This window comes from Helianthus annuus, chromosome 17 (genome assembly GCF_002127325.2).
Source record: "Helianthus annuus cultivar XRQ/B chromosome 17, HanXRQr2.0-SUNRISE, whole genome shotgun sequence".
Taxonomy (NCBI): domain Eukaryota; kingdom Viridiplantae; phylum Streptophyta; class Magnoliopsida; order Asterales; family Asteraceae; genus Helianthus; species Helianthus annuus.
In genome coordinates this window covers 10855543-10910750 of record NC_035449.2, presented here as the reverse complement: position 1 = coordinate 10910750, position 55208 = coordinate 10855543, and the positions used below count along the sequence as shown (strand labels likewise).

The 55208-nt window shown below is 38.0% G+C and overlaps 3 protein-coding genes and 1 long non-coding RNA gene across 12 annotated transcripts; 1 reads left to right on the top strand and 3 right to left on the bottom strand.

Moving 5' to 3' along the window:
• Positions 1–1686: 1686 nt before the first annotated feature.
• On the bottom strand, positions 1687–6126 carry LOC110923470. 5 transcript variants are annotated; one of them, XM_022167556.2, is made up of 5 exons: positions 5898–6126; positions 4340–4963; positions 3938–4268; positions 3520–3627; positions 1687–1844 (listed from the first exon to the last, which is right to left on the bottom strand). In XM_022167556.2, exons 2-5 carry the CDS (start codon positions 4922–4924, stop codon positions 1702–1704), a joined length of 1167 nt encoding a protein of 388 aa, XP_022023248.1. In that variant the 5' UTR covers positions 4925–4963; positions 5898–6126; the 3' UTR covers positions 1687–1701. The 5 variants fall into 5 exon arrangements, with proteins under 5 accessions (XP_022023248.1, XP_022023247.1, XP_035842566.1 ...); XM_022167555.2 differs by having other exon boundaries at positions 4340–5018; positions 5898–6125; XM_035986673.1 differs by lacking the exons at positions 1687–1844; positions 3520–3627 and adding an exon at positions 3643–3671 and having other exon boundaries at positions 4340–5018; positions 5898–6123.
• On the bottom strand, positions 3703–19494 carry LOC110923471. Of its 4 annotated transcripts, XM_022167559.2 has the most exons (4): positions 19287–19459; positions 17301–17969; positions 16857–17229; positions 3703–3895 (listed from the first exon to the last, which is right to left on the bottom strand). In XM_022167559.2, exons 2-3 carry the CDS (start codon positions 17874–17876, stop codon positions 16873–16875), a joined length of 933 nt encoding a protein of 310 aa, XP_022023251.1. In that variant the 5' UTR covers positions 17877–17969; positions 19287–19459; the 3' UTR covers positions 3703–3895; positions 16857–16872. The 4 variants fall into 4 exon arrangements, with proteins under 4 accessions (XP_022023251.1, XP_035842567.1, XP_022023253.1 ...); XM_035986674.1 differs by lacking the exons at positions 3703–3895; positions 16857–17229; positions 17301–17969 and adding exons at positions 8870–9271; positions 9577–10093 and having other exon boundaries at positions 19287–19494; XM_022167561.2 differs by lacking the exons at positions 3703–3895; positions 16857–17229; positions 17301–17969; positions 19287–19459 and adding exons at positions 8870–9271; positions 9577–10093; positions 10714–11232.
• On the top strand, positions 14049–14650 carry LOC118489092. Its single transcript, XR_004886131.1, has 2 exons — positions 14049–14308; positions 14430–14650. It is a non-coding gene; the product is annotated as an uncharacterized LOC118489092 (long non-coding RNA).
• A 7888-nt stretch (positions 19495–27382) lies between the features above and the next one.
• On the bottom strand, positions 27383–30265 carry LOC110922297. Of its 2 annotated transcripts, none has more exons than XM_022166614.2 (6): positions 30008–30265; positions 29390–29877; positions 28968–29130; positions 28174–28342; positions 27904–28086; positions 27383–27833 (listed from the first exon to the last, which is right to left on the bottom strand). In XM_022166614.2, the coding sequence occupies exons 1-6, from the start codon at positions 30039–30041 to the stop codon at positions 27674–27676; spliced, it is 1197 nt and encodes a 398-aa protein (XP_022022306.1). In that variant the 5' UTR covers positions 30042–30265; the 3' UTR covers positions 27383–27673. The 2 variants fall into 2 exon arrangements, with proteins under 2 accessions (XP_022022306.1, XP_022022307.1); XM_022166615.2 differs by having other exon boundaries at positions 27431–27833; positions 30044–30264.
• Between the last annotated feature and the right edge of the window lie 24943 nt (positions 30266–55208).

Sequence of the window (55208 nt, the reverse complement as noted above, 5' to 3'; positions counted from 1 at the left end):
TCACAAGCTTTCGCGTGCTTTTCCACCTTCTTTGACTCTGCTTTCAATACCGCTTGCCCCGCCAGAAACCCATTTTCCCGGAACCCGCCTAGTGGGGATACACCTGTGAGATCGACACAAGCATGTTTCCCGCCCGCCCAACCAAAAACTAGCACGTCAGCTGGGCGTAGGGTGGATCTCCCCTCCGACGGGCCTGTAAGAAAATTAACCGGTGCCTCTTTCTTCGCCGAGATCCCTGCTCGTCTGAGAATATCCATTAACGCGTCTCGCACAAAGTCATGGCGATACTTAAACCCCGGCAACTCTCTACAGTGTAATGCATGCTTCCCGTATTTATCTAGGCATGCTTTACGGCAGACTGGGCAAGTTTCATCATTCGGGAACATGGGGATCATCAAACGGTACTTAAGGATTGACCGGTACTCCACCGCTGACATACGTTGACCCAAACCTTCAATAGGAATAACAGTTAAGAAATCCTGAGCGTGACGCCTCCGTAGGCATTCAATGACGGCTTTCTGGCGGGGTGACAAATGGAAATCTTCTCCCAAACTTTGTGCGATTCGACAACAAAGGGCATTCACCAAAGTTTTCTGGGGCTTTTTGGGGGCGGTGTCCTTGTTAGAGAAACCGCCGAGATCAAAGTCAGGTAGAGATTCATGCAAGCATTCCAAGGTGCTGGCATATAATTTGATTACTCTCCTGAGTTATAACATTTACTTGGGAATTACTCAAGGCATCTCACCTCTTCTCCTTCTTGAGAACCAAGTTCTCCTCCTTTATGCGGAGGAAGCAACCTTCGATTTCTGGAGGTAATCACCTGCTAAGGAATCAACATGCTTGTAGCTATGCCGCCGACCTCAATAAATAGCGCCCTATATACTCTCTACCTCTCATACATCTATATATCTAATCTCCATTTACTTACATACATACTCGTATCAGGTAAATCACTAATATTGAGCGTCGGACGGTGATTAAGAAACCTCAGTCTTTGACTCTTAATGAGTACTTTCATTTTAGCATGACCATGTGTAAGGTAGTGGACATCTAAATAGTTCTTGGCCTAGTACAATCCTTACAAAAATCTACCATGTGGATTCTAGAGAATTACATTAAAAAATCTAACATTTATGTTGATTATTTGCTAATCTAGATCCTTCTTTTGACCGGCCATTTTGGTGATTTGTCAAGGTTATTTCATGCAAAATATGTTGGTCTTTCCGTGATGTTTCAAGGTTGTTCTAGAGTCTTCTTTGGTGGAGCATTTAGACCAAAATTTCTAGCCCATTCTAGAGTTTTCTGCACCCTTGCAAGTTGGTTTGATGGACAAGAGCTTTCCAACAGCCCCTAACCCATGTTTTAAAAACCGGGTTTTAACTCATACCAGATTGAGCTAAAAAAATAGTTCAACCGGTTAAACCGGGTTATAACGGGTGGTTTAACCGGGTTGCCTAGTTAACTATATATTTTGTACATTAAGTAATGTGTCATTAAGTACGAGTATGAAAAAACATCATCAAGCTAATAATTCAATGGTTTTATATACTAAAAAGGAATGGGCAGAAGGGTTGTTTCAGTTTCGAACGTGGATCCACAACAAATGCACTTTCATCGGCCACTAAGATTAAGCCACCAACACCCCATCATCTCAAGTTCTCTTCCGACCCAATAATAACAATTCAGTACCATCACCATCTCTTACTTAACAAGTAGCAACAATTCAAAGATAAAGATAAGAAAAAATAACGATGAAAATGAAACCGGAAGCATGATGAAGATGAACCTTTGAAGATGGATAGAATGTTGTGAATGATGCTTTAGGATTTTGATCGTTTTTACGTCTGTGAGGGAAGCCAAAACAGTTTACGGTTAAAGTTGGGGATGGGCCATTGAAAAGCGTAAAAAACCAAAGTTTTAGACCCAAAAAATTACCTTGGGCTGGTACCGGTATTACGGTTCAAACCGGTATACCGGGTTTTACCGCCAGTACAACTCTTATGTCGTTTCACTATATTACCGAGGTGTTTCGTATCGGATTCACATCCGAGACCGGTGATACCGGCCGGTATTTACCGGTTTTTAAAACATTGCCCCTAACGCGTCTTGAATAGCCAAAAGAGAAGAGTTCTAGAAACTCGGTGTAGTGACTTGTAATTTAGGTGGGACTTGTATTTTAGTTTCGGTTACTTGGATAATGGCGGTTATACAATTGTGGTAACCATGTCTAAATCTAGGTATTCTTCTATGGATCGTCTGAACTTGAATTATTGTAGTGAGGTGAATAATTGAAAATCGAATAATTTATTGTATAGAAAAATTTACTCTTTTTCTCATATTTTTTTGTTTTGTAATAGTTTTGCTTTTGTTGAACATTTTTCTTACTTTAGTAGCATGATTAATTTTATGTTTTGATTGTTTTTTTTTTTTCATTTAAAGTTTGATGTTTATTATATTGTCTTCTAGACTGATTTATAAGTTAAGAATAAAACACAACAAATGGCTAAGAACATTCTTTTGTAGTGAGCTAATTTAAAAGTTAGTTAAAAAGGGTGTAAACACATAAAGTGTGTTTTTAGTCGAAAGATGTTTGATAAGGTGTGTGGTATATTTGGTCAAAGTAGTAAAGCTAATTCAAGAAAATACTAATGGGCTTGATGGACCAATCCAACCCACATCAAGCAAGCCCACTAGGGTTTGAAAACTTCACCTCCATTATAAATAGACAACTCACCCCTTCATTACAATCCACTCCATTTATCTGAGAATTACTCAAGCCATCTCACCTCTTCTCCCTTTTAAGAACCAAGTTCTCCTTTTCCTTTTCCTTTGTGTCGAGGAAGCAACTCAATCATGGGTGAAACTATAGTTACAGGAGCCGTAGCACGGGCTACGGCTCAACCCCGTATTCGTAGTTTTTTTTTCTTGTTTTTTATACAAATAATACCCCTAAAAAACACGAGGATACCCTTAACATAAAAATAAGATACTTGATATTACTAAAATCCCATTTTTTTAAAAGCCCGGACATTTTTTACAACCCGAAAACTTGTACAATAATTAAGCTCGAACAATAAAATAAGCCTATAAATCATAAATGTTTTATGTTTAGATAACTTAAATTTTACAAAAAAAGTTATAGTTTCTAGTTTTCTTTGTTATTGTTAAACTAGGTACTTGAATTCTTTGAAGTTGAAGGTTGATTACTCGAATTCCTTTATTATTGTGCGGTCGAAAAGAAACTTTTGATAAAGTAAAAAACGACGATGTGATGGAACGATTTCAAGTTATGAAAAAACAAAAGAACAAATCTATTAGATATTTGTTTTACTTTATCTATTATCGTTTTTTATTATTGTATGATTGCACGGTAAAAAAATTTCGGGATACCCCTAAATTAATGACTCTATGTAGTTGCCGCTACCAAAATGACTCTATGTAGTTGCCACCACCAAAATGAATTTCGTTTTTTATCAAGGAGACATCATGCTTGTATGTAAAGTTCTAGCACAATCGTACCTGCGCTCTCATCAGTTGCAGCTTGTTGATTACCATCTTCACTTGCAACTTCTTCTTCACCATCTTCAGCTGCAACTTCTTTACCATCGTCAGTTACACTATGTTTTCCTACATAGTATACGTTTTCTTCACGCGTTACTACATCAGTTTTCCTATTTAACAGATGAGAACTTACCACATGCATTCATCATACTAAAACTGTATTTATATGTATTCATACTTGATGCAATCTTTCAATTTCTCTAAATACAAATACAACAGTTAGGGACACTATACCTAAATCATCAAACTAATGATGGCGACAATGGCAGAATAAACCAAAGCTCAAATGAATCAACCGAATCAAAGTGATAACAAACCGTGAAAACAACTATAAATTCCGCAACTAATCTTTACTTAGTGCAATGAGCATCGGTACCTTTCTGCACACAGTGAGTGTATCCAAGGCCACCAAGAAACTTCCGGATCTCTGTCGAGCTGCTGTTGCTAGCTTGCAGGAGTCTTTCATCTTCCTCATAGATCAAGTACGGAGCTTCACCTTTCTTTCTCGACAGCAACTTTTTCGCTCCTTTTAACACGTGATACTCCCAACCCTGCACATCGATTTTCAAAAGTAGAACGCGTTCTGTCTCGGGGATCACTAGATCAAGCGGAACCGATCTTACTTGAAGTTCAACTTCTTCATTTGATTTAAAAGCCAGCTTCGCACCAGCCGCTGAAACCGCACTGTTGTCTAGCCGTCCAACCAACTGTAATGAATCCAAACAATCAATGTGGTGAACAATTACTATCTATGCAAACATATATACACTAAATATACCTTATGAAATGTGATATTCCCAAGCCGATCAGAAGTAGCAGCTTCAAAAAGCCTGACCAAATCCCCAACCCGATTAAAATAAATCCCATTACAAACACTCTGCAAATTCTCCAACACCGGTTCAAACGCATAAACCCGAAACCCCATCACCGCAGCAGCGAATGTGGCCATACCCACATTCGCTCCCACATCGACGAAAGCCCCGGTCCTCCCTTCAGCCCTCATCTTGTCCAGCAAGTCCTGGACGGTAACCGAAATATCGGGTCTCCTAAACAATTTGCCTTTGAGCATCCGGACAATGTTCTTGTGGGGTTTATCGGGTAGGGAGCCGAAATCGGAAAGGGAGTAGATGAATGGGTGTTTGAGGCCTTCAACTTGGTTGGCTATGATGGGGTGGGGTTGAGGGGTGTTGGTGCAGTTGAAGGGGTGGATGGGTGAGGTGGGGTTGAAGAAGGTGGTGGGTGGGGTGGTGGGGGTGGAGAGGTAGAAGAAGGTGAGGAGGATCAGGGAGGTGGAGGTTAAGAGGAAGAGGAGTTTGGGGGTGGTGAGTTTGTTGGATTTGTATTTCTTCCAAGCGTTTGCCATGGGAGATTTGGGTGGATTGACAAGGAAGGAAGACTGGATCTGAGAGTGAAGGTGAAGATTTGTTTGTTAGGATGTTCGAGAGATCAGCGATGTCCTAACGGAGACAAGAAAGTTTAAAAACTGTGTAATGGGTTTTATTTGTTTTCAGTTTTCTACCGTAACATTATTATAAAGTAAAGTATAACACTTTGCCCATAATTAAACCATTTTTTACTGGTTGCAACATAAAGGCAAATACTGAACCAATGACATTGAAACTGATTGCAACCTAATGACATGATAAAAATTTCCTTAGTAATTGTTACAAATTAATTTCAATCCAATAATCTGCTTCTCACTTTTAAAAAAAATGACATTGATAGGAGTAAAAACCTCAAATCACTGGATCAAAACAAACGATAAAAAAGGATAGTTCTACGACTTATTTGGATACAGATTCACCACCAAACAAAACCGTAGGGCTGCGATTTGTTTTTTTGTCATACATCAGTTCAACAAGTCAAAGTTGCTATCTTATACACTAGGTCATTTGAATCTGTATCCAAATTAAGGCTGTTCACGAGCGGAGCGGCTCATTTTTACACCAGGTCATTTGAATCTGTATCCAAATTAAGGCTGTTCACGAGCGGAGCGGCTCATTTAAAACCGAGCCTCAAATCAAACGAGCATTTTCCGAGCAGTGTAAAATGACTAAAACAGTCCCAATCTGATTTTTACACTTACATATCCAGCAACAATCAACAAACATATGCATTAATTTTACCATGTATTAACAGATCCAATTAATCGAACAGATCCAATTAATCGAACAGACCCAATCTGAAACATATTTACCATGTATTAACAGATCCAATTAATCGAACAACAAGCAAACAAATCCAATTTGAAACCGATTTAAGATGCAATTTCGAACAGCAAACATATCGAATTTGTAACAGATTTAACATGCAATCGCTGTGAATTGGAAACATACCTGCGGTGAACAGATCCGATGAGCGCCGGAGAAGTAGAAGGAACCGCCGGAGAAGGAGAATGAACCGCCGGAGAAGGAGAAGGAACCGCCGGAGAAGGAGAAGGAACCGCCGCTTGCTGCTGTGTCGGCTTGCTGTTGTGTGTTAGGAGAGAACGATATGTGATGAATGTGCTGTGTCGGCTTGCTGAACAGATAGGGCGGACACAAATAAGGGGTAAGTTAGTAATTTGCTTATTGAAAAGTCATATATGAATCAAGAAGTCACAAATACTTGGCTTTTCAAAACCTCCGTTTCCTTCCTTCCAAAAAGCCATTTCACATAAGGACTTTTGAGTTATCCAAACACAAAAATAGCTTATTGACTTATCCATAAGTCAATAAGCTAATAAGCTGTGGTTTGAGAAGCCAATCCAAACATGCCCTAAATCTGACGTATTTTCAAACTAAAAGAATAATAATAATGTTTACCTTTTTTAAGTATAAACTTTTTTTAAGTATAAAATATGTCCCGTCCCAGCCAATTTGGAATAAAGATATCCCCATCTTAGATTCTTATCCATTCAATTTTCATTTAGATGCAGATTGGTTTTCTCTTATTTGTAAAAAATAAAGTAGTGGGGTTTTCACGCGCTTTGCTCTGGGATTTTGGTTCGATGCACTTCGTGCGATAACAAGTGACATGTGTTTTACATTGATTAAAATCATAAAGGTGAATACTTGTATCGGTACTACTGTTATTTTATCGGTATCAATATGGTACAAACACTCGATATAGTTTACAATACGAAGCAATACTCTATTGCAAGTACATTATCTACGATTTCCAAAAAAAAAAAAACTCTATACAAATACAAATCTACTTTTAGTGAAATTTATACCGGGACACGACACCGATGTTTTGTTCGGACGATATCAGTTCAGATTGTCATTGTAAAGAAAAAAGTCAATTGCATTTGACACTTCGAGTTTAAACAAAACATTTATAAAAACGTAGATAAAATATACACGACACAACAATATACTTGAAATACTATAACACGTTACTTACAAAAGGAAAACTAAACCACGTTTTGGTAAACAAATATGTCACATTGATGTATTTGAAATACTATAAATATTGATAAAGAGTTATATAAAAGTATTTTATCTAAGCCGTTGTGGCGAGAATTTGATTGGTACCGGTTCACTTCATTATGATATCAATATGATAGCAGCACAATGACTTTGCGTAAGAAAAAGACTTTAACATATAGAAAAAATTGATTAAAGTGATGGGTTGTTAGTAACATTATTAAGTTTCAGGAGCTATAGTGTAAACTAGTAAAAGAAAAGAAAATTTAAATTATATTATTGAAAATTTAAAAGAAAACTCAATAAATTTTGTATGTCAGTGATGAAGATTGGAGTGGGGTTACATAACATACAAATTTACAGTGTTATTATTTAGGAAAAATTATTTATATTATTGAAAATATAAAAGAAAACTCAATTTGTATGTCAGTGATGAAGATTGGAGTGGGGTTACACAACATACAAATTTACAGTGTTATTATTTAGGAAAAACTAAATAAATTAGTTGAAAACGGCTCGTGGTCGTTGTCATTGCTTTTTCTTCGCGCCGACCATACTTCACTATTTTATACCTTTTTTTTATTTTTGGGTAATTAAAATTCCATTAAATACTTGTTTTTTTAAGATAATAAATTCTGTGGGCTGCTAATTACCAGTTGGAGTAATAATTTACTTGATATCTATTTCTATCAAAACATGTATCTACATTGTGATAATTACCGATGATCTAGTCGTCTAATGGTATAATGTTTGTTTTTCACAAAAGTGATATAGATTCAAATAATCAAATCCTTAATAAGTATAAGGTTATGTGGCAGTTGAATGTAAAAAAAAAGGTTATTTAAAAAAATCTAGATGGTGAGAACTGATAAGATGCATCTAACCAAGAAAACTGTTTGAATCTTATCATAAAAGGACAAAAGGTGGTTGACATCGACACAAATTGGAAGTCTCGATCAGATAAGGAAAATTAGTATCTTTATTATTTTATTTTTCTTGTTGCTTAAGTGTAGGAGTGTCTATTTTTATCTACTAATTTCTGTTTAGCATAAATAGTCTGATAAGGTTCATTAATGTAATTCTGAGTTTGTCGATCATTTGAACTTATTAGTAAAAAGAGTCACGGGTGTCCACACAAAAAATATTGTGTCGATGCGATATAAATTGCTCCAACAAAAAGTAAACGGTCTTAAAGTGGTGAAAAGAGGACCACATTTTCTATTTGAAGTCAGGGAAAAATAGGGTGATAATGTTAAAAAAAAAAAAAAAGATGTTTAAATCGTGCACATATTTCGTTAATAAGTTTCACATTGACATCATTTTTTTCAAAGAATAGTATAATTTATTTTTTTGAATAAAAAAAAGATGTTTAAATCATGCAAACTTTAGACTGTTGATCATTGTACCTTGTTATCTGCAACATAACATCCCCATTGGATTGCTTATTGGATCGATGGATCACTTCTTTCGATCACTTAAGCGGACCACACTATATCATATCAAGATCGATACACGTTCCATAGACACGTCTGTCAAGATGAGATCTTTCTGGATGAAATGTATAGGTAGATAATAAACCCCTAATATCAATGGGTTGGTGGTCCATTGGCAAACGTAAAACCTTTAAACACCTTGGAATGAAAGGCCTTGGGTTCAAGTCCCGCAGACGACAGGAGTAAGAAATTTGCCGTTAAAAAAAAAAAAGATAATAAACCTCTAATGAATTGCGCGAGGGGCGGACCCAGGGGTGTTTTGGGGGTTCCCGGGAACCCCCTCGGTTTGGAAAAAATGAAAAAAAAAAAATTAGTGGAAACCTTGTATGATTTAGAAAAAATAGTGAGAATCTATCAAAAGGAACCTGGTGGAAACATTCCTGGATCCGCCATTGCGCGCCCAATAAATATATCTATGCTTTAAGAAGTTTAAATTTAACTATACTATGACTTCTGAATAAGACCCTTTCGCCCACTATTCATATAACAAAACAAGAAAAGAATGTGTCATCAGTCATCACACTGCTATGTGTTCGAAATAACACACATTCTGATGAACTTTTCCCCTCTTGAACTTGACTCAGCCAGGCAAACTTGGAGGCCTTCATCACTTGAAATTGGAAGACGGTTACCTTCGGTGTCATCATACTCGACACACAATTCTTGTTGCTTTTTTAATTCTGGAAATCTCTTTACCACTTCCCTGCGCAGGTCTCTGAATTTAGCTGAAAGGGGCTGTGTAAACTTGATTATATGATTGTATGCAACTTTTATCGTCTTCCCTCTATATGTCGAATTCAAGCCCTCATCCTGCAAAGAATTGAAGCACGATAAAGATAAGTTCATGACTTCATGTAACATAGCTTTCTGTTACCATTATGTGAACCACAAATTCTTGAAACGGGTGATGAATTGATTAAAAGATTCTAAAAGGACCATATGTGTGTTTAAAAGCATAAATTAAACTTTTCAATGCATTTAGTGAAACTTTAATTCGAGGCTTTTTAAGTACTTATTTAAGGTTCCAAGGGGGGACAAAACACTGCAGATAAATAGGACTCATATCCATTAATATGATTCTACTGCACTTACAAGATTAACGAAAAAAGACTAACCTTTAGTAGATTGTGAATTTGTTCAAAATCTTCAACATAACTTTCTTTAGGTACAGACGTGACATACTCAATGACTCCCACAAGGTTACTCCCAGCACCCTGGTCACGAAACACAGGCAAAACCAACTGCCCCTTGCCTCCTATGTCTGCTGGATGTTGATCTTCGGGATTAAGCGCATGATGTATCGTCCGATGGTCTGCGATCCTTGTTTGAGCTGCTCGGCCAGGTAACCATTTGCCCACCTTTGTTTCTACTCCAACAAAACGACAACGGCTTTCAAGACATCTCCTCCTGTAATCCTGCAGAAGTCCTTCATGATCTCGAGTTAACATATAGGTTTGTTCTGTCAACGTAAGATAGCATCCAATTTCCTCGGAATCAGAAGCCGTGATGCATTCCCAAAACTGAAGTAACCCTGGTTCTTTGTGGAAGTTAAATTTGTCAAACGCTTCTCCGACGATGGACTCTGTTGTTGGAACCGACGGGAATATGCTGGCTGCAGGAACAACCATGATACTGTATTTGCAAACAACAGCATTGTCTAGATCACGTCAGAGCAATGTATATAATTTTAGTAGTTCCAAAAATCAAAAGCTAAATCAGAAATTAAAGTGCTTTTAGTTAAACTATTACACACTTTTGACGGAAAAGTTAGCGAGACTAGCCGGTCGGACCGGGAACCGGGGGTCTGAGTGGTCCGGTTCACCCTATCAAACCGGAAAACCAGGTGGTCGAGCCGGATTTTTTAGCGGTTGAACCGAATTTTGATTTTACTTTTTCAATTTTACCCTATTTATTTTTATAATACTTACGGCATAACCCACCCGACCAGTAGTCCTAAGACCGGTTCGAAGACATTGACAAATAATCTAGGTTTCATCTTTCATACTTTTTTATAAATAAATTATATAACTTCACTGTTCTGTTCAGTTCATCATGTTCCACCAAACCCCTAATTTTGCGACTTCACACATGAACAAAACCCTAAATTAACATCCCAAAATCTTCCAGATAACCCAGAAACGACATGATCACGGATCATGATCGCAGTAAAATTGATTGTTTACTAATAAACAGAATAAAACTATAATTGAGCATTTAATTATAAATTATTAAGCAAAACCGGAGTTACTTACTTGAAGGCTTGATCTTAACGAGTAATGTGTAGAGCCCAGAGAGTGAAATTGAGGGCAGATGAATGCAACGGAGATGCAGAAGGAGAATAATAAAGAATCAAAAAGGGAGAAATATAGTAGTGGGAGGAAAACAGGTGGGGTCATTGACGTCGATTGTCCCTTGCCACGAGGGATTTATCCAGAGATTATTTTTTTAAACCGAGAGGATTTAATTTAAATATCTCTAATTAGCAACCTTTTTATTGCATTAGGTGTTTGTACATCATACATACCAGATTGTACTCAGAAAACAATTGGCTGCCAGCCAACACACGTTGCCTTTTGCTGTGACACGTGTTGCTTCATGTCCACCATCACGTCTTAAAAATCTTAAAAAGTTAGAATGAAAGTCATTTTATCAAACCCACTTGCTTCTCATTCACACGTGAGAGAGGAGAGAGAAATGGAAAATGTCTTGGTGGCGCGTGGCGGAGACGCAAATACAAAGGCGAAGATTAGTTGGTGTCCGGGTTGCACCCGCCCACCCCAATGTTTTAGTTAAAAGTGTATAGGTTCCAATTTTTCGTTCGGAAATTTTAAAAATTATAGAGGATCGTCTCCCCCAATTATTTTTCCTAAATATTTATACAATATAAAAATTAAAGTAAAATTTGTTACCACTTTTTATATCTTAAATATTTATACAATATATAAATTAAGGTAAAGTTTGTTACCACTTTGTATATAAGTGATGAGTAATTTTGTAAATATATTTTAACTCTTATTTGTTTAACCCTAGATTACCCACCATGCAATAAATTTAATCGCAAGTTTTTATGTGTAAGAACAGGTCCTTTGAATGAATGATTTTTTTTTGTTTTATTTGGAACTATTATTATTTGACCTAACCCGAATCGATAGCCGAACTGACTTGAAACATAACGATAGGAAATTTTTTTTTGGGTCCAATCACTTTACGCCCCCTCGACACTTTTGGTCAAGCTCCGCCGCTGCGCAAATATGCAATGATAACCGGCTACCGGCGCGGCTGCGGCTTCTCCATTTGATCCACGACTCACTCTCTCCGGCTATTAAGGTAACGTACCGGAGTCTTTAGATAAATAGCGCCGCCACCCAGACATTTACCGGCTATCGTCGAAGATGATTGTACAAACCGGTTGTGTGGTAGAGAAGACAAACCTGTGAAAACACTACAATGGAGAAATTGAAGATGGGAACAAGGGTGTTACTTTGATGATATAGTTTATCGACTAGCATTGCCGATTAATCCTTTAATCGTTCACCCAGTAATTTTTATCTAATCAGCTACTTAATAAGTATTAAGTAGTTAGGTAGTCAACATTGGTCAAATTCAGTCCAAATTGACCAAAACTCGGTGGTTGTCTAGCGATTCCGACCAAATTTAGGTAAGGACCAAAATCTGTAAATCCGGCAATTAATCATATTTACTTGAAAATATTGGTTGAATAAGGTGTTAAAACATGTCTACTTAAAAAATATATAAAAAATATGTCTATACGTATAGTTTGAATATGTAATTTGTACTTTCATTAAGTATTTATTGTTGTCCAACTGGATAAGTAACAGTCGTGTTTATGAGGCCATAGAGTGTCACCTAGATTTAATCGTATAAATTAATCAAAGGTTTGTTGTGTTTGGATTTTGGGTTCTTTGGTTGTAAGTATTATGAGCAGGACAAGGTGCCTATGAACGAAAAAATCGTTGAAAAAACAGGTCCTGGTGGCGAGGCTAAATTCATGGAGTCTTGTTATTTTAAAACGATATAATCAAAAATTTTAGTTTTCTTTGTTAAAAAAATTGATGAAATGCATGAATGGAAATCTGTAAGATATGGCTTAATTGATTGCTATTTTATTGATTGATTGTATATATAGCTGATAGGTTGTGGACATGAGGAGTTGGGTGAAGGGGTGATGAAAAAGACTGCTTCTTTGACTTTTATATCATGGTCATTGTTTCATAGAAATGAACGTATAAAATGGTATGGATATAGATAAAGATATCTACGTATAGGATGAGGGTATATTTAAAAGTAACTTTTAAACATTCTCCAAAGATTATCTGGAGATGGCTTTTGAGGGGGTGATATTCAATGCACCCTCCTTCCTACATCATAATATATATTTGCATTCTATTTTCTGTGCAAACGAACCGAATGATTTGTTTTGTTTGTTAAGAATTGTTCATAAACGCTAATCGAATGAGATTTTATGTTCGTGTTCATTTGTTAAGGAAATGAATTTGTTGGTGTTCATTTGTGTCTCTTTGTTAATTTTAAGTCACGGACAAAAACGAACGTTGATAAACACAAATGAGCACAAAGTAATATTCATGAACACAAATGGAAAAAAAAACGAATACACACAAGCGTTCATGAATAGAATATATAATACCTTAACACTTATTAAATATTTATTTTTCGAAATTTTGAAGTATTTAAATAAAAGAATATAAAAACTAAAAACCTAATGAACTATTGAACACAAACAAACACATTACCGAATGTTCAAGAACATAAATATAAATGAATGAACGCGACCTCTATTCATGTTCGTTCATTTAACTAAATGAACGTAATTTCTTGTTCGTGTTCCTCTATTTAATTTTTATATTTTTTAAATACTTCAAAATTTCGACAAAAAAATATTTATTAAGTATCATTGTTTTATATCATTTGTTTATGGACGTTTGTTTAGTGGCGAAGCTTGAGATTTCCGACCGGGGGGTGGGGGGGTCGAAAGCGTACATACCCAAAAATTTCTATTCATGTGTTAGATAGTTTTTTAATTTTTATATTTTTTAAATACTTCAAAATTTCGACAAATAAAATATTTATTAAGTATCATTGTTTTATATCATTTGTTTATGGACGTTTGTTTAGTGGCGAAGCTTGAGATTTCCGACCCGGGGGGGGGGGGGGTCGAAAGCGTACATACCCAAAAATTTCTATACCAAAAAAACTACATACTCTCCACTACCGAGCGAAAAGTTCGGGGGGTCGGCCGCTCCCTCCCGCCCCCACTATCCTACGTCCTTGCGTTTGTTTGTGTTCATTTGTTTTCATTTGTGTTCATGAACATTAATTTCTGTTTGTTTGTGTTCATGAACAAAAAACATCGTTTGGTAAGTGTTCATGAACACATATATTTCCTTAACAAACGAACACGAATAACGAATAAGGTCTTGTTCATGTTCGTTTCGTTTCGTTTGCAGCCCTATAATTATACCGTGAAGATTGGTACTTCAATATTTTCAGACATGATTTTGTAGTATTTACTCCGAAAATTATTTATATATATTTTTGGTGTTGGTGCAGATCGCTACAGATGTAGCTGCTAGGGGGCTGGATATTCCAGATGTTGAAGTTGTAATTAACTACAGCTTCCCGTTGACCACAGAGGATTATGTCCACAGAATTGGAAGAACGGGTCGGGCTGGTAAAAAAGGCGTTGCACACACTTTCTTCATGAAGGAGAATAAGGCACTTTCTGGTGAGCTGATAAATGTTCTTCGAGAAGCAGGACAGAATGTACCGACAAACCTTTTGAATTTCGGAACTCATGTTAAGAAAAAGGTTCGCGCTTTGTTCTTTTTGAATCTTGGTTTGACTTTTTGGTCAACGAACATAATTTCCGAACTTAAAGTTATTTATTTATAAGAATGAAAATCAATATGTTTTTTTCTTTATTGTTCAGGAGTCGAAGCTCTACGGAGCCCATTTCAAAGAAATTTCTGCAGATGCACCTAAGGCCACCAAGATTACATTCGACTCTGACAATGAAGATTAACTGCAAAATTTTGACCAAAAATCATATGTTTTTATTGTAATCTTTGGATAATTTTGATTAAACTCATATTACTATTGCAATTGTCTGTTTACTTGATAGTATTTTATATAATTATCTAGTCTTCTTAATGGTCTGATGTTGGTGATCTAAGACACATTATCTATTATCTAATATAACAATTTGGGTAGACTCTTAGGAACAGTTCCAGTTTTCAGGTTCCTTGACCTACATCTGCCGGTCAGTCTTGCATTTTTTGAGAGAAATGAGAAGCCAGAGCACAGAAAGCCACCGGCGGAGAGAAGTGAGAGGCTAGAGGGAGAGAGAGCAGAGAACCGTTGTCGCCAGCGGTCTGTTGGTTCGTGGCTAGAGAGCCTCCGTCACCGGCCATCTCTGTACACTAGGTTCTTAGGAACAGCATCACACACCCGTTTAGAACACCGATAACCACCGCCCTACCCCTAATCCAGGTCCGGCGACATCCAAATTTAGGGCATCGCTCACCACTACTCTGCTGTGAACATATGCATCTACCGCCGGACCATCTTTGTGGCGGAAAGGGCAAGCATATTTAAGGATGATACTGGCTTGGGAAATCATGCGACGGAGAGATGGTGTGTTTGTGGAGGTAAGACGACTGGGGGGATTCCTCAGTCTGAAAAAGACGACTGTAGGAGGCACACCTGCGACGCGTTTAGGTTTTTCCGGGAACCCTAACAGCGGTGGCGGCGGCAGTTCCAAAAGCTGAATAAAAAGGGTCAGATGAGAATTCCGGTCGCAAGCAAACTAGGGTTACGGATGTAAACAATGCTTGCCCTGTCTAAAGCCTCGACTGACATATGCAGAAAAACTCGAATCTGAATTTGGAGGTTACAAAATCTGTTGGTTGCTCGATCTATGAAGCTCAATGTTGGAGCCGATCAGAAAGTTTGCAAACATGTAAGTGGCTATGTTATTATGCTGTCAGTTTTGTGATTTGAAATGTAAATTTGAAGTTTGAGTCGGTTTGTTGTGAATTGTATTGGTGTTTGATTGATGAGTTGAGTAGTTTATTTATGGTGGTGTCTGTATTTTAGGTATGAATAGGTTTAATCAATTTGAGGTTAGTATGAAAAGTAGTATTAGTGTTAGTACTTACTGGTTAAGTGTAATAGGCATTATGTGCTATTGTTTATTGCGTATGTTAACAGTAATTCTGTTAGTTAAACCTTTTGAAATGCAAGCGAGGATTAATCGACCTGTTTTAGCTTTTGTTCATCAATCATCATCAACTTTTGAAGTTTGGGGGAATGTTTTCAATTGTATGTATGATTAGAGAAGGAATTTACAATAGCGAGGAGGACTACAATTTAAGTGGGCCGTTTAAGCATTAGCTGTAGTTAGAGGTTATTGCTGGTGGCTTGAACGAAATCAAGTCTTTCAAGAACTTGGTATATTTGTGATCCAGTGTTTAAGAGTAACTAGGATCGATATAGTTAACTTCTTCCGAAATAGAAAATCATGATTTTGTTGACTGTGAGTGTAAATTGTGTGGTAAGCTTAGTAAGAAAACCGAGAGCCAAGAAAAGAGAAAAGATAGCGTTTTGTGTTTTCTGCACTTTGGAAATTTCTATCAACTATTCAACTTCAACCAAAAAAAAGCGAAAGACATCAGCATTTATTAGAGAAAGAGAGGCGATATGTCTAAAGTTCATTCAGTTTTTTTATTTCTTCTTAAATGAAGAAATAGTCATAATCCTTGTTTATTGTTATATATTTGAGATTGTATTGATGCTTAAGGAGTTCAATCATGTACTACTTTGGAAAGAAAGGAATGGCAACAAATTTAAGGGCATAAAGAGATCGATTGATAATTCTGTTCTGGATCAAATTCAGGTCCAAGAAAGAAAGTTGGAGCTGGAACAACCGGCTTTTTGACCCTCTTTGTACTATGTAGTTTTGTTGGAAGGCATGTTTGCCTTTTTTCTGAACTTTCTGTTCTAAAAAAATTGTACTCATGATTTGTACACATTGATGCTCAAAAGGCAATTTGGCTTAAAACCCCTCCGCAACGCGGCGGCAGGACAACCTCTAGTTTAGACACAAACTTGGAATTACAACCCGTGTGGGGTCTTTTGCAGCTCCTCTAGATCATTAAATTAAAACTCAAGCACTTCAAAAATGGGAAATTATAAAAATGGCCATTGATCAAAACCACTTTCAGATTTGGTCACCTCATGCGTCCTTGGAGCGACGCATCATGCACGGGATGCGTCTTTGGAATTTCATTCATTTATGCGTCTTTGGAATTTCATTCAACCGAATCAAAGTGATAACAAACCGTGAAAACAACTATAAATTCCGCAACTAATCTTTACTTAGTGCAATGAGCATCGGTACCTTTCTGCACACAGTGAGTGTATCCAAGGCCACCAAGAAACTTCCGGATCTCTGTCGAGCTGCTGTTGCTAGCTTGCAGGAGTCTTTCATCTTCCTCATAGATCAAGTACGGAGCTTCACCTTTCTTTCTCGACAGCAACTTTTTCGCTCCTTTTAACACGTGATACTCCCAACCCTGCACATCGATTTTCAAAAGTAGAACGCGTTCTGTCTCGGGGATCACTAGATCAAGCAGAACCGATCTTACTTGAAGTTCAACTTCTTCATTTGATTTAAAAGCCAGCTTCGCACCAGCCGCTGAAACCGCACTGTTGTCTAGCCGTCCAACCAACTGTAATGAATCCAAACAATCAATGTGGTGAACAATTACTATCTATGCAAACATATATACACTAAATATACCTTATGAAATGTGATATTCCCAAGCCGATCAGAAGTAGCAGCTTCAAAAAGCCTGACCAAATCCCCAACCCGATTAAAATAAATCCCATTACAAACACTCTGCAAATTCTCCAACACCGGTTCAAATGCATAAACCCGAAACCCCATCACCGCAGCAGCGAATGTGGCCATACCCACATTCGCTCCCACATCGACGAAAGCCCCGGTCCTCCCTTCAGCCCTCATCTTGTCCAGCAAGTCCTGGACGGTAACCGAAATATCGGGTCTCCTAAACAATTTGCCTTTGAGCATCCGGACAATGTTCTTGTGGGGTTTATCGGGTAGGGAGCCGAAATCGGAAAGGGAGTAGATGAATGGGTGTTTGAGGCCTTCAACTTGGTTGGCTATGATGGGGTGGGGTTGAGGGGTGTTGGTGTAGTTGAAGGGGTGGATGGGTGAGGTGGGGTTGAAGAAGGGGGTGGGTGGGGCGGTGAGGTAGAAGAAGGTGAGGAGGATCAGGGAGGTGGAGGTTAAGAGGAAGAGGAGTTTGGGGGTGGTGAGTTTGTTGGATTTGTATTTCTTCCAAGCGTTTGCCATGGGAGATTTGGGGGATTGACAAGGAAGGAAGACTGGATCTGAGAGTGAAGGTGAAGATTTGTTTGTTAGGATGTTCGAGAGATCAGCGATGTCCTGACGGAGACAAGAAAGTTTAAAAACTGTGTAATGGGTTTTATTTGTTTTCAGTTTTCTACCGTAACATTATTATAAAGTAAAGTATAACACTTTGCCCATAATTAAACCATTTTTTACTGGTTGCAACATAAAGGCAAATACTGAACCAATGACATTGAAACTGATTGCAACCTAATGACATGATAAAAATTTCCTTAGTAATTGTTACAAATTAATTTTAATCCAATAATCTGCTTCTCACTTTTAAAAAAAATGACATTGATAGGAGTAAAAACCTCAAATCACTGGATCAAAACAAACGATAAAAAAGGATAGTTCTACGACTTATTTGGATACAGATTCACCACCAAACAAAACCGCAGGGCTGCGATTTGTTTTTTTGTCATACATCAGTTCAACAAGTCAAAGTTGCTATCTTATACACTAGGTCATTTGAATCTGTATCCAAATTAAGGCTGTTCACGAGCGGAGCGGCTCATTTTTACACCAGGTCATTTGAATCTGTATCCAAATTAAGGCTGTTCACGAGCGGAGCGGCTCATTTAAAACCGAGCCTCAAATCAAACGAGCATTTTCCGAGCAGTGAATATTCCGAGTGAGCGTCGAGCGAACTTCGAGTGATTTTGACAACTGTGTCGCCCGATTTAAATTTGCAGAGAGAGATAGTGAAAATGTTGGGTCTCAAGTTTTTATGTCTTTAAAAACAGACACATTTCGGTGCTGTTTGTTTTTTCAGAGGTAAAACGTCTGCAGTCTGCGGACCACATCTGCAGACATCTGCAGCTGAAGAGGTTGACCAAACCTCTGCAGTCTGCAAGAAGAAGACTGTTTGTTTTTTAACTTCTGCAATACATCAGTTTCATATTTTCATCACTAAAAAATTCGAACTTGTTGAACATTATATAAAGTTGATGTATCAATCAAATCTACAAAAAAAAAAAAGAAAAAAAAAAGCTTAAAGAACGACATGTTTGTATTGCAAAGTAATCCATGTAGAAAATCAAAAGTATTCCTTTTTCAACAGAGGCTTTACAAAATCCAGGATGTTCTTTTTGAAGAACAATAGATGTCTAGATGCCACAATATCAATTACCAGTAACTTTTATTTTATTTTATTTAATTCACATAATGTTTTATTTATCAAACAAAAACACCCTGCTTGGGGGAGGTGTCGCTAAGAACTTAGGGCAAAATCAAGAAACAATGTTGCTAGATAGGAATCACGAAAATTAATAGGAATCAATGATGCAGTCTTCAGAATCGAAAATTTAAGCCAAACTCACGAAACAAAATTCACAAACGAAACAAACTAACCTGCTGTGGATGTGACGGCTGCTGTGGAGATCTCGATGGAGGTGTCGCTGGAGGTCACTGCTGTGGAGATGTCGCTGCTGCTCGAGATCGTTGTGGGGAAGAAGTGAAGCAGGTCGGCTGTGGAGTGGAGTATCTAGGGTTTTGATAATTGTTTTGAAATAGAAGAGTTAAGAAGAGGGGTGAAGATGTGAGGACATGTCTGTTTGGAGAAGAGGTGAGGAAGAGGTTTTTTTAATGAAATCACTTCTAAAAAACAAACAAGCTGCAGACTTAAATGTCTGCGCGTGGTCTGCGTGAGGCAGACATAAGAGGTTCTGAAGTACTTTTTCCTATGAATAACATGGCCGATGAGGCGATGATCATATTGCACGAACAATGACGTTGAGAGTAGGAGACGATCGACTTAGGGTAACAACATGAGACATTGAGGCGATGAGCCGACTGACGTTTAGTTGTTTAGGGTTTAACTTTTAGATTTGGGGTTGTAAATTTGTATATAGTGGACCAAAATCCAATAGAGTGGTATACAATAAAACTATTAATTTTATTTATATTTATGTATATATGTATGTGTGGGCGTGCGTGTAGATATGTATGTATAATTTATATTTGTGTATATACGTGTTTATATATGTATGTGTATATGTATGTAGGGGAAGGTTCATTGGGGAACACTAAAAAAGTGGGGAACAACGGGGAACCGGCTCAAACGAACTCCGATTGGACTCATTCCAGCGGCGTTGGAACCGGCTCGTCGAACCCTAACTAAGATCTCTTAACCCTAAACACTAAATCCTAACTAAGATCTCTTAACCCTAAACACTAAATCCTAACTACTAAACTCTAAACCCTAAAGCTAAAAAATAAGGCTAAAACCTAAGCTAAACCGTAAAATCTAAACAAAAAACCCTAAAGGCTAAACCTAAAGCTAAACCCTATAGCTAAACGCTAAAGCTAAACCCTAAACCCTAAAGCTAAACTCTAAACCCTAAAGCTAAACCCTAAAGCTAAACCCTAAGACTAAACCCTAAAGCTAAACCCTAAAAGCCAAACCCTAATATATTTAGGGTTTAGGGGTTATGATTTAGGGTTTAGGGTTAAAGGATCCTAGTTAGGGTTCGACGAGACGGTTCCAACGCCGCTGGAATGAGTCCAATCGGAGTTCGTTTGAGTCGGTTCCCCACTGTTCCCCACTTTTTTAGTGTTCCCCGATGAACCTCACACCATGTATATATACATACTAACTAAAAATAATAATTCGAGCCGAACCAAGTGGACCTTTGAGCTTGGCTCGTTTACAAACCGAACAGGGCAGAGCGCGGCTCGTTTATAACCAAGGCTCAAATCGAACGAGCAATTTCCGAGCGAGCGACTAGCGGTTTGGACGGCTCTAATCCAAATGAGTCGTAGAACTATCCTTTTTTATATCGTTTGTTTTGATCCAGTAATTTGGGGTTTTTACTCCTATCAGACATGTTTGGTAATTGGTATCTAAATATAACTTTTGTGATAGACAATAACTGCATCAATATTCAATGTCAACAACATTATTGCAATTTTTTACAGTTTTAAAACAACTAACACGCAGAATTTTTGTTCCTTAATCAAATACCAAATCCTATTTCGGATATCCCAAAATAATGTAAATAACCGCAGTGAAAACATAATTCACAAAATAAATTAAATGATTGATATTTGGTTTGTAATATTCGGATTTACTTACTTGGGAGAATTGGTAGAAGCGGCGAATTGATCAAATCGGCGGAGGCAGAAAGAAAAGGGCTGCTGAATGACGGTGGGCCGGAAATTGAAATTCTCAGATAGGGCTGAGGGCACATGGATGGGTAATATAGTAATTATAGTAGTTATGCTTTTTTTTAGTGTTTAAAGTGAGTATGTTGTTGAAAAATATTTCTTCATAAAAAGATAACGAGAGATAATATATGTTAAATAACTAGTTGATGCCCCGCCCGCGTTGCGGGGTGATGGCCAAATAATTCTCAATCAATTAAAAAACACTATTATAGTTTTGTTAGGAAAGAAAAAAACTAAAACGATGACAAGACCGTAGTTCTGAGCTCATGGCAAAACTGTAGTTTGTCTGGATTATTGAGCGAGTGTTAGGCAGCTCCTTCACATGGAAAAAAACTAAATCCAGTCAAACAATTAAAAAAAACTCTTATAGTTTTGCTAAAAAAACTAAAACGATAGCAATATTGTAATTTGAACTGAGGGCAAAGTTGTATTTGTTGAGTTGGGTAAAATCGTAATACTATAAAAGTTAAAGTGATAGCAAAACTATAAATTTGAACCAGAAACAAAATCGTAATATAACTTTGCACTAAGAACAAAATCGTAATTTTAAGCTGGGGACAAAACTATATTTTTAATTTGAACAGGGGCAAAATCGTAATTTTGAATTTGGGGGCAAAAAATACTTTTATTTTGAACCGGGCAAAAACATAATTTTAAACTGAAGACGAAATCATAATTTTTGAAACGGGGCGAAAATGCAAAATCGTCATTTTTAGTTTGGGGCAAAAGCAAATTTTATTTTGAACTGGGGCCAAAATTGTAATTGTAATATGGGGATAAAAACATAATTTTGAACCGAGGGCAAAAGCGTAATTTTGAGTGAGGGACAAAAACATAATTTTATTTTGAAGTGGGGGCAAAAACGTAATTTTATTTTAAATTAAGGACGAAACCGTAATTTTAAAACGAATATAAAATAATAAAACAGTTGGTCCAATAGGAAAGTGCCACGCAGCTGCGTGGCACTATTTCTCAAACTTCCTTTTGTATATATGTTACAACTTAAAGAGGGTGCCAACGAGGTTAGGTCCATTCGCAAAGTCAATGTTTTTAAATATCTTGGAGGGAGAGCTCTTGGATTCAAATCACACAGACGACAGGAGTAAAAAAATTTGCCGTTAAAAAAAACATTATTCCGAATAATTCAGTCGGATACAACTCTGATTTCGATAATTAGAACAACACTAAGTTTGTGGTAAATTCGTAATGACGAAATTTTAGAAAAAAAAATTAAATAAATTGCCTTACTGCCTTTATTTTTTGTTTCAAAAACTGACAAAATTTTAGAAAAAATAATCTTCAAAGGCATTTAAAAAAATAATCAACCCTTGCCAGGGGCTGCCGCTCCTTGGATCCTGCTCTCAAGGGCGCTGTCCCAGACCCCGGCCAAGGGGGTGTTCCCCCTTGGAACCCCCATTCGGGGCTCTGCCCGAATACTTGGAATCATGGTTGTAAAACAAGGTTTCCAAGGCCGAGTACTCCCCGAGTAGTCGCTACAAGGTAGGTTGCCGAGGCGACTTTCTTTGACTCCGCCTAATTACTCGGAATCGGTCAAACGCGGTCAATCTCGGCCAAAATTGTATCTAGTAGGTCAACTCGGGCCGAGTTTGACTTAAAAAAATAATAAAACATAATTTCTATGCCTATCATATTAAAGAATGAATATCATTTTCATGTATTTTATTATGGATATTAGTAAATTTATGTTATTTGACATATATTTAATTTCCAAAAACTAATTTCTTTATAATTTTACATGTCCGAGTACTCCCCGAGTACTCTCCGCCTAGGCCGAGTACTCTCAACTCCCCAGTCGACCGACTAGGGAGCGCCTAGCGACTTTTGCAACCATGCTTGGAATTATAGCAACTCGAATAAGCGTACACTCCCTCACGTCCTAACTTGTTCGATGTATATTATAATTCTCTTTGGTCACCAAGTTAATCTCGATTACACTAAAATATCTAATATCATGTGACGCTTCATACCCCTCCCACACCGTATAGCCTAAGGGGCTGTTTGGTAGCCTCTGAATGGTTATTAAGAGGCTATCTCTTAATGGAAACATTAAGAATTTTACCAATGAGATGGTAGAAGAATGTGACATGTGATGATTTACCATTCAGAGGTTACCTCTTAACTATTCAGACTTGATGTTACCTCTTATTCATTCAGAGGTTTTAAACCATTAAAAGGTAGCATCTGAATGGTCATTAAGAGGCTACCAAACAGCCCCTAAAAAACATATGTTATATCAAATAGCGTAGCCTCTAAAAGGAAATCAAGTATAACCTAGTTCTTGAAGGAAAAAAAACACGTGATATGGGAATTATATTTATTTCTATTAATTAATGTTTCAATACAAATAACTACTTATTTATACTAAATAGAATTCGAACAAGTAAAGGCTTGAATGTTGTGAATACAAATATTATAGAAAGCTTTGTTAATATTATAAAAAAAGCGTACACTAAGTTTTTCATTTGTATCCCGATTGGTCATTTTGCTACCTCTTTAAAATTTTTAGTGTGATTTATATATCATCAAATTACTTTACACACCACCACATAGTAATATACCATTTTGTACGAAAACACACAATAAACAATGTGTAGAAAGTAATTTTTATGATGGCTCAAACTATCTAGACACCTTATCTGCCTATTTAGACACCCTTTGCCTCGTATAGGCCTATACGAGGCATATAGGGTTACATCAAAATCAGTGTCTGACTCATGTTACTTCTGGTTTGACTGCCTGAATACGCCTCGTATAGGCCTATACTGGGCGTATAGGACCCTTCGTATAGGCCTCATATATGACCCTTTGCCCCTTATATGCCTCGTATAGACCTATACTGGGCGTCTTGAAGGGTTTTTTTTTTTTTTTTTTTTTTAACAAACATTTTATACAATATTAATCGTTTTAGCAAACTTTTATACAAAAACAAGTTTTTTATTTTAAATAATTAATATTAGGACCCCTCGTTGGTTTTTTTTTTTTTTTTTTTTTTTTTTTTTTTTTTTGTTGAAAAATGGATGTTTTGGTAGGGTAATTTGATTGTTTTTTGAGGGTGATGTTTTTTAAGGAAAAAAATGGGTGTTTTGGTGGGGTAATTTGAGTTGTTTTTTAAGAAAAGTTTTATTTTTTTATAAAAATATTTTACCGTTTTCAAGATCGGCCTTTAAAAATATTCGATCGTAGAAATATTACATTGTTTTTAACATATAGCGTAGTATAGGTCTCGTATAGGTCTTGTATAGGCCTATCGATGTATACGGGCGTTGTATCATATCCTATAGTATCGTATCGTATTGTATTGTGTCGTATAGTGTAGTATAAGTCTCATATAGTTCTCGTATAGACCTATATGGGACCTATATGAGACTTATACTATACACTATACGATATCATACTATACGATACAATACGATACTATCGTATCATATAGTGTAGTATAGGTCCCTTATAGGTCTTGTATAGGCATATCGACGTATACGGGCGTTGTATCATATCCTATAGTATCGTATCGTATTATATTGTATCGTATGGTGTAGTATAAGTCTCGTATAGCTCTCGTATAGACCTATATGGCACCTATACGAGACTTATACTATACACTATACGATATAATACGATACTATCGTATCATATAGTGTAGTATAGGTCCCTTATAGGTCTTGTATAGGCCTATCGACGTATACGGGCGTTGTATCATATCCTATAGTATCGTATCGTATCGTATTGTATTGTATTGTATCGTATAGTGTAGTATAAGTCTCGTCTAGCTCTCGTATAGACCTATATGGGACCTATACGAGTGTTATTATAATTAATATGAGTTTTTTATAATCAATATTAGTGTTATTGATACTAAAATGAGTTTTTTATAATTAATATTAGTGTTATTGGTATTTAAAAAGAGAAAAAAAAAATAAAAATAGACGCCCAGTATAGGGCTATACTGGGCGTCTATGAGGACCAAAAGACTATTATACCCTTGAATTAGGCTTATACTGGGGTCAAAAAAGGGGTAAAATGGTCTTTTGGACCCCTCGTATACGCCCAGTATAGCCCTATACTAGGCGTCTAGTTTTATTTTTTTTTCTCTTTTTAAATATTAAAAATAAAAACAAAAAAAATTAAAAATAGACGCCCAGTATAGGGCTATACTGGGCGTATACGAGGGGTCCAAAAGACCATTTTACCCCTGATTTGCCCCCAGTATAGGCCTAATTCAAGGGTATAATAGTCTTTTGGTCCTCATAGACGCCCAGTATAGCCCTATACTGGGCGTCTATTTTTTTTTTTTTTTTGTTTTCTCTTTTTAAATACCAATAACACTAATATTAATTATAAAAAACTCATATTAACTATAATAACACTAATATTAATTATAATAACTCATATTAATTATAATAACATTAATGTTAATTATAAAAAACTCATTTTAGTATCAATAACACTAATATTAATTATAAAAAACTCATATTAATTATAATAACACTCTTATTAATTATAATAACTCATATTAATTATAATAACACTAATATTAATTATAAAAAACTTTTATTAATATCAATAACACTAATATTAATTATAAGAAACTCATATTAATTATAATAACACTAATATTAATTATACGATGCCTATACGAGACCTATACGAGACTTATACTAAACTATACGATACGATACAACACGATAGGCTTATACAAGACCTATACGAGACTTATAGGATACGATACCACATCCATAGGCCCATACAATGCCTATACGAGACCTATACGAGATTTATACTACACTATACGATACGATATGATACGATACAATACAATACGATACTAGACTATTGGATAAGATACAACACTCGTATAGGACTATAGGTGTGGTTTTGGTCCCGTTTAGGCCTATAGGCTTATACAAGACCTATAGGGGACCTATACTAGACTTATACTATACACTATACGATACGATACAACACTCGTATAGGTCCCATATAGGTCTATACGAGAGCTATACGAGACTTATACTATACTATACGATACAATATAATACCATACGATACTATAGGATATGATACAACGCCCGTATACGTCGATATGCCTATACAAGACCTATAAGGGACCTATACTACACTATATGATACGATAGTATCGTATTGTATCGTATTGTATGGTATGGTATTGTATCGTATAGTGTATAGTATAAGTCTCATATAGGTCCCATATAGGTCTATACGAGAACTATACGAGACTTATACTACACTATACGACACAATACAATACGATACGATACGATAATATAGGATATGATACAACGCCCGTATACGTCGATAGGCCTATACAAGACCTATAAGGGACCTATACGAGACCTATACCACACTATATGTTAAAAACAATGTAATATTTCTACGATCGAATATTTTTAAAGGCCGATCTTGAAAACGGTAAAATATTTTTATAAAAAAATGAAACTTTTCTTAAAAAACAACTCAAATTACCCCACCAAAACACCCATTTTTTTACTCAAAAAAACACCACCCTCAAAAAACAATCAAATTACCCTACCAAAACATCCAATTTTCAACTCAAAAAAAACACCAACGAGGGGTCCTAATATTAATTATTTAAAATAAAAAAAACTTGTTTTTGTATAAAAGTTTGCTAAAACGATTAATATTGTTTAAAATGTTCGTTAAAAAAAAAAAAAAAGAAAAAAAAAAAAAAAAAAAACCCTTCAAGACGCCCAGTATAGGCCTATACGAGGCATATAAGAGAAGACAAATTTACCCCCAGTATAGGCCTAAATCAGGGGCTAAATAGTCTTTTTTCGCCTAGACGCTCAGTATAGGCCTATACGAGGCGTATACGAGGCAAATAAGACAAAATATGACATAATCAGAGATTCTCTTGGAAATTGAGAAAGGTTATACGCCTCGTATAGGTCTATACGAGGCGTCTTGAAGGGTGTGGAAATAGGCAATTGGGTGTGTGAATATGTAGACCCTTTATGATATACAAATCACATCCCAATAGATTTTTTTTTTTTTTTTGAACATAACGTTTTGACTACTTTAGATATCCTTATGAATCACATCTCAAATTGCATTTTTGCTCTTTTTAATCTGTAATAGTAGTTTTATTTCATTTGAACATATAAATCAGAAAATGTTAGCTAACATCAGTTAAATAAAGGCATATGTATTACATACATATAACATCCTCTATTTTTGATGTGTTATGTGTTATTTGTTGGGGAACCAATTTCTGCCACAATGGCTATACAAAATGGGGTAATTCGTATTCAATTTTGTTGAACGCTCACCTCTAGACAACAAAAGCAAATAGCATACAAACAATAATAATGTCTTTACAACGGAAAAGGTCACATGAATATTTGTTATGTTTGAAACAAAACTACTTATTTATTATGGTTCCACACCTAAAGCCTAGCAGTAGAACACATCCAAACACTCACTTTCCGCTTTTACATAGGCGGGTTGACATTATTCTCAAACTATATATAGCTCTTGTTGCATCACTTTATTTAATTTTATCATTGATCCATTTATCATCTTGCAAGATATTCCATGCTAGGTGCATAGTTATCATGGTGATGTTCCATTTCACCAAGGTCTGACATGAAACCGGGACCAAAACGTTTGGGAAACAAAGCATCAGCATGAATGGTAATAGTTTGCTCCAGCGACGACTCAGGAAATGCTTTGTCCCTACAAAGGAAGAAGATACATTGTAAATGTCACCTGTTCAAATGAATGTGAAAGTTTTGAAATGACCTACCTGATAGAGTTCACATCCGCATTCGGATGATCAATATTGATCATTTCTTCATCATAAAAGGAATCAAGATATCCCGTATCAAAGGGGTCTGCCATGACATCAAGACCAGGAAGTTCTGATAACCAAGCATCAAAATCACTAGTCATAATTTGTTCCAGGGGCCACTCAGGAACTTCTATATCCCTGCAAAGGAATCGAAAGAAGATACATTGTAAAAAGGTCCAATGTCCTACATTCATAAATGAATGTGGAAGTTTAAAAATTACGTACGAGATGGGTTTTGAATCAGCATTCGGAGTTATAAGAGACCTAAACTCAGCCATCGTTTGATTGATTTTAATTTCCGGGATAGAAGAAGCTCTGGTAATTCTATTTCGTATACATGGCCACTCAGGAATACCGACTCTCCTACAAAGATTTGTAAAAGTACCTGGTTTAACTACACAAGGATTACATGTGTCAGTCAGAAAAAAAAAAAAAAAACTATTATCAATTGCAATAGTTGACACAAATACAACTATCAGCTTAGTTATATAGTGGAGGGTTCAAATGAGAAGAAAAATTTTCTAAGAATAAAAAGAATAAGTTTTAAACCAATAGAAATTCTCTATTTTACTTCATTTAATATGTGTATTTAATATTATTAATATGGGCATATAGGTAAATTTCTAATTATAATTAATTAGCTAACTAATTAAACTTGTAACTCACTTTTAAATATACTCTTTCAAGATATATAAAATAATTTAGGGTGAACGACAATTTTCGACATGTGTAGGATAAATTTTAGTATATGTGTAGGATAAATTCTTAAATGTGTATGATAAATTTAGATATGTGTAGGGTAAATTTCGGTAAATGTAATTCATGTAGGATAAATTTTGAAATGTGTAGGATAAAATGTTTTTTGCCTTATTAATTAAAGATGGCATAATAAATGGGAGGAGTTATAAACTATTTAATGTTTTACCATTATGCCCTTAATTTCTTCTTTTTCTTGTCACATTAAATTTCTTCTCAAATGAACCTTCCCCTAGTTATATATGTAGGTGAACCAAGCTTACCTTTAAGTATTTCTGCAGCACGGGCACTACTCAGTCCAAACAATGGAACAAGACGACTGTACCTAGTTTTGTCAAACGACTTTGATTTACGGATCATTTTTTTGGGATGTAGATAAGTTCTATTTGTGCGATCCATTTGGATTGAAGTTTGCAAACCGGCATCCTGCAAGTGAAGCATAAGATTTTTCACTTAAAGGTTGAATATGTAACATCTATGAATAAATTTACACATATAGGAAATAATGCAGTGCAAATTTACAAAATGAATATAATAAAAATGTTTAGTGCTTTGCTATATTAACAACTAAAGTTATACAAAGTGAAAGTTTATCAAATTTTGATTAAACCCAAAGAAATCTATATATAAAAATGATTGCAATTTTCTTACTAGAATTGAATGTTATGTTAAGGGCAGGACAAACCTGAAGGAGTCTTTGAACTACAAGAATATCATTGCTATAATCCCGCGGTGTATCCATGACAAACTCAAGAACACCAACACGTGTATTAGCGTCAATCACAGGCACAGCAAAGGATCCCCAATTCTTAGTAAAAATAGCATCTTCACACGGAGGACGCTGATCTTCAGGGTATTCGTGCACGTTTTGAGTTTGTTGAGGAGTGCAGCGTAGGTAAGCCTTGCCTGCAAGACCGAATGCCGCTTCTTCCTTAGCATCTCTATACACATAGAGTTTGTGGTCTAAACAGGCTAAATAGTATTTCTGAAGTTCTTTGTTGATCCCAAAAAGACGAAAAGGCATATGTGCTGCGGTAGTAAGCACACATGCGTCTCCAATTTCCTTTGGCACCCATAACAGAACAAGAACAGATTCACCGTCTTTAACTGGTAAAATTTCAAGGATAGAAGTGATCTTTTTCAGCACCTCGCCATCAATGGGAGCATGGATATCTGTATGGTTCGAATTATTAGAACAACGAAGCTAGGATCGGAACTGCATATAATTTAAACCGAAAAAGAAAAAAAGAGAAAGAAAGAGGGCTTCTATTAATTAACATAGAAAGGGAGTAAGTATGTCTACATAGAATATAACTGCAATATAACACAACTAGCATACAGCGAAGGCTTCTCTTTGAAGACCACTAAACAGGAGTAGGTAGCTCGTAGCATCTGAGACATAGTCGAAAACGATGGAGGTACTGTACTCAACCGTCATATCTGAAAGTGAGAGATAAGCCGGAGAAGGTCTCGGGAGTATATATCGCATTTTGAACAACAGACGAAGAGAGAGAGAGAGAGAGAGAGAGAGAGAGAGAGAGAGAGAGATGCAAGAAGACTAGAAGAGTATCTGTTATATAAATTGAAATCATATTAAGAAATAAATACTAAAGAACAAGAAACAAAAGCTGGTTTCCTAGAAACAACTAAGAGTGAATGAACCATGAATTTATGTTAGTTGAACTCACAATTAATGAAGGGAGAAGATTCACCAGGTGAAACCACAACTGTGGTTTGCTCAGTGCAGCTGCTGTTCATACTAAAACAGGCCATTCTTAACCAATCTGATCTTCTAGTTGAGGAACTGTGTTTTGAACTAGTTCCAGAGATGATCAACTGTGACAGTTTATTCAATCTATGGCCTGGTTCAGTCACTTATATAGGCCAGACCAGCGATAGGGTCCACAATTCTCTTATTGAGGGGTCCAAATAGGTTATTTGAGGTTCAAATAACAAAAGTAATAGAAAGCAAATTTCAATTTTTCTTGTGAAAGTAATCATTTGACATAACACTCTAGATGGATACACAAATTCAGTTACTGTAATATTTACAATTCTTTTACTCAGTATACATCTAGAACATTTTTTGTTTACAAAAACAATTTAAAAAAACTCAAATCTTCATAAGCAATTTATTAATATTTTCAAAATCAGTAATTTACCCTGATGATTGGAATGAAATTTATTTTTAACAAAAAAAAAAAAAATCAGTAATAAGGTTTTCTTATTACAAAATTAATAATAACACGTATTGCATGTCATATGACAGAAGCTTGTGTAAAATAGCACCAAAATGAAAGGTTCAGATCAAATCATACAAACCAACTTCTATTTTTATTGGCTTCGATGGTCTGGTTCTAATATTTTTGCAATTTCTCATTTGACCCGGTCCAACCGTATAAGTAAGCAAAACAAGGGGTTCAATTAGTACTGCACATGCGGGCCCAACCTTCCAATTGGCCAATTAATTCTGTCCACAATTCGATTAATGCCTTTTTGTAATACGATATCTATCGCACCTTATTTTTCTTTTTTACTTTCATTTTTTTTTTATCATTTGAACATATTTTGTTTCCTTATAAAACTTTTAATGTATCAGTATTTTATAAAATCCCAAGTAGCCAATGATCTCTAGATCAAGTGGTGGAGGACTTACATTTCTCTTGAGAGATACAGGTTTGACTCCCACTTGGTGCAGAGTGAGGCACTGGTGGGCAATGATAGGAGACCCAGGGAAACCTGGGTTGGATCCTTGAGCCAAACGGGTTTTACCGGTAATTTCACTGTCGTGCCTATGGGCGGGTGGGTTACCGGGTTTTCCCCGGAATTGGTAGTGGACTCGGGTTACTCTCGGAGTACTCCGTTTGTCCAGTGGGTGCCCCGAGAGTGCTCGGGATTGAGTTTGTTGGCCGTTCAAAAAAATAAAATAAAATCCCAAGTAGGTCGTAGCAACATACATTTTTGTTTACACTCGACAAAACTCTTTTTTTTTCTAAAAGGGAATCATGAGTAGTAAAGTACAAGTAATCAAGCACAAACATACATACTATCAAAGGTACCTCACAATTATCTATTTATTTATTTTTAAATCGACGCAGTTTCCCCTTTCCGTTATATTTATTTATTGTAATGAACAAAATGGAACTGATGTTGTTTGAACAACTTCGAAGAGTATATTTTGTATCATAAGCTATAGTAAGTGCCGGTATGTATCAGCAACATGACAAACTTGATTACGACTGAACAACATTGGTACCAGTATCAGAACTATTGGAAGCGTTAATGATATTCATTTTTATGATTTTTGATTGATGTAAAACACGTGTCAACATTCTTTAGAGCATATCACAACTTTATGTTTTGAGTTTTCTTTTTCAACATACTAGTGACGAACACATTATCGTGGGATAAACGGACTACTTTACCCACAGATCACATACAACTTTTGTAAGTTGTCGAATGTGGTTGTTTACAACAGATTACTAATGGATAAAATAGCGAAGGATACCTACATACCAATTATACGAATTAGCAACATATTCTTCCAAGTTTTACCAATGGATTCCAGCAATTAAAAGTAATTTAAAATATAAATTTTAATGTTTTAGTTTCCTGAAACATAAAAATAAATTATAAATTATAAATAATAAATAATAATTACAGAATGTACATAGAACAAAAAAAATACCTTTAAAAAAACTAATTGGAATAAAGTTAAAAGCAAAATATTTTTAGAGTTAGTTTTACGGTAAATATGTAAGATTTATTAATTCCGTGAGAAGTATGTCAAAAAGAGTTGCATAGAATACACTAAAATCTTGCATGCCCCTGGTTAATTGACCCCTTTAAACTTTGACCTGATTGTATTATTGAACCCTTCACATGACTAGTTATTTGGACCCCAATTTAGCTTTTTGATTATTTTATCATTATAAATGTGGCCCAGATCATCACATGTTTTAGCAAAGTTATCTTCTTCTCCAGTTCAGAATTTCTTTCGAACTTTCAAAAATGCAGTCCAGAATTAACAATGTATTCCAGAAATTTAATTTCGAAGGACGCCGAGGCTGTCTCCAGTTTTGGGAACTTGGATCACCAGTTCACAATGAGAAGATGGTTCTAACAGTTGTTGGTTACAGGCCCCAAACACACACTCAACACACTCACTGTATGTGAAATATGTATGAAGATAAGGAATGAAAACTTGCTATATTCGATATATCAAAGAAAAGGGTTAATTATTCATTAAAGCAAATGCCTTTAAATAGACTTACAATTACATGCACATGCAAATGCCTTTAAAAAAGAATAAAATAATATTCTATGCTACTAATTCTAATATGCAACGTGCATATCTCAAATCCAACATACTCGGTCAAACTGACCATTTCTTTAGCCAAATAAAATGCAACGAACTGATCCATAACCATAACCCATGACCCGTTCGAATCCTAACCAATTGACCCGTACCCGTGATCCGATAACGCACCGACCCGTGTTCCGTAAACACACCCGAATAATCCAACAATCACCCCCTTAATCGGTGTTTGTTTACGCCTTCACCGCAGCACCGAATCACCTCGGTTTCGAACCACTATGACATCTAACGGACACCCGATCTTCACCTCGATCACGTCCAATGTCTCGATTCAACCCGAATAAAAAACACCACGCCTGTAACATGTAACATGGCATAACGCTGGAACCGTCCATTCACATCTTGACTCATCACGGATCAACGACCCACCCGGTCACATCCGAGTCACCCGATTTGAACTCCAACACCATAATGTTAACACCGTGTAATTTTTTCCTTTACCTTTTTCCGATCACCCTTGTTCAAGAGGCCTCTCCACCGACCAAGAAAACAAGCCACCCGCTTCTTCCGTTTTCTCACCTTGCCAAACGAGACGAATCCAAAGCCACCTGCTTTGACGGATCCATTCTGCCCGCTTTTCATGCACTACGCCGGTCTCCTCTTATCACGAACAACCGATCAAGGCAACCGTTCTCACCATTTACTGTTATCACCGGTTGTATACCAGCCGCGCAAACCCGCAACTAACAACCGAGCAACCCCGTTCTTCCTTTGAACATCGCTAACAGCCACGGAACACAAGTGTTTATCACCGGTCACCCCCGTCGTCTTAACCGGTACGTCTACCACAACAACGGCCTACCGAAAACACCATAACGCTTCCGTCTTCTGCTGTATAACAGTCCCGAACCCTTCTTTTACGCCTGCCCTCCACCGACCGACACACCCGCCGGCGGCGGAGGCTTCCTCCGATCTTCAAACCCGCTTCTCAACGAGCCTAGGCTCTGATACCAAATGTTGGTTACAGGCCCCAAACACACACTCAACACACTCACTGTATGTGAAATATGTATGAAGATAAGGAATGAAAACTTGCTATATTCGATATATCAAAGAAAAGGGTTAATTATTCATTAAAGCAAATGCCTTTAAATAGACTTACAATTACATGCACATGCAAATGCCTTTAAAAAAGAATAAAATAATATTCTATGCTACTAATTCTAATATGCAACGTGCATATCTCAAATCCAACATACTCGGTCAAACTGACCATTTCTTTAGCCAAATAAAATGCAACGAACTGATCCATAACCATAACCCATGACCCGTTCGAATCCTAACCAATTGACCCGTACCCGTGATCCGATAACGCACCGACCCGTGTTCCGTAAACACACCCGAATAATCCAACAATCACCCCCTTAATCGGTGTTTGTTTACGCCTTCACCGCAGCACCGAATCACCTCGGTTTCGAACCACTATGACATCTAACGGACACCCGATCTTCACCTCGATCACGTCCAATGTCTCGATTCAACCCGAATAAAAAACACCACGCCTGTAACATGTAACATGGCATAACGCTGGAACCGTCCATTCACATCTTGACTCATCACGGATCAACGACCCACCCGGTCACATCCGAGTCACCCGATTTGAACTCCAACACCATAATGTTAACACCGTGTAATTTTTTCCTTTACCTTTTTCCGATCACCCTTGTTCAAGAGGCCTCTCCACCGACCAAGAAAACAAGCCACCCGCTTCTTCCGTTTTCTCACCTTGCCAAACGAGACGAATCCAAAGCCACCTGCTTTGACGGATCCATTCTGCCCGCTTTTCATGCACTACGCCGGTCTCCTCTTATCACGAACAACCGATCAAGGCAACCGTTCTCACCATTTACTGTTATCACCGGTTGTATACCAGCCGCGCAAACCCGCAACTAACAACCGAGCAACCCCGTTCTTCCTTTGAACATCGCTAACAGCCACGGAACACAAGTGTTTATCACCGGTCACCCCCGTCGTCTTAACCGGTACGTCTACCACAACAACGGCCTACCGAAAACACCATAACGCTTCCGTCTTCTGCTGTATAACAGTCCCGAACCCTTCTTTTACGCCTGCCCTCCACCGACCGACACACCCGCCGGCGGCGGAGGCTTCCTCCGATCTTCAAACCCGCTTCTCAACGAGCCTAGGCTCTGATACCAAATGTTGGTTACAGGCCCCAAACACACACTCAACACACTCACTGTATGTGAAATATGTATGAAGATAAGGAATGAAAACTTGCTATATTCGATATATCAAAGAAAAGGGTTAATTATTCATTAAAGCAAATGCCTTTAAATAGACTTACAATTACATGCACATGCAAATGCCTTTAAAAAAGAATAAAATAATATTCTATGCTACTAATTCTAATATGCAACGTGCATATCTCAAATCCAACATACTCGGTCAAACTGACCATTTCTTTAGCCAAATAAAATGCAACGAACTGATCCATAACCATAACCCATGACCCGTTCGAATCCTAACCAATTGACCCGTACCCGTGATCCGATAACGCACCGACCCGTGTTCCGTAAACACACCCGAATAATCCAACAACAGTGATAGGTCAACCATCTCGATCAAATAAAAACAATGAAGCGCTTGAGAATTACAGGAAGAAGTGTCTCCAATACGATATTTTCATTAGACGAGATACACCCGTTGATCAAGAATGGTTTGCTGGCCTAGCAGCTCAAACAGGTAATTCAGATCAAAGGACAAGTCGAGCCCGTGATCAGTTTATGGGACAGTTAGTCATGCCTATATTTTCTGATAGGGATGATAACGATATTTTTCTCGGGGTCATCGAGTTTGTCACAACTATCCCCAAAAAAAGTTATGCTAAAGATTTCAATCAGATTCACAATTTATTGAAGGTTAGTATATTATACATATTTGTTGCATTAATATTTCATATACCTGTTGACATTTTTCTATTGTTAAACAGTTATAAACTATGCATATTTTCTTACTGGTAATATTTCAAAATCTATGCAATTGCATTTTTCTATTGTTAAACAGTTATAAACTACGCATATTTTCTTACTGGTATATATAGCCCCTTTAAAACAAAATCTATTTTTTAATAGAGAATTACAAGAACATATGTACTTACTCTTTTTATTATTTTATTCAATCATTTTCAAATCATAGGGTACTGTTGATTTTTGTTGTTTTCAAAAGAACATTAAAAAGAAAGTATATTCATTGTTATGCATATTTCAACTTTTAATCATTTTATGGATAATACTGTCGAAAATATTTGGTTTTTGAATTTGATGCTCAATACACACATGCGTGCGCGCGCTCACACACACACATATATAGGGTTGGGTTCAATGAGAAACACTAAAAAAAGTAGGGAACCGGGAAACAATGCATTTAACATCTTAAATATATTACAAAATTTAATTTAATATGTTAAAAATTATTTTTATATATGATGATTATTACAAAAGAATCAGTAACATAAGGGATATTATCTTATACTGTACCTAGTTTTTAGTTAAATAAAATTCTAACCCTTAATCAGTAACATAAGGGATATTATCTTAAACTGTACCCGTCGACCCGAACCCATCAAGATTAAACCCAACATCATAAAAACCTATATGTGTGTGTTTTTTTTACTTTCTGTGATCTATTTTATACTAGATAATCAATATATAATTATAACCCTTAATTTGCAGGCTGAGAACTTAGCAACCAAACCAATGGCAAAGGTGATTAAAGTTCAATACAACAATGAAATCATAAAGTTTTCACTACCATTGATGTCAGGAATCACAGACTTATGGGTTGAAGTGACTCGGAGATTTAACCAAGTGAATCAGAATGCTTTTCGAATCAAATATATAGACTGCAATCGTAACAGTTTTCAGATTCTAAGCGACGATGGCCTCTGGGAATGCATAGCCAATGCCAGTTCAAATGGAATGCCAATCAAAATGATTATCGAAAGAGCAACATGATAAGCATAATGTTTTTATTATCATTTCGGAGTTGTTATTTCATACTAAAGCTTCAGGTGTTGTCTTTATTTCTATTTCTGTAATTCAGTTAAAGGTCTTTAAGAGTTTAAGGGTCAAATTATGTATTTTGTAATGTTGGAATTGGGTTTGTCCTTTATAATAAAGTTTTCTGATTATGATTCTAGTTGGCTTATATCTGTGTGTATGCACACTACAAAAAGTATCATATAGTTACGATTTCATGCCAGCGACGCTTTTAGCAACAACAAGGATGCATCAGAATTACACCATCACAGAATTTGCGACACCTTAAACGTTTTTTTTTTTTTTTTTTTTTAATACGCCTCTAGTAAAGCATCCTAATACGTCTCAGAAAATACCTAAATACCTCGTTCTTCATAGCTATTTTCATTCCATGAAGTCGCTATTTTGCATCAAAATTTTAGTCGCGTCGCTATTTGCATTATTATTAATTCGTGTCACTTCTGTGACTACATTCAGACACTATTCTCTAGCGCTAGCAATGTCACTAACCATATCTGTTGACGAGTATATATATTATGTTGGTGATGTTAAGTTAAAATAAGCATAGTTTATTGTGTTAAGTGTCGATTGTTAGTTCGTTACATACGTTAAGTGGTAGGAGTTAGGTTACTTATAGAATACTGATGTTTGTGTTTAGCAGGGCTTAAAACAGGGAATAATGAAGGTTTAAGGAGCTGACAAGTCAACATATGGAGCTGAACAGGAGGAAGTCAACAGGGACATTCCCGCGATACGCGGCACAGGAGCTGGTTAGCTCCGCGACACGCCTGAGGACATTAAATGAAGCCGGCCCAGATACTTGTCCCCGCGATACGCGGGGTGATATGTGTGTTCTGTCGCGACTCGCGGGGGAAGGTGCCGAGAAGAAAAGGTTTTTAATCGATACGATGGGATTTTTTAGGGTGGTTCGCTATCTTCTGGAACAAGCAGCCGGCAATCAGGTTTTGGACGAACGAAAAAGCACCATTTTCCATCAGACGCCATCATTCAAATCGATACTTCATGTTTTGCAATTCTCGAATCATTACCGAAGCTAGTATGACAACCATGTGCGGCTAAACTTCTCGTAACTTCTACTCGGATGAACTTTTACATTGTTTTGCATTAATTCTTGTTTGCGGATTCGTATAACTGGTACAGCTTGACCACTCGTGTTGGATTCTTGGTAAACGTTTATTGTGTTTGAATTATTTGTCGTTTATTAAGCGTATTGGCAACTTTCTTGCGTTGTTAGCGGGTTGGTAAATTGGCGGGTAGTTGATACAATTGAACAGGTTATTAGGTGGCATAGTGAATCTTAAAAACTATCCTTGATAACTAATCAGATTCATTAATTCCGAGGCCATGTCTATGTGGTGTTTTGAATCGGTAAACAGGTTTTGATGTTAAATGGGTAATTGGGATTCCGGGTAGAGGTTATTCTTTCTCGTATTGATTACAACTTTATTAATTAGCTTTCTAGTTTTTATAATCAAATTCACAAAACCCCCAATCTAGTTAATTTAGTTCTTAGTTAAAAACGTGACACTGACCACAAATTCCCCGTGGATACGATACCCTACTTACGCTATCTACGTAGCTTATTTAGGTTTTTGCATGACCCTTACGACAGTCATCAAAATGGCGCCGTTGCCGGGGAGTTCGTGCGCTTAGTGTTAGTTTAGTAGTAGTCGTTTCTTTTATTGTTTTATTGTTTTTGAAAAAAAATCATAAAAAAACCCAAAAATATTTCTTTTTGTTTAGTTTTGTCTTGTTCAGTATTACGCTTTGTTTTCTTGTTTACTTGTGTGCAGGTGATCTTTTTGCATGCATACTCGGTTTTCAGGAAGATCTTCTCCGCTCTTGTTTGATCCCGAAATTGAAAAGACCGCACGCCAAAATCTGCTTCTTCGTTCAGCCTTGAAAGGAAAAGCAATTCAAGACACCATGAATCCATCAGAAAACCAATCCACCCCACAACAGCAAACACCACAACAAACATCAACTACTGAATTACCACCAATGCCACCGCCTCCATTTACATCTGAACCACAACAACAAACCACACCCATTGCGCCATCATCAAGCACAACCACCCAACCAACCTCTGCTCCAACTGGAGAATTTCATTTTATTGGTGGACCACTCTATTCTCTAGAAAGCCGACTACCACCACAGCCCGATCCTTTACGGACCGTGAATCAACCAAATCTGGTGCCACACCCGAACCGGTCGGGTGCTATGTTTGAGCAAGTGGATCATAGGGCAAGAACCGAGACATGGGATGATGGATACGGAGACGAGGAATGGGGGATAAACGATGGGTATATGGGGTATCCAGCTGGGTACCAAAATCAGCCAGTTAATCGCAATCAACCGATGTATCAGCAACAGAGACAGCCACGGGGAGTAGATACTTATCAGACCCCGCCACAGGTTCATAGGGCACCGGTTGCACCTCGACAAAGACAAAGAGATCCTCGCTTCCCGGATCCGAATATTCGAGGGGTTGAGAGTCACTTCAGGCCGCACATTGCAGAGCATGCATCGCCGATAGTGATGCCAGTAGCACCGGGTAATGTGGAACGTTCGTTTGAAGCAAAACCACATATTCTGAACATGCTACCTACTTTTCACGGGAAAGGTACTGAAGAGCCATATGCACACATAGCAGATTTTGAGGCAGTTTGTGGTATGATTGCTGGACACGGTTTCACGCCAGATCAGGTTAAGTTGGTATTGTTTCAGTTTTCATTAAAGGATGCTGCGAGGGATTGGTTTACATCGTTGCCATATGCTAGCATTTATACATGGCAAGAGCTACAGCAACAATTTTTGGATGAGTACTATACCCCGCAAAGAACTAAAACGGGGAGATTAGCAATTAGAGAGTTCCAGCAACTACCGGGTGAGCTTCTTTACGAGGCTTGGAAACGGTTCAATCAATTGATCCGTAACTGTCCTCACCACGGTATTCAAAGATGGGAGTTGATTACTGCATTCCACGATGGGATTTCAAATGAGGACATACGGGATATTAAGGCTATTACTGGAGGTACCTTTTTGAAAAATCATGTGGATGTAGATTGGGATTACTTGGATATTGTTGCAGCAGATTCAAAGAGGCAAGCACAGTCGGATAGGAATAAAAAGTATCCAATTGTGGCACCACCAAGTACAGGAGCCTCTAATGCAAGGGTTGCTCAGTTAGAGAGAGAAAAGGAGGCATTGGAACGCCAGTTAGCGAAATTTCGAGGTTTGGGTGAACGGGATGCAGTGCATGCGACGCAAACCTTTCCGGTTTGTGATTCATGTGGAGATTTGGGACATACGTTGGATGCATGTCCGGGTCAGTTTGTAGCGGCTGAGGAGGACGTGAACATGGTTTATGGAGAGCAAAGGAATTATGATATGAATTCAAACACATATCATCCAGGTTTGCGTAATCATCCAAACTTTCGGTATAGTAATACTAATCAATTGAATCCTCATTTTCAGGTACCGAATCAAGGAAGCCAGCCGTACCAGAACTGTCAATCAAATTATAATCAGAATTACCCTCAAGGAAATTACAACAAGGGCAACCAAAGAAGTTATCAGCAACAACAGGAACAAGGCAAGGCAAATACTTCAAACGAGGAGGTTTCTAATCGGGAGATTATGGAAATGTTGAAGCAAATGAAAAAAGACCAAGAAGTGCAAGCTAAATCCCATCAAGCATTGGAAAAGCAAGTCGCCCAACTGGCGACCGAGATGGCACAAGGGAGAAAAGATTCGAGTCGATTGCCTAGTGATACCACGAAGAATCCACAGCATCAAGGGAGTTCGTCTAACGCCAGAATTAATCAGGTAAGTATTCTTCGTTCTGGGAAGGTTTATGATAATCAGGTTGGGACTCCTCCTCAGTTGGTTGAAGGTGTTGTGGAGGAGGTTGATGAGGAAAACGAGTCCGATGCGGAGCCGGAACCTATTAGCCCTAAAAAGAATAAAAAAGAAAATCTCGAAAATAATAGGGTGATAGATACTGAACCGGGTGACAAAAAGGAGAAGGATATGGAGGGTAATACCGTACCATTTCCTAAGGCTTTAATTAATCCCGAAACAAAAGTTGTTAATAAACGGGGCCCACAACAGGATGAGATGTGGGAAGTTTTTAAACAGGTGAAAATTAATCTCCCGTTACTAGACGCAATCAAGCAGGTTCCGGCATATGCAAAATATTTGAAAGAGCTTTGCACCCAAAAACGGCACAACAAATTTCTGAAGAAGATAGCTTTAACCGAAAAAGTTAGTGCCGTTCTGTCGGGTGATCTTCCACCAAAGCTCCGAGATCCAGGTGCTCCTCTAATCCCCATTCAAGTGGGTGAATTTAAGATGAGTCGAGCCTTGCTGGATTTGGGAGCAAGTGTTAGCATCTTACCGGGAAGTTTATACGATCAATACGACTTCGGACCATTGAAACAAGCCGACACCACCGTGGTGTTGGCCGACTTGACGTTAAAACTACCCCGGGGGATCTTACGTGATGTCATTGTCAAAGTTGACGAGTTTTACTACCCGGTTGACTTTTTGGTTTTAGACTACGTGCAAATTGAAAATACTAAACAACCTAATGTCATACTTGGTAGACCATTTTTAGCAACCGGTAATGCACTAATCGATTGTAGAAATGGTACGGTTGACATCACGTTTGGAAATCGTAAGGTCTGATTGAATGCTTTTGCCCGTGCATCTGATTCTCTAGTCAATGATGAATGCTTCATGGCAGACATTATTGACGGGTGTTATCCTCACGAAAGTGGGGAATGCACTATAGAGACGTGTTTTGTTTGTGACAGGGAGTTGGCAGAAATAGAGGTGGAATTGGAATATGCGGAAGAAGAGTTGGAGGTGATGGCTGCTAAGGAATTGAAGCCGACTTGGACACATCAAGTCGAGAATTTACCGGATCATATTGACACTCAATTGAAGCCATCACTCGAGTCACCTCCACAAGTCGAGTTGAAGACATTGCCGAAGCATTTGAAGTATGCTTTTGTGGGTGTCAACAACACCTTACCGGTAATTATTGCTTCCAATTTGTCACTTGAACAGGAAAAAGCTTTGATGGAAGTGTTGATAGCCAACCGGGCTGCAATTGGGTGGACAATCGCTGATCTCAAGGGGATTAGTCCATCCATTGTTATGCATAAGATCATCACGGAGGAGGGAGCAAAACCGGCTCGAGATGCTCAACGAAGACTGAACCCAAACATGCGGGAAATTGTGAAAAAGGAAGTCTTAAAGTGGTTGGATGCAGGGATCATCTATCCCATATCGGACAGTACTTGGGTGAGTCCGACACAGACGGTGCCTAAAAAGGCGGGCATCCAGATTGTTACAGGTGAAGATGGTAAGGAAGTGGCCACCCGGCCGGTAACCGGGTGGAGAATTTGCATAGATTATAGAAAGTTGAATGCTGCAACTTCAAAGGATCACTTCCCACTTCCTTTTATTGATCAGATTGTGGAAAAGCTCGCAGGTCAGAAATTTTACTGTTTTCTTGATGGTTATTCAGGTTATAATCAGATTGCTATTCATCCTGATGATCAACAAAAGACTACGTTTACCTGTCTTTACGGTACTTTTGCGTTTAGGCGAATGGCGTTTGGACTGTGTAATGCCCCGGCCACCTTCCAAAGGTGTATGATGAGTATCTTTTCAGATATGGTCGGGGAGTCTTTGGAGATTTTTATGGATGATTTTTCAATCTTTGGCACATCTTTTGAGGCCTGTCTGGAACAATTGTCACGAGTGCTAAAAAGATGTGTTGAAACAAACTTGGTATTAAGTTGGGAAAAGAGCCATTTTATGGTTCAGGAAGGCATAGTGTTGGGACACGTTGTCTCGAGTAAGGGGATTGAAGTGGACCACGCCAAAATTCAAGTAATTTCAACCTTACCACCACCCACAAGTGTCAAAGGCGTCCGTTCCTTTCTTGGACACGCCGGTTTTACAGACGGTTCATTAAAAACTTTTCAGTTATCACTAAACCGTTGTGTAATATTTTGTTAAAAGATGTCCCATTTGTTTTTGACAAGCATTGTAAAAGATCTTTTGAGACACTAAAACAAAAGTTAGTTGAAGCACCTATCTTACAATCCCCTGATTGGTCACTTCCTTTTGAAATAATGTGTGATGCTAGTGACTATGCAGTAGGTGCAGTTTTGGGACAGAGAGTTGACAAGAAACCGGTGGCAATCTATTATACGAGCAAGACTCTCGCGGACGCTCAGTTGAATTACACAACCACGGAAAAGGAGCTGCTTGCTATTGTCTATGCTTTAGACAAGTTTAGACCTTATATTTGTGGTAGTAAAGTAATTGTGTTTTCTGATCACTCTGCAATTAGGTATCTCATGGAGAAAAAGGACGCAAAGCCAAGGCTTATTAGATGGATCCTTTTATTGCAAGAATTCGATTTGGAGATACGAGATAAGAAGGGAAGCGAAAACGTGGTGGCAGACCATCTGTCACGAGTGGTGAATGAGATTGAAGGACCTGAACATGATATTCTGGAAACTTTTCCCGATGAGCATTTACTTACTATTGATACTCAACCATGGTTTGCTAACTTTGCTAATTATGCTCATTCAGGTATCATTCCGGACCATTGGTCGAGATCTAGGAAGGCGCACTTTCTTTCACAAGCAAAGCAGTATATATGGGATGAACCGGATCTGTTTAAAGTTGGAGCTGATCAGATTATCCGGAAGTGTGTTGAGGATGAAGAAATTCCATCAGTTTTGTCATTGGTGCACGAGTCCGCATGTGGTGGACATTTCAGTGGACAGAAAACGGCACGAAAAGTGCTATCGTGTGGGCTATATTGGCCTATGGTGTTTAGGGATTCGTTTGAATACGCTAAGAATTGTTTACGATGTCAACAGATGGGTAGCATTTCGAAACGGGATGAGATGCCCATGCAGCCAATCCTCGTTGTCGATATCTTCGACGTATGGGGAATCGACTTTATGGGCCCATTCCCGAATTCGTTTGGAAATCTTTACATCTTGGTGGCAGTGGATTATGTGTCCAAATGGGTTGAGGCCATTGCCACCAAGACTAATGACCATAAGGTTGTTTGCAAATTCGTTCAATCGAACATTTTTTCGAGATTTGGTATCCCTCGTGTGATCATAAGTGATGGGGGGTCTCATTTCAAGAATTTCAACTTTGGCAAACTCCTTAAGAGATATGGTGTTGATCATCGAATTGCCACCCCGTATCATCCTCAAACGAGTGGGCAAGTCGAAGTTTCTAATCGACAAATTAAAGAAATTTTACAAAAAACTGTGCGAGCCGACCACAAGGATTGGTCCAATAAATTGGACGATGCTTTGTGGGCGTATCGTACAACGTACAAAACACCGATTGGAACAACACCGTATCGATTGGTCTATGGAAAAGGATGTCATTTACCGGTAGAAATTGCACATCGTGCATTTTGGGCAGTTAAACAGATTAACATTGATTATGATACTGCAGGTAAGGAGAGACGATTGACATTGGGTGAACTGGAAGAGATAAGGAATGAGGCCTACGATTGTGCTGCTGCATACAAAGATAAGATGAAGAAAGTGCACGACGCGAAGATTAAGCCGAAAGTGTTTGAAGTTGGCCAGCTTGTTTGGTTATACAATTCCAGGTTGAAACTGTTCCCTGGGAAGCTGAAGAGTAAGTGGACAGGACCTTATCGTGTGACCAAAGTTGGAAAACACGGTGATGTCGAGATTGAGGACTTTGATGATCATATCCGCCAGATGGTGAACGGCCATAGACTGAAGCCGTACTTTAATGCGCGAGAAATTAACGGTCCTGGGAAGAACGTGGAGGTGCTATACGTAAGCACAGTCCGCGAGTATGTTGAGTAATCGCACAGGTACGATATGGCTGAAGATCTAAAACTTAGCGCTCTTAGGAGGCAGCCTAAGGTTCATTTGTAATTCATGTTTTTGTTTTCGTAGTTAGTTAGATTGTTTTTAGTGAGTTTTCGAGTATAACAGTGCCGTTAATCAAGTGTGGGGACGCTCGGGTGGTTTGGTTAGGCTTTAGTGCAGTTGAGGGCAACGCACACTCGTTGGGGGGTAGGACAAGGTGATTTTCGGGTTGAAAAACCAGTTTTTAGGGCATTTTTGCACAATTTTCGGTTGTTTTCAGGTTGTTTCCGGAGTATTGCAGGGATATGAGATGATTAGGAGAAGAGAACTATCAGAAGAGGAGCCCCAGGTATGTTTTTAGAGCTGAATTATCATAAAAACTCGTTTGGGGGGTGAAGGAGGTGAAAACAAGTGAAAAACCAAAAATTTTCTAAGGCATGGAAACTAAAAATTTAAGCAAACTCCTGGAAAATTGGTTTCCAGGCGTGTCGCGGACGAATCCGTTGTCATTTCCGCGTGTCGCCTAGCATGCAAGTCAAAAAGTCAGTATTTTTTTAAAACAGGTTAGCGTGTCGCGTAGGGTTCCTCTTACTCTTCCGCGTATCGCGGCCCAAACCAATCAAATAAAACCCTGGGTCACGCTCAGTCTTTCACCCTCAGCTCTCTCCACTATTCCCATTACTCTTCCACCTTCCGTCCGACCACTCTACCCACCGCCGACCTGTTACCTCACCGGTACCACCATACCCACCACCCCCGACCATTAATCATCCACCACCCCGACCATCTCTTCTCTTGTCGTCGACAACCACCTCCGAACAGCCACCATCTCCGATTATTCATCGGAAAACACCGACAATCAGCATCACCGACGACCATCTGAACAACGACTGGACTGTTTTGATCAAAAGCTTCATAATTTCTTTATCTTTTTCAGTTTCAAGTGAATCCAGGTATGTAAGTTGAATTTTTAATGGTTTGATGCAGAATATTATCGATGTTCGATGTTCGATTGCAATTCTAAAGATTGTTATGTGGGTGTTGAGATTGATTATTGAAAAAATATTTGAGTATAGAGATGGTTCAGGAATCTCAACTTAGGCTGAGTTTAGTTCAAACTTGTATGAGAGTTTTGGGATTGATTTGATTTCGTGAAAAAAAGGGGTAGTGCAGATAGCGGTAGAAGGTTTGATTCTGAGTCGAGAGACGTTTAAACGAGTATTTAGGATGCCTTTAGAGTTTTAGTCGAGATATGTCAGTGGGTAGTCAATGATTGAATGGTGAGAGGGATGATGTTGAGTCGAGAGTGGTTGAAAACAAGAATCTAAGTGATATTGGGCCGAAATTGCGATAAAATGAGACAGGGAATGTGTTTTACAGGTAGTGTTGGGTTGATCGAATCTAGGAGGTACAGAGATTTTAAGTCGAGTAGTTTGCTAACAATTCAGATATTACCATTTAGTGTAGTATGTTTAAAGATAGGTCGCGATAGGTTGGGTGCGAGCTGCTGAAGCGCGTAGGTTGAAAGTAAGATGCGATTATTGAATGTGAAGTGGATACGTAGGATTATAGAAAGGCATGCTAGCGGATAGTTGGTACATATGCATGAGTGGGAAGGTACGTTGTGTGATAAGGTCAATGAAGTTGACATGCTCTTTAATAAGTGTTTATTAGGCGTAATGTCTACAAGCGAGTGGATAATTAGTGTCAAGGCGAGTAGGTTTGAGTGAAGAAGTAGGCCGGTTGGTAGTCGGGGTGCGGTTTGTATATATATATATATATATATATATATATATATATATATATATATATATATATATATATATATATATATATATATATCTTTTGAAAAAAAAATAAAAAAAAAATTCTGAAAAATTATAAAAAGCTTTCTACCTCGTTTCAAATGCCGATTCTGATTTTTAAGAGCTGAAATCGAGTTAGAAAATGAATTTTAATTGTCGGTCGGTCCGTTCGTACTCAATCTCCATTCGAACGGGTTGACTGACTTAAATGATTTTTCAGCACAATTCGGCATTCGATTGAAACTTGTAACCGTGAAGGGAATGCTATACGGTTACAAGTTCGATGTTACGGTATTAATTGTGTGATGTTGTTTCTTTTTGACAGGATGTCGGATGAAGGATCTAGTCGCACCGGGTCAAAGAAAAGGAAGAGAATACGGGGACCGATTCGATACAGTGGGCCAGAAAATCCTCCTATGCCGGAAACACCAATCCTTCCGGTAGATCAAAGGGTGTTACGGAATCATACGCTTTTGGATTTTGAACTGGGCATAGATGAATTAGCGCGAAGGGATAAGTTTTGTACTATGCAGTTGTATAAGCATAGAACATTCAACTGGGAAATGTTAGAAGCCATGGGGGAAAGGTAAAGAATGGAGGAATTCATGGGCCCGAGATGGTTAGACGCGCTAAGATGCAATGATCCGCAGTACGCTGAGCTAACAACGGAGTTTCATTCCACATTTAAATATGACATGGATCGATATTTTGAGCCTTACACGTTGTCGTTCAGTTTAGGTAGACATCACTATGTATGGAGTGCGGAGCAGTTTGCACGCGCGGTTGGTTTTTATGCTGAGGGAGAATTATTTCAGAGTGCATTACGTGGGTCGTGCAAGAAGAAGAAGGATTATCGGACAGAGTATGTGTTGGAGTCTGAGTTGGCATTGTTCTGGAACACTATTGCTGATAGTGTTTGGTCAGGGGAGGCAGTAGAGTCGTCGATAAGGGATCCATTTCTGAGATATGTTCATCGGATTTTGGCGTGCACGTTGCTGGCAAGGAAGAGTGGGCAGGATAAAGTGAACACTATGGATCTTTTCTGTTTGTACTGTTTGGTGTTGAAGAAGGAGGCGAATCTGGGTACGATTTTGCTATCACAGTTTGCGAAAGGACGAAGGCAGGGTGCAGAGCTGGAGTTGGGGACTTATGTCACTCGGATTGCGATGGCAACCGATGTGTTTGCACGATACCCCGAGGTGCATTTGACGGAGGGGCCGGCTACTGGGCCGTTCGATGTAGAGGATTTGAAGTTGACAGGGGTGGTTGAGTTAGATGATCCGATTAGATGGAAGCCGGTGAAGATGTCACCGCAAGTATTACCACCGGGGGGAACACCGGCGTCTGAGGCCATGCAGGCTGGGCATTCCACGAGGCGTCAAGTTATTGTTCCTCGACTTGAGAGGCCGAGACCACAGCATCCATTGAGGCCTCCGCGACCTGATCCACTGACGCTAGAGACGGTTTATGATAGTGTGATGGATATGTTTAGGATGCAGTCGAACATGATGAGGTATCTGTTGGAGCAGCAGCAGGTTCCCATCCCAGACTGGTTTCCGCCACATCAGCCGCTGCAGAGGGATGGTGATGACGAGTAGATGGTTCTAGCAGTATCAGCGCCGGTGATTTTGGTTATCTTTTGTATTTTTTCCCTTATTTTGTTTTAACTGATGATGGTTTGTACTTAACTTGATATTCGACATCTTTGGGGAAAATTGTAAGGGTTAACCGGTTGGGCTGATATATATATATGTGTGTTATGCTATGATTATGTTTGGTGATGTTGCTAGAATTATTAATGGGTCGAATTTGGCTGGGAACTATGATTGGAGTGTGAGGCGTTTTGGAGGCGTGGAACTAGACAGATGCAGAGTGGCAAAGAAATCAGGGGAGTCTGTTCCATTTGTTGTTGTTGTATTTTTATTTCTATTTTTTTTTATTTTCAGTTTGTTTGAGTCATAGTTTCCTTCTTCATTGAGGACAATGAAGGAAATAAGTGTGGGGAGGGGGAAACTAGTGTCTAGTTTAGGTTGTCATGTCATAGGTTATTAAACGTAAAAAAAAAAAATTAGAAAAATAGAAAATGTCCCGTGAAGGTTTTTGCACAAAATGGAAAATGATAGGTGTAATTGAATCAGTGGCTTTTCGATTACTATATATATGAGATAATAAATAATCGGTCACACGTCTAATTTAGGATATGTGGATAGGCCCAGCCGGTTAAAGGTTCCTTAGATTTGATATAAAATAACTTAAAAATAGGAGTCTTGTGGGTTCCCGCCTTAGGAGCTATGGTAAAACTGAGACTGTGGAAGGTATAAGGGGTACATCATAAGTAAAAAACTTATAAGTTTCTCCGATTAAACTGGCACACCTGTTTCTTTTTGTGAAAACAAATCCGAAACAGTGTGGCGCCCGAAAAGAAAAAAAAAATCATTCCATCCATCCATTCACCTGAGCACATGTAAAAAAAAAAAAAACGTGAAGTTTATGGCATTAACCATGGGGATGGTGACTCGTGTGGCGTATGTCCGCTAAACTGATCGTATACAGAAGCATGTAAGCTCGCAATATCATCCATTCTTCCATCATAAGGTTTAATCGGACTAACATAAGAGTTTTTTATATAAGATGGTAGATTTAATAGCTTTTAATCTCATAAGCCTGAAATGGGAATAGTTGGAATCGTAGTCTTTTGAGTGTGGGATCCATAGACGACTATATATTACTTGAACTTAATGGATCGAAAATAAGGGCGTGGAAACCGGCGGTTGGGTTTAAGTGGATCGTATATTCAAAATCTTGGTTAACGTGTGGTTAGATTTGTCTAATAATATAATTGAATATATCGAAAGCCATTTGTTTTGATTGTGATTCCATTGCGAATACTTTTTCGGGGACGAAAAAAGATAAGTGTGGGGATGTGATGTTAAGTTAAAATAAGCATAGTTTATTGTGTTAAGTGTCGATTGTTAGTTCTTTACATACGTTAAGTGGTAGGAGTTAGGTTACTTATAGAATACTGATGTTTGTGTTTAGCAGGGCTTAAAACAGGGAATAATGAAGGTTTAAGGAGCTGACAAGTCAACATATGGAGCTGAACAGGAGGAAGTCAACAGGGACATTCCCGCGATACGCGGCACAGGAGCTGGTTAGCTCCGCGACACGCCTGAGGACATTAAATGAAGCCGGCCCAGATACTTGTCCCCGCGATACGCGGGGTGATATGTGTGTTCTGTTGCGACTCGCGGGGGAAGGTGCCGAGAAGAAAAGGTTTTTAATCGATACGATGGGATTTTTTAGGGTGGTTCGCTATCTTCTGGAACAAGCAGCCGGCAATCAGGTTTTGGACGAACGAAAAAGCACCATTTTCCATCAGACGCCATCATTCAAATCGATACTTCATGTTTTGCAATTCTCGAATCATTACCGAAGCTAGTATGACAACCATGTGCGGCTAAACTTCTCGTAACTTCTACTCGGATGAACTTTTACATTGTTTTGCATTAATTCTTGTTTGCGGATTCGTATAACTGGTACAGCTTGACCACTCGTGTTGGATTCTTGGTAAACGTTTATTGTGTTTGAATTATTTGTCGTTTATTAAGCGTATTGGCAACTTTCTTGCGTTGTTAGCGGGTTGGTAAATTGGCGGGTAGTTGATACAATTGAACGGGTTATTAGGTGGCATAGTGAATCTTAAAAACTATCCTTGATAACTAATCAGATTCATTAATTCCGAGGCCATGTCTATGTGGTGTTTTGAATCGGTAAACAGGTTTTGATGTTAAACGGGTAATTGGGATTCCGGGTAGAGGTTATTCTTTCTCGTATTGATTACAACTTTATTAATTAGCTTTCTAGTTTTTATAATCAAATTCACAAAACCCCCAATCTAGTTAATTTAGTTCTTAGTTAAAAACGTGACACTGACCACAAATTCCCCGTGGATACGATACCCTACTTACGCTATCTACGTAGCTTATTTAGGTTTTTGCATGACCCTTACGACAGTCATCTGTTGGCAACACAAAATTTTTATTTTTCTAACAAACAACAATCTAATGTACTTTTAATTCTATACCAATTGTCCACCGCACTACTCGAACACTCAACCTCTTGAAAAGCATCACCATTTAACAAAATTTGATATACCGTAAGACCAAAGGGCCCTTTGGATTTATAAAGTTTTTATGTAACACAAAATACATGAACTTTAAAACAAATTGAAATCCTATCTTCAGTTACTTTTGTGCCATTAAAATAAACAAAATAATTAACATATAATAGTTTTTCTATTTAAAGTAGACTCTTCATTATTCTGAATTAAAAAAAAAACATTTACATATAAAATTGATATTTAAGACAAGTAAACATTAAAAAATTCCATAAGTTAATTGGCACTGTAGGTCCCTCGGAGGATGAGGTTAAACCTTATCCTTGTTATGTTTAACACACTAGCAAGTGCGGAATCCAAGCTAGAGTGCAAACCGGTAGTTTATATGAGAACACAAGCTACAAAGAGAAAGGTAGACACACGAGATATCAAAGTTTTCTCTTGTATTTCAGTGGACACGGTTACAGCCCTTGACCAAACTGAAAATACGCTCTCTACAAGACTGAGTTCACTCACACACACTCTTGCACTGACTGTCTTCTCTCTACTTATGAAGTGAACACATTACATGAGTATATATACTCATGACAGATCGTCTGGTCGAAGGATCAGATAGACTGATCGAAGGATCAGATAGACTAGACTGATCGAAAGATCATCTATCGATCTGAAACCTATCGAAGGATATATATACCTCGAAGGATGATATCCTTCGAGGTGCATCAACATCCATCGAAGGCTTATCCTTCGAGCTCATCGAAGGATCTAAACAATCCTTCGATGACTCATCCTTCGATGACTCATCCTTCGACAACTCATCCTTCGACACAGACATATCACAATCAGGTTCTAACTGTTTGGCCAAGTCAAACCAGGAGGATGGTTGACTTGGTCAAACTTACAGGACTAACAAAGGGCATCGTTTTATATCAGACAGAATACAGACAAAGTACAGACACAAGTGCACCAACAAACTCCCCCTTGGCTGTAGCTTTGTCTCTATCTTCGTGTCTTCAAGTCTCTGACGTCCTTTCAAGTCTTTAATGTCGGAGGATCTTCAAAGTCTTCACGTCTTGAAAGCAGAAAGTGTATCAACAAACTCCCCGTTTCATGTAGGAAGTGTGTTGACAAACTCCCCCTTAACACAAGCTCCCCCTTGAGTTATGCTCGTGAAAGACTTGATCCTTATAGCTTGAGATCCTTGTGGTGTTGATGATGGTCAGCGGCAACTCGATCATTTTCATCTTTTGAGGGCCTTCACGTCGTGTCTTCATTCCGAAGCTTGTCATCGACCATGTTCTCCTTGCCTTTAGAATCTACACATGCAAGAAATCTAAACGCGTAATGAGAACAACTGCTTGGAATATAGTTTATATAAAAAAATGACACACGAATGACCATGTCACAATCAAACACCGTCCGACAGTTTGAAAGTTTAGTAAATTTGTCAGTTTTAGTTTCTAACTTTCAAAACTTGCAAATTTCGACCGTTTATGAAGATTTAGTCAATTCGGTTTTCGTTCAGGTTTCAGGTAACGAAGACTCGAGATCCAACATCGTACGATCGAAAATAAAATAGAAATAAAATCTTTTTGGCTTTCATAAAGTTTATATTAAAACACACCTAAAATCTTTTTGGTATTTATAAAGTTTATATTAAAACACACCTAAAATCTTTTTGGTATTTTTGAATATTTCAAATGTAAAGACTGAAAGCAGTAAATAAACATATACATACATTCTTTTTGCGAGTTTCGAGGGTAAGAGAATCATATCAGTGTACGGTCATGTCAAAACACTCTTGTTGTTCAATTATTAGTGACAACTCGTATTTCCAAACCGATCTTTGTACTTGTGTAATGCTACGTGCTTATGTGAAATATATTATTTAATGATTGTTATGACTATGTGCATTGTGTTATGTAATGTGTGTGTATATTTAACGGCCCGAACCGCACAACACGAATTGATCGCACAAGCCCATTTGGGCCACACCTTGTAATCGGACACCATAGGGCAGCCGAGTTGGGCTCGGCCCACTCCCCTTATACGCAAACAAACACTCTCTAGGGACTTGTTTTCTCATTTTGTTGCAAAACATAACACACACAAGTCACAAAACCCTAGCTCTCCTCTCTCTCTCTTTCGCAAACCGAAGGCAGCCAAGAATTCCTCTCTCTCGAAGATCATACCTTGAATCGGATCACCCTCTTAATCGGTTAGTGTGCTTATAATTGTTTCATGATTGATTGATTATGTTGTTGAATGATTTGTGTACTAATAATCGGCCCACATGTATGCATTGAATGATGTTCTTGTGAATCGATTAGAATGATAATCGGCTATCATGTATTGATTCGGATTGTATTTGATGATGCTTGTTAGATTGGCTATTATGTTATAAGTTTTCGGATTGTTACACAAAGATTTGGATGTATTAAGTGTTTGGATCGGATAGTTTAATATTGTAAGTTGCTTGATTTCCTTGAACATGATTTAGGGTTCATAAGAATTGGATGTTAACAACCTTGTTTGATCGAAATCCATCATGTGTTGAAACTGTTAGATGTTAATTGATAGGATGTAAAATTTGAAAACTGATAAATTATTTGTAACCGAATTTGCTTGATTATTGGGATGATTGAACTGGTCGCACAAGACCTTCTGAGCGCACAAGACTAGTCACTCGCACAAGGAGTCTAGTCGCACAAGGGGTCCCTAATCGCACAATGTCACATATAAATGTTATCAGTTGGGCCGAACCAGCCCCAATCACAAACGCACAAACTGTTGGGCCGGACAGCCCAAGTGTCAAGTCGCACAAAGCTACTGGACCGCACAAGTGTTATGATTGTAACTGTTGGGCCGGATGGTTAATTGGGCTGGACTCGTCCGATCGCACAATCCAATTCGGATCGCACAAGGCTCTTGCATGGGCCGAGACCTTTATGTTGGACTTCTTATATGTTGGGCCGGGTATAGTTTGGGCTTAGACACTTAGATCGCACAAGATGGTTGGGCTCGCACAAGCTCAATGGCCCAACCATCCGACTCGCACAAGTTGAGAATGTTATGTTATGATTTCTACGTGGTTTGCCATGATCAATATGTGTTAGTAACGTGTTAACTTGTATGAAACAAACGTGTATTATTTAAGTCAAGACCTGACTTGTATGGTAACCCTGCTAGGACGTGGTTGACCAACCCTAGTTCAAGAACCCTCTTCTTTTGTGTATCTGCCGAGCAACCCAAGGTGAGTTCACACAGCCAAGGCATGGGGTTCCCGGGTGAGAATGGGATTTGTTGAATTACTGTACATACTCAGCTGATAGAACCTAACGATACGATGACTAGACTAGTAACACTTATTGAACTGATCTTCGCACACCTGCCAAGGGTTGGCCACGATATTATGACTGTCTTCGCACACCTGCCTTAGGAAGGCCGCGAACTGAACTTACTAATCTTCGCATACCTGCCTGGGAGGCCGCGATACAAATAAACCTAGTCTAGAATACTTGGGAAGAACATCCCCTAATCTTCGCATACCTGCCTGGGAGGCCGCGATGGGAAACTAATACAATACATGACATAACGAACGAACATACTACTACTCACACTATACTATTACTGAACTTTAACTGTGAACTCGCTCAACTAGTTGTTGACTCTCTGCTGCATGCCTTGCAGGACCTTAGGTACTTACGGAGCTTGCACAAGGAGGAGCAGGTCGTTGTGGACAAGGATTAGTGAATGCTTGCTAAACATTTATGACATTTTAAACTGTTAACTATGTTGGGTTTAATTACATGCTTCCGCTACTTAAACAAAGTTTGGTTTTGAACATCAATCATGTCGTGATGAAATACATTATCTATTTTTATTATTAAATGCTGTGTTCGATATGATTGATGGCTTGATCCTGGTCGGTCACGCTCCCAAGCGGTGGTATTCCGCAGGTGGATTTTGGGGGTGTGACAGATTGGTATCAGAGCCATTGGTTATAGAGAACTTGGTTTTAATATGGGAAAACGTTTTTATTAAAACCAGACTATAACCAGAACAGTGCTCTCAACGATCCACAACGACGCTTCGCTCCACGTGCAAGACTCAACATCCTAGGTAATATGGTTTGTGTTTATTACCTGCTTGCTAGAACTATATAGAACTTTGCTCGTATTACGCTTAGATACACATGACACTATTGCCTGAGAACACTTACGTGCTTACACTTTTCTGTCATCGCCCTACCCGCGAACCATTCTTACTTTTGCTACTTTTACT

Excerpts from the sequence above, each read along its gene's own strand:
- LOC110923470 (XM_022167556.2), bottom strand. The coding sequence starts at position 4,924 with ATGGCAAACGCTTGGAAGAAATACAAATCCAACAAACTCACCACCCCC. Across the intron at positions 3,628-3,937 it reads CACTCACTGTGTGCAGAAAG|GAAAACATAGTGTAACTGAC; the intron begins GTACCGATGCTC and ends TATACTATGTAG. Across the intron at positions 1,845-3,519 it reads TGCAACTGATGAGAGCGCAG|ACGTAAAAACGATCAAAATC; the intron begins GTACGATTGTGC and ends CTTCCCTCACAG.
- LOC110923471 (XM_022167559.2), bottom strand. The coding sequence starts at position 17,876 with ATGGCAAACGCTTGGAAGAAATACAAATCCAACAAACTCACCACCCCC. Across the intron at positions 17,230-17,300 it reads GGAATATCACATTTCATAAG|TTGGTTGGACGGCTAGACAA; the intron begins GTATATTTAGTG and ends GATTCATTACAG.
- LOC110922297 (XM_022166614.2), bottom strand. The coding sequence starts at position 30,041 with ATGCTAGTTGTGTTATATTGCAGTTATATTCTAT. Across the intron at positions 29,131-29,389 it reads TAGTTCAAAGACTCCTTCAG|GATGCCGGTTTGCAAACTTC; the intron begins GTTTGTCCTGCC and ends CTTCACTTGCAG. Across the intron at positions 27,834-27,903 it reads GCGGATGTGAACTCTATCAG|GGACAAAGCATTTCCTGAGT; the intron begins GTAGGTCATTTC and ends CTTCCTTTGTAG.